The sequence below is a fragment of the Equus asinus genome, chromosome 29 (genome assembly GCF_041296235.1).
Source record: "Equus asinus isolate D_3611 breed Donkey chromosome 29, EquAss-T2T_v2, whole genome shotgun sequence".
NCBI classification, from domain to species: Eukaryota; Metazoa; Chordata; class Mammalia; order Perissodactyla; family Equidae; genus Equus; species Equus asinus.
The window spans coordinates 33,692,785-33,764,873 of NC_091818.1; the positions used below are offsets into that span (position 1 = coordinate 33,692,785).

At 37.8% G+C, this 72,089-nt stretch overlaps 1 protein-coding gene across 2 annotated transcripts; it reads right to left on the bottom strand.

The window, feature by feature from the left end:
• Nucleotides 1–1,423: 1,423 nt before the first annotated feature.
• On the bottom strand, nucleotides 1,424–47,598 carry PRPF18 (pre-mRNA processing factor 18). Of its 2 annotated transcripts, XM_014855931.3 has the most exons (11): nucleotides 47,388–47,589; nucleotides 30,914–30,991; nucleotides 30,772–30,798; nucleotides 27,891–27,995; nucleotides 25,921–26,034; nucleotides 21,120–21,266; nucleotides 19,420–19,488; nucleotides 17,912–18,052; nucleotides 17,711–17,782; nucleotides 15,276–15,431; nucleotides 1,424–2,814 (listed from the first exon to the last, which is right to left on the bottom strand). In XM_014855931.3, the coding sequence occupies exons 1-11, from the start codon at nucleotides 47,451–47,453 to the stop codon at nucleotides 2,734–2,736; spliced, it is 1,056 nt and encodes a 351-aa protein (XP_014711417.3). In that variant the 5' UTR covers nucleotides 47,454–47,589; the 3' UTR covers nucleotides 1,424–2,733. The 2 variants fall into 2 exon arrangements, with proteins under 2 accessions (XP_014711417.3, XP_014711418.3); XM_014855932.3 differs by lacking the exon at nucleotides 30,772–30,798 and having other exon boundaries at nucleotides 47,388–47,598.
• Between the last annotated feature and the right edge of the window lie 24,491 nt (nucleotides 47,599–72,089).

Sequence of the window (72,089 nt, forward strand, 5' to 3'; positions counted from 1 at the left end):
CACTGAGAGTTGAGGGCCGGCAGCAAATGCCCGAGTTCTGCCATGAGTGACAGCTGCCTTCCCAGCTCTGGTCTCTCAGGGCCTCCTCGTCTTCCTACAGGATCTGGACCGTCCTCTCTCTCCCTATGTGTCAATTATCTTTGGCCTCAGGTTTATTTTCCTAATTTTCCCCAAAGACTGAAATCACAGCCATGACTTCAAGACTACCACAGGCTCTGTGTCGCAACGCTGAAAAACACTCCCCATCTTTGCAGTTGGCAAGGACACTCCTAGAAAATGCAGTACTTACTTGAGGGAAAATCAGTGTTTTACTAAATTTGAACCCAGAAACACACAACTCCTTTGGAGAGGAGTCTAGGCAGGTGGGGAAGAAGAAAAGGAAGCATCGTTATTTCAGAATTGTGACTGATTTAAAAAGATATGCCTTTATTGTTTTAAAAATAGCTAAAAACAAAAATATGTCATAGCTGCTGAACTAAAATTTTCATGATTTGGAGAATGTGGGAGGTCATTTTTTTCTAATATCCACATGATTATGTGCAGTCATCTGAAGGTCTTTAATTTCAGGGAAATGGAGAACTTTTCTATGAGGGGACCTGCATCTTTGAACCTGCCTCCCTCTATCCAAGGCCCAAATGGTTAACGCTCACAGCACTGGAGAATGTGTTACAATTGTTTTTTTCAAACCAGCTGTCCATACTGGTCAATTTTAGAAGGTACTGGTGTCACACGATGCAGTTTCTTCATTATGTGGAATATTAACTGAGAGCAAATGGGAAGATAACAGGAAATTAACTATCATGCTGCGGTCTGACTGTGAATAAAGAAAAAGGAATTTGAGGAGTATCCATTCAACGATATTTATAAACAAGTCCCACACAACAAGACTACATAATGATAGGCTAGACTGTCGTCATATTTTATGGAAGACTGTCTCTCATTTGCCCTAGTAAGCTCCCCTAAGTTCTAACTAATTTAATCATGAGAAATGGTCTCCAAAGTAGGGAGTAGGGTGGGGAGTGAGCAACAATTCAGGACAGCAGGCTTAGGCCACCATCAAGTAAACGACCAGCAGAAACAATCAGATAGGCATGGCCATAGACCACAAGTGGCCAAAACTGGCTTTGAAGCCTTCCCAAGAGGGGCCAGGATAAGTGATTGTGAATTTACACCCACCTAACTCGGCTGACTCTAGCTCCCACCACATCCTCTGCCCTTCTAAACTCAAAACTGGCTGAAAGCGGAAGCAGTCATAGAGCCTAGATAGAATAAACGCGTAATAAATGTTTCCACTATCACTGTTGTTGCTGCTAATACCACTGTCAATGTTGTTTTCATTATGTGAGTACACACTGCCCCGACCACAGGATTCATCAAAGCTACTCTGGCTTCAACAAAGAACAAAGAAACAACTGCTACTTACTGAGCTCTTATTACTTGCCAGGCAGCATGCTGAGCATTTTATTTACTTAAATACAACAATGACTGAGCATTTTATTTACTTAAACTCAACAATGACGCTATGAGGTATGTACTACTATCACTACCATTCGCAGACAAGGGAACTGAGGCTTTGAAGGATTAAATTACTTGTTCATGGTCACACAGTTAGTGGGTGCAGAGCTGAAATCGGAAGCTAGGAAGTTCTCACTTCGGAGCCTCCGCTCTTCCCACCATCCGAATCCACTGCTCCACCTGGTCAGGACACCTTCTCTTTACCCACCTTCCTCTGTTAACCGAGTCCTCCAACTTCTAAAGCGCAGCGATTTGTCACAATTATCTGGGGATGACACTGTGCAAGATTCAGAAGAAGTCCTCATTTGTGGAGAATCAGACCCAGGGCCTACTGTCTCAGGCAGTGGCAACAGTGCTGGCACGCTTCTCTCCTGCTCGGCAGCATGAAGCTGGGAACAGCAGTCCACCACAGGTCTCACGAGGACGAAACTTGCAGGCAATCCTGTTCTAGAAAGAACCAGCACAACCAAAATGTCCCCATTCTTGGCTGGCTCGACAATCCATTTGCCCACCTTGAACCCTGATGCACTGGGGATACTTAAATTTGAATTTCTGTTGGTATAATATACCATCTTTGTTTTTCACACTTCTATTTCCTGTTAATTCTATCTGTCCCCAGAGATGACAAACACTAACATTTACACTCCTTAGAAGATAAAAGCAAGCTTTGAAACACAAGAAAAATACACTTAACAGTAATAACATTTACACTCAAATTCTATTGCAAGATGGCAAAAGTTCAGCAATATTTAAGGACTATAAAGTTTCATTAAATGGTTCCATATTTTTGTTGAAAGATATAAAAATATTTTCTATAAATATACATAAAAGACAAGGTGAAAATTACCTTATTTTACAGAAATAAAGTCCATCCTCAAACATTCCTTTTTAATCATCTAACTGCAACTTTCAATTCTAATGTGAAAAAGTCATTTTAAACTCCCTTCTTTGACTATTGCTACACACTTAAAATATAGGGAAAAGTCTTTAGAACTTAACTTTCTGGCTACTTAAAATAAAAGCAAGACAGAAAAGTCAGTTCACAGTCGGTTGTGATGTAAGAGCCAACACAGTTCTTAAGACCAAGAGTTGCATGAAGTAGAACTCAGAGATTAGAAACTCCATTTTTCTTCTTCCGTCATTCCTGTTGGTAATTCCAGAAGTCCGTACCGTGCTCCTTTAAGTTTCTCATTGTTATTTACACACCATACACCAATCTCATAGTGCATTGTACTCCACACACTTTGATGGATCTGTAGGAAAGTGCTTCTGGCAAATGGTCATTAACCTCTTCAATCCCTAAGAAAATAAGGAAGATAAAGGTTGGTTACAATATGGTTGAACTACTCTTCATCGCCCTTTTCTGGACTCACTCCAGTTTACCAATGTCTCCATTAAAATGTAGCAGTCCCCAACGATATCAATCAGATGTATACTTAGAGAAACGTTTATTCATGTGCACCGGGAGATATGTACAAGATGGTCATAGCAGCATTGTCCACAATAATAACAACATCAAAAGTACAAAAGAAATGCCCCAAATGTCCATCATAGGAAAAGATACAAATAAGCTTTAGTATGCTCACAAACGGAACACTTTACAGCAGTAAAAATGAATTAACGAGAGCGACATATAACAATTCAGCCATTCTCCACCAGGTTCCGATAGAGAATTAAGCCCCATTCCCTAGCCTAAAGCATTCATTGCATGTAACAAGACAGCTCACTTCTTAGGTATCTAAAAGGATGCTACATATGTACCATCCTTGAGAGAAATGAGAAAATAGGCGCTAAAAAAGGCACAAATCATCTTCTGTGTTCTATGGTCCAGATGAGGAACTCTGGTTGAGAACAACTGAGACACATGAATCCTAGAAACAATGTTGAATGTAAAAAGCAAGTGGCAAAAGGCTCCATACAGTATACTACCATTTTAATACAACTAAAACAACTTAAAAAATGATATGCTCCTTACAAATACACTCATAACATGGTAGAATTGTTTTTGAAAAAGCAAGGAAATGACAAATTCAGGATAATGGATACTTCTAGGGTAAAGGAGGAAAACACAGATTCCATGATCTTCAGAATGTTCTAGTTTTTAAACTAGGATTAAGGCCTTTAGATACTTGTTTTATTGTTTATTTCATAACTCACATGTTGCGTGTATTCTTTTGTATGCACCAAATACCTGATGATAAAAACATTTTATTATAATAGTAAAACGTGAGTACAACCTTCCCAGCGTGGCCTGGCCAACCCTGCAGAGTGCAGTGCTAGGACTACTGCACCACCTGTGCTCTGTACCTTGGGCGTCTGTTACCATGCGCCTTTGGTTCTTGTTAGAGAAACACAATACACACTGCTAATTCCCAGGATCTCACAAATTTCAAGTGCTTTCTTTCTCTTCTGCAATTTGGCCAGTTCTTATCCAGTCTATAATTTTATAGTGCTATTTTTAACTGATGACAAGAACTATCACTATTAAAATTCATTCTCTCTCTTTCAACTCATCCTTCAGTCTGCGATCTTATAAAATCCTGAGTTGGCATTTCATTTTCCGTTATTCCTCTAGTTTTCTCATCTGCTGCTGAACAAACATGCCAAGTCATTATCCAAATTCACAAACAGGCCAGGGACAAGGGCAGAAACCTGCCACATGCCACTAGAGATCTCTCCGGAACAATTCTAGGAAGAGTTTTGCAATCAGCAATGAATCCTATTCACTGTTTTATCTGCCAGACTACAAATTTCCTTGTTTACAAGGAAAGACTCTGTCAACCTGCTGTGGATGTAACACTGTATTAGAATACAGTAGAGCAACACTGATCAGTTATTAAACACATCAACCAAGAACAGCAGCACTTAATTTTAGTGATCTCCAAAGCAGTTCTTGGCACAAAGTATTTTAAAGTTTCGCACCTTGGGTTCACAAAAATGAAAACTACCCAGTTCCTATCACAATAACAAGAACAATAAAATCCTATCACGGGCCAAAGGTTGACTATGTTCAAGCCTAGATGAGATACTCAATATGGAAATGTATATAGCACACTGCCTGGTACTCATGTAGTGTTCCTCCAAAATTCACTTTACTCAAAATGATACAATGAAATATCATCTACTCTTAAAAGAAGAAAGAGCTTCATGACCTAGTGGGAAAAGCAGAGTATGCGGCTATAGACAGCCCAACAACAGACAGCACATCTGGAAGTCTGGGGAGCAAGGGGAAAAAGCCATCTGGAAATGCCCACTGATGTCACAGGTACCAAAAACAACATCAAGCACTTGGAACTCTCACTCGATAGTCACCTAAGTACTCAAACAGCTCTTAAGCTCAGTGAAATCAACAAACAGAAAACAAACAACAACAAGAAAAGTCCCTGCAAAATCTCTTTGGTCTCAGAGTAAGTAGGCAACACAAATATAAATTACTTCTGCGAACTGAGCTATAATCTAAGAGATTCAACCTCAGGGAAACATGAGGTTTCCAACATTTTACATAAAGTCCTTTGTGGATTCAAAGATTGTCCATATTAGGCTATCTAAGAATTAGGAGTGTGGAGGGGGGTTATCTTTCAGCTAATTTCCAAGAAGACGTTTACAAAGAAACACCATGTAATTTGCTTTGCTCCTCACATTTTTTTGTTCCCTGTGCTAATCAGGTATTTGCTTTAAAATAAAGACCATTCCTTCTCATAGTCCAGCTTCTCCTGCTGTGAATTCTAATCATGTGTATGCAGAATTGTGACCTGCAGCCATGGAAATATATATGATATCACTAACTTGGCATCTTAAGTTTCCTGAAGGAATAGGTGAGAAGAGAGGCAAAGCTAAGAAAGAGAACACTCTGATGAAATATAAATAGCTTTAATCAGCAGCAAAACATGGCAAGAATTATTATGAGCAAATAAAAGAGAAACTGACGTGAAACCTGCTGGAGGGAATTCTTATAAGAACTGGAATCTTAGGTGTTTGCTCCTTATAGAAGATATTTGTGACGCTTATTTACCCTCACTAAGCAGATTCTATGATTTAAAAATAAATACTAGTATCCTGTCTGAAACCTTAGCTGCCAAAAGGCTGTGAAACTCAATAGTCCGAGTCGTAAATAGTTACCGAGGAACCTTACAATAAATTTTTGCAATGAGGCTTGATAGTACACAGCACAGATTTTTAAAGAGGCATAATCTCAGGATAGCATATGGTTATTTTCCAAATAGAAACAAATCTTTTCAATTAGATCCCTCAGGATTTGGGCTTCAAATTGCTTGTGGATGCTTAAGCCAGTAAGACAATGAGCTGCTTAGCTTAGTTTATTGGAAATAGTTTCTTCAAAACTGATGGTATTTTAAAATATATTTTAAATATATTTATATATATTTTAAGTATATATATCCCAAGCACACTAGGGAACCACTGTGGGGCTCTGAGCAGGAGAGCAGCATATCTGGTTTGTATTTTCACTGGATCATTCTGGGTGCTGTGCAGATACCAAACTGAAGAGGGACAGGGAGAGAAGCTCAGAGACCAGAGGAGACACTGCAACAATCAGAGAGAGGGAGGTGGCTGGACCCGGAGGCCAGCAGTGGAGGTGGTGAGAAGGGGTCAGACTCCAGATATACTCTGAGTCAGACCATCGAGGTTCGCTGACAGATGGGATCTGGGCTGGGGCAGAAAGAGAAAAGCCAAGGATAATTCTGTTTTATGTGTATGTTGTTATAAAGAAAACTCACACAGCTCTTACATCAAATAATAGCAGTCCTGTGCCTCACCCTTTCTAATCCCTAATTCTAGCGCCCCCGAGGCAACCACTTAAATCTCCTAAGCGTTTTTTCTGGTTATTTATTGACATATTTCTAAATATATACTGATAGTGCTTGATTTTTATCGGTCAGATATTATCTACTGACTTGCTACTATGAAAGCTGAGGATTTAACTCTCTTACACCATGCCTATCAGCCCCACATGTGCACGCAAACACTCAAACACACTTTCTCTTCCCCCATCCTCCCCAAATCAGAATTCTTAGCGAACTCAATATCCAGGATTTACCTCATAATGTCTGCACAAATAGTGTTCAAAGCAGAACCACATGGCGTATATTATGACATCTCCTCTCATAAATATTTTTCCCCATCTTTTTGCTTTTCTGTGTGGATATCACCAATTCACTCTCCAACAGTGAGACTACTCTCAATATGACCAAACACATCAGGTGATATATCTGTCCCATTTTTTCCCTCGAGCCCTCTGCCTGTCTATTCAATCTAGACCAACTGAATTCCAGACCTCGTCATACCGCTACCATCCTAGAGCATCCCTTCACCCTCAACCTGGGAATTCCTTTTATCCCCTCCTGTGCTGATCTCGTTTCCTGGATCTCTTTCGTTTCTTTCCCTTATTTTGGTGGAGTCCATCTTCAAGTAGAGGCAATATAACATAGTGGAGTAAGACTACCCAGGTTCAAACCCCAATTCCACCACTTACTAGCTGTGTGACCTTGGGAACTTCTCTATGCCTCAGTTTCCTCCTGTAAAACAGAAATCATGTAACCTCATATTGTTGCTCTAAAAAGTGAAGTGAAGCAGATACTAAGCACTATATAAGTGTAGCTATGATGATGAGATGATTCCAGTGAATAGGTAGCTGAGAGGTCACGTTTTTGAGACTTGACTTGTCTGAAAATATTGCTAGCCTATACTCACACCTGAGTGACAGTTCGGATGAGAACAGGATCTAAGTTGGAAATTGTTTCCCTCGCTATTGCAAAGGTACTGCCCCACTGTCTTCCAGCTTCTGGTACTACTGATGAGAAGAATGACGGCATTTTAACCCCTGAGCCTTTGTAAGTGATCTGTTTCTTGTCTCTAGAAGCATTTAAAATCTCTTTATCCTTACCCTCCAGTATTTCATTATAGTGTACCTTGACGTGAGATCTTTCCTATTCATTTGCTATGTGTTCAGTGAACCCTTCTTTTCATTCTAGAAACTCATGTCCTTCAGCTCGGGGAAGTGTTCCTGCATTCATTCTTTATTTCTTACCCTCCAATTTCTCCATTCTCCTTTTTCTGGAATTTGAATAGTAGTTGCAAACCTTATAGACTGACTCCCTCATTCTCTTATTTTTCCTACTTTCACGATTTCTTCAATTTTATCTTCTAACCCTTTTATTTAATGTTTAAGTTTCTGCTACAACGTTTTAAGAGCTCCTTTTGATTCCCTCTCTTTTTGTGCATACTGTTCTTATTTCATGTCTACAACCTTATCTAAGGATATTAATTATAGGTTTTCATTGAAGAGGTTTTTTCTGTTCCCTATAACTCTGTTTCTCTGAACTCTTTTTCTGTTTTTGTTCTGGTCTCTCTCTTTCATGTTGGAAACTTTCTCTAAATGTGTGAGGATCCGAGGTGAACATTCATTTTTATGAGTAAAGCACTAAAGAGTTAAAGGAAACTCCCTGAATGGCAGGGCTTGTCAAGGGAACTTCATTTTAGGACAATATGGCAGAAAGCTGGTTTTTTCACTGGAGGAATACTAAATGTTAGTAGCTGTAGATCTTTTCTCTTGGGTCAGTTTCTCAGGGAAGTTTCCTCCAATTTCCTGACCAGGAGTAAAAGCCTGGCTGCCAGCGTCAGAGGAACCAGTGGAGAACAGGAACTAGACGTTTCGTTTGTCAATACACAGACTTTCACTAAAGTCTCCTGTTTTCACTACGGCATCTCACTTTTCCTGAGCAGCATAAATCCCTCAGAAAATTAACCTGTTTTCCGCTAGAGTGGGAGAAGGGCAGGAGGGCCCACTTGTGCAGGGTGGTAGAAGGAACCTCTGGACCACTTCTCCCTTGTGTGCAGCCCCATCCTGTGGTCTGGCCTTTTAGAAGTGCCTAATAGCCCCACATCCTGAGCCTTTCCAGAGTCTACAGTGGAAACTGAGGGGCTCCTTAATGACTTCCTCCCCATATAATATTTAACTAAATTCATTTTTTTAAATCAGTATGTTTCTAGGAAAATATTCTGCATTTAAAAGTCTAATTGACGTACTCTACACTTAAAAATGGTTAATATGATAAATTTTATGTGCATTTACTACAATTTTTTAAAAAAAATCAAATTGAAAGCATTACAGAATATTTTAGATAAAATGTAAAAATATCAAATACAGATACAGCTTGATGTATCACAGCATGTGATATAAGATACAAACCCTGGATAATGAGGGTTGTTTATATCCAGATATCAATGAAGCATTAAAACAATCAATCTGCATCCACTAGAAAAATTAGCAATTTTTTTATTATTGCAGAAAACAAAAACTTTTTAAAACCAAACCAAACTACCATCACAACTCTTTAGCTACATTTGCCTTTTCTTTTATAAACTATCATTAGTTAATAGGACTTGGGGAAAACATTTTTGTTTTTAAGTAATCTTTTTATTGAAGTATAAAGAAGACAATTTTATTCAATCAATTATTTCTGTATCTGTCACGAGTCTACACTATAAGACAGTCTTGAAGATGAAAGCACAGATTCATTTAGTGGCATACAGCCAAAGAATGTTCTTGAAGAATAAGGGATAAGTTGAGTGACATTTTATACCTAGCTATTTAAAATTCTGTCAATGAGCTGCCAAAGTTCTCACAAAGGAATGAATTAACATGAGATACTTTATCTTAACTTCAAACTAAAGGAATAACTCATTTGACCTGAAATGTGATGTTCAAAAAAATTTGTACTTAACTATTAAAAGTTAATTTCCACAATTTCATATAATATCAACAGTCATGCATAAAAATGCCAATTCTTCAAAAATTGTCTACAGGAATTCTTTTCACATACGTATATCATTAAAATTGAATTCATCTAAGTAACTCATTCTAGACTGCTAAACAACTGAACTGGATCAAGCTACTTGGAATGATGGCAGATAAGGGTAATTCCATACTGCTTGTAATGAAAAGTCCCGTTGCAAGTATTAAATGTATAAAGTTTTCAGCATCTGCAGGACTTAATGGAATATTAAAGAGAACTGATAACTTGGGACTAACTCAATTTGCTTTTAGAACTAGTTTATGGTAAGAAATAGAGAGCTGCTCTCATTTTTTATTTATCTGAACGTTTGTTTTCTATAGGAGAATATATTTCCAGTTTAAAGATTCATCATTTCACAGAAAGTAACAAAAGAAATTACAAGTAATAACTCCATTTTGAAAACAGCACTTGCCTACTTAGGTAATTTAAGTAAAAATTTATGCCAAATGACCAATTTGGGGGAAGATTTCATTTATTTAACCCCCTTGCCTTCACAGTGCCAGGTGATCTCACTTTCTTAAGCTGAGAAATATAAGATTTAATACCCCAACTAAAATGTCTATTTACTATCAGTTAAGCTGACAGCTAAAAAGTAGCATGGCACAGTCCAGATCAGCATTCTTCAAAACGTGTACCTACTGAACACTGGTGCTCTGCGCTATTAAAAGGTGATGGATGTGAAAGATAAATGGTAGTAGTATCTTTCTCTAAAAATTTGTTTGTTTTTTTTTAAAAGATTTTATTTTTCCTTTTTCTCCCCAAAGCCCCCCAGTACATAGTTGTATAGGATTTTTTAGTTGTGGGTCCTTCTAGTTGTAGCATGTGGGATGCCACCTCAGCACGGCTTGATAAGCGGTGTCATGTCTGCGCTCAGGATCCAAACAGGTGAAACCCTGGGCCGCCGAAGCGGAGCGCACAAACTTAACCACTCGGCCACGAGACTGGCCCCCTAAAAATTTGTGTTAATATTCCAGGAAGTATTAAATGGGTAGACAGTTTGTCATCACAGGATAATGTGCCTTTAAGAAGTGGTTTATCACAGCAAGAATGCCAGGAGGTAGCACGAAGCCAGGGGACTCACAAACGTGTGACGGTACATGGGGACCATTTACCAATCAACCATGATGTTGTGTTTCCAATATATGGATCAAGTTGTGATCACTCACTGCAGTAACGAATGTTTCTGCGATAACACTTTTGGTAATATATTATAAATTTACAAACGTTTCATGAACAAATAAATTTGGCAAATGCTAGTACAGATGAAATATGCCAAAACCTGAAATATGGATTGAAATAACTGACAAAATGTTGTAATGATGCCTTTACTAGGGAATTTACAAACTTAAGGTTGCTAAAAACAACTTGCCAGAGAAGAACATTATAGGACATTTTGCCTTCCTTTAATAGTGAAAGCTTAAGAAAAATTATTTGGAATGAATGTTATCCCTTAATCTTCTAATCCCCAAAACAATCTGTATTGTTACACAGCACAGTGATCAATCTATACGTATCAGGGAGGATATCAGCAGGAAACAAGGGGCGCAGTCAGACTGCATAATCTGACAGGAGTTCCAAGGACTTTACAAAGGAGTGGGCAGGACTTGGACCAACAAGAAACAGCACAGCACCCCAGAGCTGGCAATACTGGGAAGCCGTAGCCAGCCTGTGTTGTAAAGGGGCATGGGAGGAGAGTGGGTACTGAAAGCCAGAGAGGGTAGCTGTGTGGAGAGAGCCACCTGAGAGAAACTACAGCCTTGGGTAGAGGGCTGCACTCAAGCCTCAGTGACTACAGGGAGGAAGCCAAGGAAATAAACACCCTAAACTTATTCTTCTCCCACCTACAAAATGCTTCCAGTCCCTCTCATTGCCTGCCCCAGTTGGAAGCCAGGAGCTTTTCAATATTCGTCACAAAAGCCAGGTTTCTGGGACATAAGACAAGGTGAGGAAGGGTGGCGAGTGGATGTGGAAGACAAAGAATCATCTGATGCCACTTTCAGCTTTTCTTTCTTTTCTTTTTTACCGACAAGTGAAGAATGCCCATGATGTGAACTTTTTCAAGAGATGTCTTGAAATGACTGAATTACTAAGTCTCCAAATAACAGAGCTGCCTATAATCTGTGTAAAGAAGCTTTATCTAAATCTGGGCCAAAAGTGACATCTGTATTTGGCAGAATGAACAAAGTTCTTGAAGTTACTACCACCAATTTAAATCTAACCCTGGATTTGAGGCTAGCTAATAAGCTATACAACTGGTCTTTGATCTGCATGGTGAGAAAATCCTCCCTGTGGTGTGTTTAATTTTTGTGAGAAAGAGAACACTTCAAACAACTTTCACAGTTTAAATTCTATAGAGGCTTGCACAAAACCCAAAGATGAAATCATGTTACAGTAAAGTAGCCCCTTAAATTGTTTTCTACTATGTTTCATAAAACACATATTTCTCAGCATTAATTGTAAATAAAAAAATTTTTCCATACATTGCAAGATTCCATTTAAATGACATCCAAGAACAGGCAAAATTAACCAATAACAACACAAGGCAGACTAGTGGCTACTTCTGACAAGAAGAGGATTTAAGCTGGGAAAAGACATAAAAGAACCGTTTGAGGTACTGCTAGAAATGTTCTAGAGATCTTGTTTTATGTCTTGATAAACATTACATCAATCAAGAATCTTTGAGCTGTACAATGACAATTAGTACACTTCACCTGCTACACTGTTTCTTGAGGTTTATTATATCTCAATGTAACATGAAAAAATTAGCCTATTAAATGACTTTCACAATTACCTCCTCAGCAAATACCTTAATGCAGACAAGCTTTGGGTTTATACATTCACCAGGGGTCAGCAGGCTATGGCCCACAGGCCACCAGCCTCTTTTATAAATGGCGTTTTACTGGAACACAGCCACTGGATGCTTTCACACTAGAACTGCAGGTTCAGTAATTGCGACAGAGACCTATGAAGGGCAAAATCTAAAATATTTACTACCTGATCCTTTAAAAAAAAGTGTGTCAAGACCTCATTTAAACTTCAAATAGTATATTTAAATTATCCCTTTTTAAGGATAATTCAAGTCAACGTCACCTAAATACCAAAGTAACAGTAGGGAAAGTCAAAAGACAGCTTAGTAAATTACTCGGTGAAGTATAATCAAAAATTTCATAAAACTCCTAAGGGGAGAGAGGGGCGGCATTCTTTTGCCTTGAGCTGCCCTATGGGTTTATTTTAAGATACAGATCAAAAACTGGCATTTTGTTTGGCCTTACAGAATGCAATTTTTTTTAATTTGGTGCTAATATTTTAAAAATAGAAGCATCCACTTTTTTCAAAAAAATTAAGATTTTTGGCATCTCACTAAAAGAAAACAAAGCAGAAGATTGAGCAATGCTGGAACCATATTCCTACAAGGTAACAACGAGCTAAAGTGACTCCAATAACCGTGCGGTGAAGCACTGCTTGACACTTCACACTGTGCTTGCACTGTCCACATCTCTTACAGCAGAGCTGAGAGGAAAAAAATAGTGCTTCTATCCATACCTATATGAAAAGTAGGAAAACAAATGACAGAGAGCAGATCCGGTGCTTCTTCACACTGAGCCCACTTGTTACCTGTCGTGGGCATGGGAGTTTGCGACCGTAGTTTAAGTAATGGCCTCTAGGGAAAATGGCAGAGAACAAGAGCAATTGAAGGACCAGAAAGGGCAGTAGTTACCTGGATGCTTGCAATAGCACGTGGCAGGGATCTCACCCGCATCTTCTAAAGCAGCCCTACTCCTATCTTGGGGCAACTCTGCCTGTTCAAAAGCTTCTTTGTACTATTTTTGCAACCTCGTGTGAGTCTATAATTATTTCAAAATAAAAAGTTTAAAGAATGATTAGAAATGTATCTTCCTTCCTCTACCTTAACTGGTCCTTAACTGTACGGGAGAAGACAATCCCTCTTCCACCAGAACGCTCTTCCATTTTCTATAGCTCTCGTGCCCAGATCCTTACCAAGAGTCTCCTTTCTCAAGGACCAGAAAAAGATCAAAACTATCATCTCTCTTGTCCTATAGAGTGTTCATTCAAACAGTAAATACTTATTGAGTGCTCACCATGAGTCAGGTACTGTTCTAGCCTCTGTGGATACAAAAGTAAACTATGTTCTTGCCTGGTGGAACTTACACTAAATTACGTCTAATGATGCAGCATAAGCTCTCATTGCTCAGATTGCTCAGACTGTATGCTCAAGAAACGATTACTAGATCCAAATTTCTTTATGATCATCCTTGCTAAAGATCATATTTTTAGAATCTGCCCCTTTCTTCAGTCTGTCAAGAACTTCTGGAATGGCAATTTCTTTTCCACCTTAACACACACCCTATCCCTTGTTTCTTGCTGTCTGTAAATCTGATAAATAATACCTCTCAACAGTTATCTAAATCAGTCATTAAAATGTTGAGTAGAACAGTACTGAGGTCACTAAGCACCCCGCAACATATCACTACCATCCACCCAAATAGACACGGATCCATTATTCAGTACTCCATGGCTTCCCTCACTCATCAAGCTGAGTCCACCCGATTGTATTATGACGTTTATATCTGTCCACGAGAATATTACTGGGTTTAGGCCAAACACTTTCCTAAGGTTCAAAGATAGCATGTTCACCAATTTTTCCTAATCACCTTGGGGAAAAAAGGAGAATTTTTTAAATGGGAAGGGAACAGTTAAAAAGGAAAAACAATGGAGGGAGGAAAGGTCATTATATAGCTTCCAAAATAAACCAGAAACCTTTAAAAATAAATGCTAGGTATATTTTTAAAAAGAAAATCAGTTTTATGGGGAGGTGGAAATCATGCCATTGTTTAAAAAAGAAAAGCTGTCTTTAAGACAATTTATCTAATTATATGAACTTTTATAAACACTATAGCTTTAGCCACAGGACAGTTGAACACAATTAGCAAATTTAATCATTGGAAATTGTTCTCTATTGTTAAAGGCAAACAACTTTTTTTTCCAACTAAAAGCTTTTTGCCTTCAATATGGTCACTGGTGGTTATTAAAAAATGGAAATGTCTTTGAAATTTCCACAAGTATATTTGAACTCCATAAATTCTACAATTTATATTAGGAAGTCAGGTTGAAATCATATTTTAAAATCTAATACATATGAATAAGGCACAAAGCGTGACACACAAATTAACATTCAGCACTTGGAACTGAAACACAAATAAAAAGATAATTCATGAATATGGTGATGACTGTTCTCTGGCACAAAATCTGAAAGCACTTTATGCATTTTGAGTGAATTTTACATTTTAAGTAAACTTCAGAGTATCATCTTCAAGCTTTAGAATTAACATTCAGCAAAAGTCGTTATACAGACACAACCTGGGATTTCTGACAATTTGGCAAAAGCCAGATTACAGTTGACGTTTTTGTTCCACTAAGAAGAAAAGCTGAACCCAACAACAGTGCAAACAAGTTACGTGAGGCATGCATAACTTTCATAAACTATAAACGTTTTAGGCCTATTTGTGTAGTAAAGTATTACTATACATTACTAAAAAGTATATTCATTAAAGCCAATTTTTACTATTCATACCTTTTTAGCCAGTAGATGTTAAATCTACCTTGAAAACAACAAAATGAGGTTTATTGCAAAAGACGCTGTTAGTTATTCTTCACTAAACTCCCAAAGCAAACTGCAGTTGTTTTAATTACACCAAGGTAATTAAACCGCACCACTGCACCCCGTCTTGCATCACACATGAAACGTCAAAGGGCTTATGTGACTCAGTCCAGATGCCCTAACGACAAGCACCTACAGAGAGTGACGGGCAGCCTTGCGTGCTGGGCCCCATTTGCTGTGATTCTTCACCTGCTCCCAAAACCTACAGTTTAGGAATTAGAGAATGCTAACCTCCAGAGCAATTTCTTTCCCTCCAAACTGCTTACCTGAATATATTTCCGCTGTGTTTCATCATTTAAGACATGTGCAACATGCTTGGAAAAAATCTTTTCCCGACCAGTTCTGGCATGGATACCAACCATAGTGACGCCAATGGGCCAAGGGGCATTTCCAATGGCCATCTGAAGATAAGCATCATTAGCCTAAAAAGAAAGTTTAAGAAGAGATCAAAAAAGTGAAAATACTGTGTTGGTCCAAACTTTTACTTCAAGTATTTCACAGCTCTTTACAATGTAACTTTCATCCTTCTCTTGAGCATGTTGAAAATATTACCATTCCCCTTATTCAAACAAAAGAAATTAAAATATGAGGTGACTGCCTGCCCTGCCCAGGACCACAAATGTCCCTGGAAAAACAGAAACCCAAGCTAACCTTGTGAGTAAAAAGACAAACATTCCTTTGCAGCCTTTGTGCACTGCAAAGTCACACATTCGGATCAGGAATTACCAGGCAGGTAACGTGATGCACTGACAGAAACCCTAGTTTGGGTCTCCTTTAGACCTAGTCTTCTCCATAGGTGGTCAGAGAGAAGATAGAGGCTAACTAGTTTTTCAAAATCCAACCCGAAACTAGATCCCCTGGCTGTGCAGCAGTGCTGACCTCCGAAAGCAGCGGGGGCCGTGTGCTGGGACCATCACACAGGGTCCACAGCAGATGTGTAAACAGAGACTAAATATCGGCCCTCAAGTCAAATAGCTGGAGGATGAGGTCGGTTCACTTTGCCCCCCGCAAACCTCCCACCTGCCAAGAACCTTAAAAGCTACAAAACCTGAAGACAGAAACCAATGAAGACAAATGGCTCTCTTTCTAAACCAAGCCTAGCTACCTGTGAGGAAGAAAAAGAAGAAAAACGAAACAGAAGTAAATTCTAAAAGACGCTGAGGGTAGCAGAGCGGCTTATATAGCCAGGCCTCAAAAAGTGATTTTATTTTTAAAAATCAAACACCAATGTGATTGCTATACAGAGTTGATTTAAAAAAAAAATGAGATACTACAAATAGGCTAACTTGAAGATTATTTACTACCCTGACGATAAATTTGAATGTGCTCTACTCAATTTTATAAAGCTTAATTTAAAAGGGGCACATATACATTTTTACTGCTGATTCTCATGTATTTAAATTTTAACATTGGATATTAACTGATAAAAATTCCATTATTTAGTTTCCCCAAATTTCCAAAAATACTTCCCAAATAGGTTATTAAAGTTTCTCGGTTCTTTCTGTAGTTTAGACAAAATAAGCTTTCACCTGATTCTCATATATGAGAATGAGAAAAGTAGCAAGAAGAAAGGCATGCACTCTAGTGGGCAAGTGATCTGACTGCTTTTTGTAGTGATGGTGACCTTATCCATCCATTCCAGTGCAACTGTCCTTAGTGAGAAGAACCATGCAACTAACAGAAACTATCCAGGAATAAAATTTATAGCCATGAAACAAAAACTTTTTGAGAAAACTAACTTGCTCTCATATGGAGGAGTAAGATCACTTCTTGAGCCTCTAATCCAGTAGACCACTCCTGGGTGCAGGAATGCCACAGTCCCTTCTTATGAACACAGACATGTGTGAGAGCACAGGAATAAGTAAGGTCATTCCTACTGTTCGGTCAGGGCCCCGTCTACTGCTCTGGAACGTCAGGGAACTCCTGCACTGAAATTCTCTACTCCTGCTCTCTCGGGAGGCACAGCTGCTGGAAGCCCCCCTCCTCAAACTGCTTATGGCCCGCCAAGCGGCGTCACATTTCCAATCTCCACGACTGGGGCAGCAGGCCCTTTTCTTACTCCCCTCTGCCAACTGCCAGCCCTCCATTCTCCCCTTCCTAAACTCTACCTCTGGAGCACCTGGACACCAGAGCTCTTCCCCTCTGCCAGCTCCTCTCAAAGCCCATTCTGGAGTAAAGACCCCGGAGCAAGGGGAAAAGCCTTCCCTTACAAGGGGTCTGCCGTTGCTGCAGTACTGAAATGGGAGAGAGGAATTCTGGCAGCCTTACTTGGAACATTTCCTCACAGAAACAAGTATAAAGGGTGGTTAAATTCCATTGTATCATTAGTACAATAGTTCAGCTATACTATGGATTAAGTAGGCTTTTACAGCTGGCCTGGGAAACTAATCTACATAACTTTGTTTCTATGGGAAAATTTGTTCCAAGCCATAATCAACAATCCACAAACTTTGAAATTCAATCCCATTCATGAAACGAACATTGCCTAGTTCAAGTTCATGCTCTTAAGAACATTTAGCTCTATCTTAGAAACGACTGAAAAATACAGTAAGCTCTGAAAGTTCATTGTTCAATGCCTAACGATAAAGCTGACAAAACATTAGAAAATAAAAGCTTTTTTTACTACTAGTTCATTTCACATTTATTCTTAAATCTCCTATGTAAAATACTGCCACACTAAGTGAACATTATATACATGTACCTTCACATATTCTCTCTGCAACATGAATTTAATAATATCTGTTATTGATTCTTTAATATCAGCAGGAAGATTCTGGAAAAGAAAACACAAGCATAACTAATTTTTGAAGTTACTCTGTGTAATTACTGGCTGCATTTATTCTAACTTTATTCTATTTTTTAAAAGTCAGTTAATAAAAGCATTTTTCAAGGAATCTCTTACCCTTTTCCGTAGCTTCCTGAAAAGGGGTCTGAGATAGGACTCTGTCTGTTTCTGAGTAGCGCTGTTCAGTTTACCCTGCACACTGCGCTTCACATAATCTTCTCTGGCATTCAACTCTTTAGCCCAAACACCAAGAAGAAACTGTTGAAAGAATGGATAAATTTAGACTACAACGCCACCCAGTGGTTCAATACGCTTAAAAGTTTTCTAACACAAACAACAGTATACTATCATCCTTACACTAAAGCTCTTGACTAATAAAAATATCAAATAATATTTAACGACTATTTCTGCTTATTTTGTCATGTATGTTTTGAAGCACCTTTGGCAAGTCACAAACTTCCCGATTCCTAGCTCAAGATAATCCATTTTCCCCAAAAAGATCTATCAAATTTCATGGGTAACTATTTGATAGAAATAAACCTTTACTTGCATTTCTATTACATAAAATTCAACCCACCTAGATTTATCAGCCATAATACCATATGTGTTGTGATATTTAATCAATCTTCCAAGTATGTTGTTGTAGTAATTAGAATTTCTACTTTTGCAGTAAGAGACCACAATTCTATTGAAAATTCCCACTAAAGCATCTGACTAAAGGAGAAGGCAGGAAAAAAAGAACAGAAATAAAAAATTATGACCAACCCCCACCCTGGAAAACTCCATTAGTGCTCCTTGGGTCCAACTGCACAAAGTGCACCCTTTATAGAGGCAGGCAAACAGCGAAGGCTGAGCAGGATGTACTCCCCTGGGGCAGTACCTTGCACAGAGGAAATTCTAGTTCACGTGAGTTCCCATGCCCAGCTAGTTCCATGCCATATCCTCGATATGTTCAGAATCTTGATGACTAATATGTTGTATTTAAACTGTAAATACAAGTGAAAGCATTTCTTGCAAAAATCTCTTGGCCTGAACAAAAATAGTTTGTGAATAAATGCTAAAATAAATCTGGGATTTCCACATAGTTTACCCAGACCACTAAAGAGAGAAAAGCTGAGAAGAAAGATGGAATGAGCTAACCATAGCAAGAACAGGCAGCTACCTGCAGAACAGAGAAAATGAAATCTCTGAAAAGTTACTGATATGCTTGCTTTTTTCACTGCCAGTGTCCTTCTATCTCCTTCCTTTCCTTACTGTCAACAACCACTCCTAAAAGCTTCTGGAACCCTGCCCTCATTGCACTCGTTCCTAGAGCGTTTAGAAAAAATTAAGAACTCCTCAAACTTCTTGTTCATTCCACTGCTGAGATTCTCATCTGTGTGTTTACATTAACAAGTCAGCTTCAAAGAAAAGTGCCACAAGGAGAGTAAATATATACATTTTCTTTGATTAACCTATCCAAGTGCATAGCAATATCATAAACAGTGTACAGGCAAGAAAGTTTACTGAAGATTTCCCTTTCCAGTCTTTAACCATTGACAATCCAAAAATATAAGAACAGTTCTTAGCCAACCAAAATGTCCTCCTTTCTTAAAGTTAGCCCTTCTTAGCCTAAAAGTACATACCTTGAGGAATTTGGTAATGATGTCCATGTCCTTATGATCATCACCTTTTCCTAAAGATTCTCCCAGTGCCTGAAGAAATATAATGCCTCTGCTCATTAGTAAAGAGCGACAACCGAATATGTACACCAGTCTAAACATGGGTCTTCATTACATATGTTGTTCTATTTCTATTTAAAAACCTGATAGAATTTCTAGATAAGTTAAAAAAAAAAAAACCTAGAGCATGCTATCTTTTACGAACCGAAAGACAACAGAGGGGGGAAAGGGAAGTGACTGCTAATGGAGATGAGATTTCTTTCTAGGGGAACAAAAATGTTCTAAAATAACTGTGATGATGGCAGCACCAGCCTGTGAATACAGTGACTGAATTGTAAACTTTAAATGGGTAATTGTATAGTATGTAAATATCTTAATAAAGCTGTTAAAAAAAAAAAAAGCCCAGAACTAGTTGTTCACCAATTATTCCAATAAAATTTAGGGTCCATAGATAGGCACTGGGGTGAGGGCTAATGCAATTAAAACAGCAGCCTCTTCAACTATGATCTCTCTCAGAGAGAGTGCAACATGTGCAAGAGCCAGGAATGAAAGGAAACAGAAAAATAACGTTTTATGTTTTATTAAGCATTAAGAGCTTTAAACTAAGCCATATTTTTGGTTCAAAGTAGACATTTAGATGCTACAACACTGCTTCTTAATTAAGATTACACATATCACTCCACATTCAACACACTGACAAAAATTAGAAAGCAAGATTATTATAAGTGTTGACAGGGATACAAGAAATTCACACACTGCTGGTGGCGGTGTAGACTGGTACAGCCATTCTAGAGAGCAACTTCGAAGTACTTAGACAAGTTATATATAAATCCAGCAATCCTGCTTCTCAGTCCATACTGAGTTAGGTACAAGATTGCTGATCACAAACCTGCCTGTGGTATTAGGGAGCTGGGAGCAATCTAGCTGTCCATCATTACGGGGGAACAAAAAGTAAAAGGCAGTGAATGCCACAGTGTATGATATATTATGTAGCAGTTACCATCAAAGATTTAGGTATACATAAGGCATGAGGGATGGATGTTAAAAACATAATTCTAAGTGGAAAACAGAAAAGTAAAAAAGGGAATGAAGAATTTCAAAGTACAATATCATTTATGTAAATCAAAAACACGTGCAGGGGCTGGCCTGGTGGCACAGCGGTTAAGTGCGCACGTTCCGTTTCAGCAGCCAGGGGTTCACTGGTTTGGATCCCGGGTGGGGACATGGCACTGCTTGGCAAGCCATGCTGTGGTAAGTGTCCCACATATAAAGTAGAGGAGGATGGGCACGGATGTTAGCTCAGGGCCAATCTTCCTCAGCAAAAAGAGAGGACTGGTGGCAGATGTTAGCTCAGGGCTAATCTTCCTCAAAAAACCCAAAAAACACATGCATACAAAGCACTACTGGTTTTACAAGACCACCAACAAATAAAAGGATGTATATAAACATATAAGAATGATTACTTTTGAAGGCAAGAAGTAGGGAGATGTGAGTGGAGAGTGAGAAAAAAGGGAGTAAATAAATACAAGCATGGAATAAAAGAAGGGCCTTTGTAATGACCAAAGACAACAGCGTGTTCTGACCTGAACAATCGAATGACTCAACCATCCGGTTAGGGAACCAAAGGTGTGATGGGGGATGAGGGAAGTGGGTGTACAGATTACCTCTAACTCTTCAATTGTGGTGTTTTCTTCATGAACTTTCAAATCGTTCTGTGTGTCTTCTTCTCCAGGTTCTTGACCACCCACAAGTTCATTGAGGTATTGCTGATCGATCTTATCCAAAGCTGCCTTCAGATCATTTCTCAACCCCTGAGAGAGGTGAAAAATTACACCTAATATGCAATTTCACTGATGCTTCACTTTTGATTCACTAATGATAGGCACTATTCATCCTTTCTCTCTACAAGGAGTTTAAGAGCTTAATAAAACTAAAGTCAAATAAGATTTCAACTTATACAGCTTTCATCACTGCTCAAGGTTAATTCTTATGAATATATTTAAATTTAAAAGAATGTATGTACAATACCTAGTCTGATGGTCAGAAAAATAAAACGTATATGAGTGACAAATCCAAATAAGAATATTCATAAATGCTGTAATTTTCTACTGAAGCCTAGTGAAAGTGAGCAGGTCTCCATGAGAGTCCCTAACCCATCTCCCCAGTGCACTTAAATATCTGACCTCACTGCAATTATTCTGAACTCCCGAAACATTCAGAAATGTCAACAGTATCAAACTAGTGTCTCATCTATATCCTAGGCTTTAACTATGTTTATAACAAACCAGCAAATTCTACATTCTATTCATATCCAGTCTGTGACCATTTGATAAAAACGGAAGCCTTAAAGCTAGACACTTACCTTATACCATATACAAAAATTAACTCAAAATGGATCAAAGACCTAAATGTAAGGGTTAAAACTATAAAACTCTTAGAAGAAAACATAGGGTAAAAGCTTCATGTCATTGGATTTGGCAATGACTTCTTGGATATGACACCAAAAGCAGAGGCAATAAAAGAAACAATAGCTAAGTTGTACTTCATCAAAATTAAAAACTTTTGTGCATGAGAGACACTATCAACAGAGTGAAAAGGTAACCCACAGAAGAGGAGAAAATATTTGCAAATTATATATCTGATAAGGATTGATATCCAGAATACATAAAGAACTCCTACAACTTAACAACAACAAAAAACAAGCTAATTAAAAATGGGCAAAGGTCTTGAATAGAAGACATACAAATGACCAATAAGCAAATGAAAAGATGCTCAACCTCACCAGTCATCAGGGAAATGCAAATCAAAACTACAATGAGATACCACTTCACACCCATTAGGATGGCTATCAAAAAAAAAACCCTGAAAATAACAAGCATTGGCTAGGATATGGAGAAATGGAACCCTTGTGCATTGCTGGAAACGTGAAACAGTGCAGCTGCTGTGGAAAACAGTATGCCAATACCTCAAAAAGTTAAACATATCCACACCCAGACACATTATAATTAAAACGTCAAAAGTTAAAGACAAGGAGAGAATCTTAAAAGGACCAAGAGAAAAACAACTTGTTATGTACAAGGGAATCCCCACAAGACAAGCAGCAGATCTGCCAACAGAAACTTGGCAGGCCACAAGACGGTGGCATGCTCACCCAAAGTGCTGAAAGAAAAACCTTCGAACCAAGAACACTACCTGGCAAGGTTATCATTCAGAATTGAAAGAGAGTTAGAGTTTTCCCGACAAGCAAAAGGTAAAGGAGTTCATCACCACTAAACTGGCCTTACGAGAAATGTCAAAGGGACTTTAAGGAAAGAAAGGTCACTAATTAGTAACATGGAAACATACGAAAGCATAAATCTCACTGGTGAAAGTAAAAATATAGTAAAGGTAGTGGATTAACTACTTATAAAACTAGTACAAAGGTTAAGACAAAAGTAGTAAAAATAACTATGACTATACTAATTAGTTAAGGGATACACAAGATAAAAATATGTAAACTGTATCATCGAAAATATAAAACATGGACAGGAGAGAGTAAAAGCGTACAGCTTTAGAATGCATTCAAACTTAAGTTGCTATCAATTTAAAACAGAATGTTCAGTTATAATATAAATAAGTCCTGAGGATGTAATGTACAACATGACGGCAATAGTTAATAATACTGTATTGCGTTTTTGAAAGTTGCTAAGAGAATAAATCTTAAAAGTTCACATCACAAGAAAAAGTAATTTACAACTATGTATGGTGACAGATGTTAACTAGACTTATTGTGGTGATCATTTCGCAATATATACAAATATCGAATCATTATGTTGCACACCTGAAATTAATGTTATATGTCAACTATACCTCAATTTAAAAAATGTACAAATAAGAAACTCTAGTATTTGGGACAGGCTTGAACAAGATTAGAATACAGCAGGTTGTAATAAATTAATATTAAAAGCCAGAAGATTTTTCAAGTAATGAAACATGAGTAGAAAAATTAAATCAGATAATAAAAATTTAATAATAGTTCACATTAGTATTTTATACTATCTTTTGATAAGGAAAGTGACTCAGGATATAGAAGAGAAATAAATGTTGGTGAAATGAAGCATTACAAAATCCACTAACTTGTTCCAAGAATTTAGGTTAAGAAAGTGTTAGGACCAAAAATAAAGAAAAACAAATTGCTGAGAACATTAATAATAAAAATAAAGACAATTTTTAAAAATTCATTTATGCTTTGGAAAAAAAAAGTTAAAGAATCATCCTATAATCTAGCAATTCCACTTCACCATAGTCAAAAGAAGTGAAAGCAGAAGCTCAAAGAGATATTCGTACACTCATGTTCATGGCAGCATTATTCACAATGTGCAAAGGGTAGAAACAACCCAAATGTCCATCAAGGATGAATGAATAAACAAAATGGGGTCCATACATACAACGGAATATTATTCAGCCTTAAAAAGGAAGGAAATTCTGACACCTGCTACAACACAGGTGAACCTTTAAGGTATTATGCTAAGTTCGAAGGCCAGTCCAGGGGAACTTTCACATGACCTCAGCCACAGCCCTAACCCCACTGTAACACATGCAAGACCACAAGCAAAAACTTCCTGGCTTGGGGGCCAGCCCCATGGCCGAGGGGTTAAGTTCACAGGTTCTGTTTCAGTGGCCTGGGGTTCACTGGTTTGGATCCTGGGTGCAGACCTACACACTTCTCATCAAGCCATTATGTGGTGGCGTCTCAAATAGAAGTAGAATGACCTACAACTAGGATATACAACTATGTCCTGAGGCTTTGGGGAGAAAAAAAAAAAAGAGGAGCAGTGGCAACAGATGTTAGCTCAGGGCCAATCTTCCTCACCAAAAAGCATACTTTAAAAAAAAAAAACAACGAAAAACTGCCTAGCTTAGTCCAATCAACTCACAGAACTGTGAAAGATAATAATAAATTACCTTAAGTTACCAGGTTTCAGAGTGGTTTGTTACAGTCACAGATAACTGAAAAAGATTTTATAATAATAAATTATGTTAAGCTACTAAGTCTTGGAGTGGTCTGTTACACAGCCATAGATGACCACACCTGTCTCTCAGTAATTGATAGAGCAAGCAGGTAAGTTAAGAAGGCCACAGAAGATCTAAACAACACTACTGTAACTGACATCTGTCCAAAGCATAAAACATACTCTATTCAGGAGCCCACGGAATAGTCACCAACAGACCATTCCCTGAGCCATAAAACAAGATCAGAGCCCTAAATGTAAAAGCTAAAATGACTAAGCTTTTAGAAGAAAATACAGAAGAGTATCTCTTCAAGACATTGGGTTAGGCAAAGATTTCTTACGCAAAACACTAAAAAACAATAGCCATATAAGAAAAAACTGATAAAGCATACATCATCAAATTTAAAACTTCTGCCCATCAGAAGACACCAAGAAGAGAAAAAGTAAGCCACAGACTAGGAGAAAATAGCCACAAAACAAATATCTGTATATCTGACAAAGGACTTATATCTAGAATATATAAAGAACTCCTATAACACAAAAATAAAAGGACAACTCAATTAAAAGATGAACAAAAGACTTTAACACACACTGCAGAGAGAAAGATATGGCCAATAAGTCTATAAAAAGATGCTCATAATCTTTAGTTATTAGGGAATTGTAACTAGAACCACAATGAGACACTACTACACGTACAAGAGAATGGTTAAAATTTAAGACTAACAATAACAAATGCTGATAACATCTGGAAATATTTGGTGCTTTTTTTTCCCCCGGTGAGGAAGACTGGCCCTGAGCTAACGTCTTTGACCATTTGGCATTTCTGAAAAAGTTAAACATACTTTACTCTTACTATTCTGCAATTCCACATCTCCACTTCTAGGTATTGACCCAAGAGATGTATTTACCAAAGAAAAATAACACAGGTCCAAAAAATATTTGTATAAGAATATTCACATCAGTTTATTCATCACAGTTCAAAGCTGGAAATAAATTGTGGTATATTCATACAACTGAATACCATCACCCATGAAAAGGAACAAACTACTGATATCCACAATAACACAGACTAATCTAAAACACAAGCTGAGCAAAAGAAGCCAGACACACTCTATGGCTCCATCTATATGAAATACCAAAACAAGCAAAATTAAGCTACGGTGCTACAATTTACAAAGGTCTTGCCCAGGAGTGAGGGAGGAATATGGGGGTCAGCTAAGAAGGGTACTGGGGAACTCTCTTGGGTGATGGAAATGTTCCATATCTTCATAAAGATAGTGGTTACATGCTTGTATGTGTTTGTCAAAATGCACTAAACTGTGCTTTTTTAAAATTAAAGAAAACTTACATTCAGCAGCAGTAATCTGGCAACCATATTTTCCATTTTTGCTATAATAAGGCAATTAGTCGAACTCCATACCATCCTAGTTGATGTGGTACAACGATATCTTCCAGCTTTGTTCTGACTTCTTACCTTGTTAACTTCTGGTGTGAGGATCTCTATTTTTCTTAAACGTTGAAAAGCATCATAATCAGTTTCTCCAAATAGTCTGATTGGTTCTCCTCTTTCTCTCAATCTTCTGATAACCTGTTAAAAAAAAAAAAAGTCAAAAGACAATAGTAATTCCTTATGTTATTAGTAATTCCTATTTTAGGTGACCAAACATTTATTTTGAAATGTCAATGCAGAAAGTCAGTTGTGTTTGTTTTTTAATTTCCCTGAACAGATATACCGAGCTATTGTCAAACCTTAAATAACTCTAACGGTTTAGGTCCTTTGGCTGACTGTTTCAGGAAAGGACCAATCTGTGTGGTAGAATACATAAGAAAAACATTAAGATGGGAGGAAGTGATAATATTATACAAAGAAGGAAAATAAAGTCTGGAGTCAGCTGATAATAACAATGACCACGGCCAAGAGTCGGCATCACAATACTACAATAAAACCAAAACCGTGTCCCTCAGAGGAGAAAGTGAGCTGCAGTCAGGGTGGGGCACATGCAGGGCTTTTGAGGGGCTGATAATACTCTTTCTTGACTTGGCTGATGGTTATATGGGTGTTTGTTGTGTAATTATCCATTCTTTTCTATATATATGTTTCATTCTTTGTATACACATTATATTTCATAAAAAGGAAAAACAGAAATTGTAATTAAGACAATAGGGTTGATCCAAATTAAAAAAAAAATACCAACAACTTCATCTGGGAACACAAATAGCATCACACTTAGAAACCACTGGCAGGGCTCCCACAGGGTTAACGGAAGCTTGGTATTAAAACGAAACTTAACCGGTCGTCTAGTGTTAGCTCCAGCCAACGAGCAACGACCTCAAAAACCTCTTAGTCAGGACCCTGTCTGACAAACAATAGACATCATTCTCTTCATCAAACAGCCCATCCCATTTTTGGACAGGTATGTTTTGCTTCTCAAAATAAACTAAAATCTACCCTCCCTCAAACTTCTATCCATTTATCTTAGTTGTACTTTAGGAAAGCATTGAAGATACTCAATTCTTCTCCAAAATTAGAGCTGTTGTCAATGGATTTTTTAAAAAGTCTTTAATATTCTTCTCATCTGGCCAAGTATTCAAAATTCCTTCATCTAATTTTCAAGACAGCTTCTACAGTCAGCCACTCTTCTCTGAAAGTTTCCTTTTGTTCAAAGTTCACTTTTGTTTTGAACTCTTCTGTATAGTTTGAATTCTTTATATCACATGAATATCTTAAGTTATTGCGGGTTTTTTTTGAGGGTAATAAGAGTGGCTATTGACCAGGGTATGGGCAAACAGTTTAGGTGAGAGTATAAATTGGTATAATTGGTATAGAGCCCTCTGGTAATGGTTATTAAAAGTCTTAGAAATGTACAGTCTTTAGCCTTCAGTACATAGACCCCAGAAATCATGCTTCTAGAAAATTTTCCAAAGGAATTAATCATACATTATTATGCATGCAATAATGTCTGTATAAGGATGCTCATTCTTAGAACGAATTATAATAGGGAAATGCTGACATAATCTACATGACAGTTAAAAAAGAACTGGTTTTAAAAATATTGTGGGAAATTATACACTCTTAAAAAACTATACAGATCTCTATATTATGATCTAGAAAGATGTATTAAATAAGACAAATTAAGTTACAAAATATTATTTAAGACAATTTAGACAATTTAATTATTCAGAATACATGTATTTATACTTATTTAGAACAATGTGTTTAGTTTTTAAAGTTCAGGAGGATATATTCTTTAAAAAGTTTAAGATAACAGCATCAGAGATTAATTTAGAACCTCATGAAGAAAGCCGGCTAGCTGCACAGTACTTTTAGTTCAGTAAGTCGTCTCATGGGAAATAATGACATATAACTTATTAGAAAGAATTGGAGATGCATGCAAATGCTGTGAAGATTTTTCTTTTTCATGAAATGCTCTTATGTAAACTTACCTCTTGCCTAGAAAGAGTCATGGGCAATTTTTCCTCTGCCAATTCAAGTTCTAATACTGGATTCGATGAAGTTAATGGTTTCTGGTCCTCCTCTTTGGGCTGTATCTGTATTAACAACGAAAAGAAATGAAATTCAGTTTTTAAAATATAGTATAGTTAATATTTATCACTCTAGTACATTAGCCACTCACAGAAATGAACCTCGTTTTAAATATTGAAGGTTTTCTAAACGTTCCTCTGAGGAAAGAGTTAATAATAAACGTACATGCTTTTCAGAGCTTACGGAACTCAGCCATTTCAGGGACACCCCAAGTAGGAAGCATGCACAGAGGAGACAGCATTCTCCTACACAAGAGTGACTCAAGTAGAACAGCTTCTAAAACTATTTAAACTCATTTTCTCCCTAGTCTCTAAAGAATTTTACTTTTTGTTTAAAAACAATCAAATAGTTTCTCTTCTTTGAGACAAAGCATCTTACAGGGTTATTTGATCCTTGCTCTGGGTTTCAATGAAGACCACAGAAAAGAATGACTTTCTAACAGAAACCGGTGAAGCCTCACGCTCTAGCTTTTTCCTATCCTACTTTCTGAAAGCCACTAATCCAAGTGCACAGAAATCTCTGTTGGACATGTAGAAAAACTCCCAAGCTATACAAAACTCGCCCACAAATGGAGTGGTGAACCTTGTGGAAAAATAACGAAAAATGGCACCTCTCTACTCATACCACACAAAGAAAAGAGAGGGCATTCTTGCACATGACCCTGCAGGGACAAAAAAATCTCTTCATCTATTTTCTTGAGGCTGCTGCCCAAAGTCACAGTTTAGGAAGATTGTGTTCAGCAATTTATAAGCCCCACTGTGAGGTCTGTAAAGATATTGAAACATGGTTTCCCATCTGACCATAAGACAAGTCTAAAATGCCGAAAGAAGTAAGATGAAAAAAACACAAAAGAAAATCAACGTTAAGGGAAAATTCACATTCAATTAAGAAAGGGCGTATGGAAAAAATGATATAAATTATGATTCTATAGTTTATGGTAAAAGGTTATGTCTATCAGTATTAACAGTGCTAACAGAAAACTGAGGTAAAAAACTAAACTTTCGTATTTTCACAAACCAAATTAGCATCAAGTCTTAAAAAATGGTAACTAGTTTCTATAAAGAAATAAAGGTAATACATGCTGTATTTTCATAACTACCAAGAAGGAAACATCAAAACATTTTAGAAAGAAAAATCTATGCTTTCTTTTTAAACATAAAAATAGGTATTTCTCAGGGCTGGCCAAGTGGCATAGTGGTTAAGTTCACACACTCCTCTTCGGGGGCCTGGGGTTCACAGGTTCAGATCCTGGGCACAGACCTACACACCGCTCACCAAGCCACGCTGTGGCGGTGTCCCACATACAAAATAGAGGGAGATTGGCACAGATGTCAGCTCAGGGCCAATTTTCCTCACAAAAAAACCCCAACAAAACAAAAAAGCACTAGGTATTTCTCCAAACATCTCAAGATGAAAAGGCTTTTTAACTACAGAATGGCAGTTAACAGCTTGAAGAAAAAGATCTAAGACACTTTGCCAGCTGGCCTCAACGTTAAAAGCACTATCTTTACAGTAATTATTTTGCTTCAGTGTTTTCCTCTATAGAAACAAGAAAGTACTGTCATATCACTGACGCAATCTAAACAAAGCAAAACTGCCACTGTTTTAAGTTATTTTCCTACTTTATAACAAATTGAAAAGATTCAGATTTAGGGATCTCGGAAAGCAGTAAGTCAGGAGAGTAAACCCATAGTAAGTGATTCTTATTCCAAATCAACGTTCAGTTAGACGATGCTGGGTAAGCAAAAAATGAGAAAACTTCCTTCTGAGTATCTGTTAGATGATTATTTACATAAAACATTTTAATCTCCTAAACTAGAAGCAAATGAAATCAATATATTTATGGAAAATATCAAAATACAAATAAAAACCCTCATATTTTAGAAATATATCAGAAATATAAACACATTTTTAACACTTGCCCTCTCCCAACACTACAAAATAAAATCAAATGCATATACATACCATTCGCATTCCTCATGCTTCCTTCTAGAAATGCTATGCCAGATAAATTAATTTTCAGAACTTTCCCCATTACATGCACAAGAGTATTATTTTATGTTGACTTTCACGAGCAAAAAGTTGATTTCAAATTTATGATTTAGCAAAAGTATTTTAAAACCTCTGAACTTGGGTTAAAAAATTATTAAACTAGATATAGTCTTCTTTTAAAATAACTTAAAGATAACTTCACCTCATAACTTTTAACCCCTCCCAATAAAAACCCCAATACATTATTCAACTAGGTAATCTCAAAGATAATTTCAACCATGCTTCTAAATTATACAAAGTATTCCAGACAACTCATTTGTTTCTAAAAAATATTTCTATCCAACAGACGAAGCAGTGTTTAACATGTGATCCCTTATTACACAAAAGCATATAAATGTTATATGACACTGTATCTCAGGTAGAGGTACTTAGGGACAAAAGGAATTATTAACAATGCAAACATAAAAACACAGCTTACAATATTCAGGAGAAAGCAGGGAAAAAACCACTGCTAATTCCACTGTTGTTGAATGAATAAATCATTTTGAACCCATTAAAAAGAGACTTTTATTGGGAGAGGTGGGGAGAGGAGTGGTGGCAGAGATGAAAATGAGGCAGTATCAGATTCAGGACTTAACTAAAAAAAAAGTTCAAGCTTTGATCTCAAGTCACTTCATGCCGTCCACAAAAGCCAAACCATTCCAAGCCAAAAGTCATGCATGTATTTTCCTAAATTCAAGATTTAAAAAAAAAAAGAAAGAAAGAAAAAACAAAAACAAACACTCATACCTCTCCAGATGGCTTCTCATTTATAGGCTAATGTATAACATTGATAAATTGAACAGAGATCAATAATTTTGTTACTTTCACAACAGCTGTATAAATTTAAACTCAGAAATATACAACTTAACATAAAAGCAGGCATTCATACCTTGTAGCCACATCTTTCAAAATATGCTTCTTCTTCTTTTTTTGCAAGTTCACTACGTTTGAAATATTTTTTATTTTCCTATTGAAGAAAGAAATAAGTTAATAATACGTCCTTGAGTAAAATTTCATGTGTCATAGTCAACAATGAGAAAACATTCTTCAGTTTTTCAAGAATTTGATAAAGGTTTTTGGTTCCATAGAAATTATATTGATTTTCTGAAAATGCTACCTGTCCTCTAACCCTGGGAAATATGAAGTATTTTTCTTGCAGTTTTCATTTTCACAGGCATATCCAACAGCAAAGAGAAGAAACTAACAATATTTTCTAAATGTTCACAGTGTTTTGATTTAATTTCCCAATGTTTGAGTTCAATGATGATTTCTACAAATGGATTCATTATGAACCACATAAAATGGGATGATTTAATTATTTTCTCCTAACAGAAACGACCAAACAAAAATGATGGCAACGATAGCTGACATCTTAAATCTCATTACCAAGAGAGCTCCAAGGGTGTGTCCAAATTCATTTTATCATCTGGAATCTTACTGTATGAATCAATTAAGTGTGTTCATATTAATTCTTAAAACTTTATTAATCAATTATTAAAATAATCTAGACATAGAATAGTGTTGGAAAGACTTTTATTAAAAAGATGGCTTAAAGGTATTTGTTTTAATATAATTTGATATAAAGAGACAAGCTCTAAATCTACTCTGGCGGGAGGAAAAAATGTTAGTTCTTTCCATACGATATATAAAATTACCCTTGCTGTTAAATGTACAGTGCCTAATTTGGAGGTTTGCTATTATCTACATCTCTGACTCTTGGATATTATTTCATTGATGACTTTGCTCAAATAAAGATACTGCTCTAGGGGCTGGGCCGGTGGCGCAGCAGTTAAGTTCACACGTTCTGCTTCTCGGCGGCCCGGGGTTCGCGGGTTCGGATCCCAGGTATGGACATGGCACTGCTTAGCACGCCATGCTGTGGTAGGCGTCCCATGTATAAAGTAGAGGAAGATGGGCACAGATGTTAGCTCAGGGCCAGGCTTCCTCAGCAAAAAAAGAGGAGGACTGGCAGTAGTTAGCTCAGGGCTAATCTTCCTCAAAAAAAAAAAAAAATGATACTGCTCTACTTTATAGGTAGTTACTATAAGAGCACCTCAATAACCTGTCCACACATGTATTTAGCACGTCATACTTTTAAAGCTCATTCACTCAGGGAATGACCATCGATGGATACTAAGACCATTACAAGAAAGGTTGATGGTGAACAATGGAAAGATCAGTCTGCCAACACTTGAACCACCATCAAGCTCAGCACCAGGAAAACATTATGCACCTCCTCTGTGATATACACAGGAAGTACACAGCACCATCTATAAAGCATTCTTGCCAAAAAGCTCAATCTGAATCTAGTCAAACACATAGGTCTAACTTCCATTTGCGAAAAATGTAGGGAATAGAGGAATAAGCTAAATAACACCACTGGGAAGCAATTAAACACAGACTTTTACAAAACTAGCCCCAGTTTCCCCAACAAGTTAATGGCATAAAAAGGGGTCTGGGGGAATGAAATGTTCCCAATTAAAAGAAACAAGAGGGCCAGCCCTGTGGCCAAGTGGTTAAGTTCATGCGCTCTGCTTTGGCAGCCCAGAGTTTCGCTAGTTCGGATCCTGGGCACAGACACTGTACTGCTCACCAAGAAATGCTGAGGCGGCATCCCACACAGCACAACCAGAAGGACCTACAACTGGAATATACAACTATGTACTGGGGGGGCTTTGGGGAGAAGAAGAAGAAAAAAGAAACACGAGTCATAAAAAACAAATGCAATGAGTAGACTTTGTGTGGATCTGATTTGAACAAACCAACTACAAAAGAATATATATGTGTGTGTATTTTAATTCAATTGGGGATATTTGAAAGTGAGAGGAGTATTTGATGGTGTTAAGAACCCAATTTTAATTTTGTTGGGTGTGATCATATTTTGTTTATATGAGAACATGATGTTACTTTCTAGTGTTACATGTGTTAGGGGAAGGGTAGACAGGGGTTCATTTTACAATTATATTTTTGTGTATGTTTAAAACTTTCATAATAACCAGTGTTTTTAAGTTCATTCATTAACTCAATAAACATTTATTGACTTATCGACCACACAGCAAGCACAGCTTTACAGCTATAAAGCTGAAGATACTACCTGGGGTAATATCAGAACCACCCTGAGAAAGGTGGGAGCAGATACTATTAACTTGATCTTAGCGATGAGAAACCTGAGAACTAGGAAGGTTAGATGACCTTCCCAGAACTCCGAAAGCCTTAGGAGTAAGAGAGGCAGGACTAGAACTCTGGTCCTGAAACCCTCTGTACTGATCCAGTACTCCAAGCTACAGTTCTTCACTCCCAAAATGTTATTTCAGCGTCACAAACTGTTCCTTTTGACTATGTAGCATGTAACTGTCATATTTCAAAAAAATAAGTTAACAAACATATATTGGTATCCACTCAGAAAGGACTGATATGTAGGAACAAAGTAAAAGGACTCTCCAGACCAGGGTCCATAGTTCAATCTTTAATGACTGCTATCTTTTACTATCACGTCTCAATTCCACTGAACACACCTAACAAAATCTTAAGCCTAAAACATCAATTTCCAAAATGCGGTTCATGGACCTCTGGGGGTCCGTCCCTAAGACCTTTTCAGAGGTTCTGCAAGGTCTAGTTTATTTTCATAATAACATCTTGTGGCCCCTTTTCTCTGTGCTCATACTTGCAATGATGGTACGACAGCAAGGGTGAGGAAAACTACTGAAACTTCAGCATAAATAAAGGCTAAGTACTTTATATACCAGTGTTCACTGCCTTCTTCACCACCATGCACTTGCAGGAAAATAAAAAGGCTGGTTTCTCTTAAGAATGTCTTGATAAAGCACAATTTTACTAAATCTCAACCCTCGAGTACATAGCCTTTTAATATTTGATATAACGAAATGAAACAGAAAGCTTTTCTGCTACATAATGAAGTAGGGTAGCTGTCTCAAAGAAAAGCACTTGTGCAACTGTTTGATTATTCAGACTTATTTGGCAAACATTTTCTCAGAACTGAACAAGGCAAGCCTGTCACTTAAAGGAAAACAACAATAGCATTTGTTGCCTATGATAAAATTCCATCTTTCAAGCAAAAACTAGAATGGTGGAAAACTTGTATCCATCACTGTGAACTTGATGGGTTCCCAATACTTAAAGGCTTTTCTGATGAAATCAGTGGTGATAGTAATCCAATTTTTTTTATCACATTAATGAAACATTAACATTCAGAAGATCTGTATAACTCAGCAAACCCTGATGTTACAAAGGCAAGACGTTACAAAATTATGCATAGGCAAAAGATCTATGGGCAGAATGGATCAGAACACACACAGAGCAGAACAGATCAATGGATTTCAATATAAGAAAAGTTCGTTGATATGAAAAGTTCATTGATATGGGTCAGAATCCAAACTCTAATCTTTAAGAAACTTACCACTTGTCTAGTTTTCGTATAGTATCAAAGAAGAATATCCACAATTATCTGAAAAAGCTATTAAAATATTCCCTTTTCCAACTACCTATCTGTGTGAGGATGAAGTTTCTTCATAAACTTAAACAAAAACAACATATCACAATGGCTGAATGGAGAAACAGGAGAATTCAACTGTCTTCTAATGTGCCAGAGATTAAAGAGATTTCTGAAAATGTAAAACAATGCCATTCTTCTCACTAAATTTGTTTTGGAAAATACAGTTTTCATAAAAACGTACTGTGTTAATACACATAGGTTTATTATTGTATGAAATGTAAATAAATATTTTTAAATTTCCAAGAGTAATTATAAATAAATATATGCTACATAAACAAACCATCTCTGGAGCCAAAAATAATTAAGAATGGAGAGGTCTTGAGACCAGTAAGTGTGAACCACTGTCCTAGAAGAATCCACCTGTTGGCATTCTCCACGCCTGTCCCAGTATGCTAAGCAATGCTGACAAACCACTTGGGCCTCAATGCTGCCCACTGATCTTGGTGTATTTATCCACTCAGTTTTCTCTCCTATCATCTACACTGACCATCACACATTCCCCATTTTCTCAAACCTCTTATCCCTTCACTTCTTCCCTCATTTCACCAAATGACTAAGCCACTCTACTCTACAGAGAAAGGGAAAGCCATCAAACAAGGACTCGTCTCAGCACCAGTCCTTTCTTGCTATCAGAATGGGAGAGGAAAGCCTCCTCCAATCCCTCCCAGCTGTATTCCGGATCTCAATTCCTCCTGCCTTTCCCAGGGACCCCTCAAAATCAATCATCTATTTTCTCTTCTGAATCTTCACCTTTTCCCTCTCTACTGGCTCCTGACCAGCATCACTTAAATAGGCGCAAGACTCTCCTACCTTAAGGGAAAAATTCTTTACTCTGCACTAGATATCATGCTAAGGGCCATTTACAGCAGAACTACACTAAAATGTTTTCTCATAAATATCTCCATTTCCTCACCTCCAATTCTCTTTGCAGCACCCCAAAAATTGGGCATTCATTCATTAGTGCTCCACTGAAGAATCCACTGACGTCAGAAATAATGTCCAAGGCGCAAATCTAAAGGATCTTCTCTGACTTATTTTACGCAGTCTTCAATTCAACTGTAATTCCCTCCTTCAGTCACTCCTCTCTTAGTTGTCAGACTTTTCTTATTTCCTCCTCACTTACTGGTTTGTTCAGATTTTCTAATTCCTGTAGTTTTCAGTCATTTACTTACTTGGATTTTTCAATTTATTATAACATATTAATGCATTATTCTCCCTAATTATTTTGTTTTCCAGTATCTTTCATAATGGTTATTATAGCTCCTCCCTTTGTTTCAATTTCAGAATTCTGTCAATTTCTGTTAAAGGGGATTTTTTAAAAATTAAGTTGCTTTTATATTTTTGATAAATGAAAAACACTTGTGCAAGTGCACAGGCATGGATCTAGTATGCTACCGTTTGTATTAAAAAAGGAGAAAAGACACTCACATTTGCCTCTTTTCCACATTTGCTTTTATATGCATGAAATAATTATAGGATACACAAAAATGAATAATGTTAGGTGCTTTGGAGGAGGTGAATTGAGCAGCTTGGGGACAAGGGTAAGAAGGAAACTTTATTCTACAGTCACGTGTCACTTAATGACAGGGATACATTCTGAGAAACGTGTTGTTAGGCGATTTCGTCACTGTACAAACATCACAGAGTGCACTTATACAAACCTACATGGGATAGCTTACTACACACCTAGGCTAATGGTACTAATCTTATGGGACCACCGCTGTATATTTGATCCACTGTTGACAGAAATGTCACTATGTGGTGTATAACTGTAAACCCTTCAGTATGTCCTAAATTTTGAATCATTTGAATGAATGATCTATTAATAAGAAACTTAATTTGCTTTACCTTTTAAAGAGGTATCGAGAGAAAAATAAAAATATTTCCCTTTGTACTATGTGACCCTTTACTTCATAACAAAAAGTTGTCAAAAACAAAAGGTTCTTGATCATGTTTCAAATGTTACTCTCTACTTTTTGTTTAAAAACAAGAGTAGTTTGTAAGAAAGGAACTAAAGCAGTGATTTCTAATTACAAAACATTATTTTGTAAATAATTCATAAATAATGTTCACTGTGTTTATAAACACTGTGTCTATAAACACTGAAAATACACTTTGAAACATAAAGTGTTACGGATACATTTATGACAGAATTAAAATTGCTGAATTTTAGAACTTGACTATTGGTAATGTACTCCCTTTATACATAGCTCAGGTGAGTTAGACAACTTGCCCAAAGTTAAGAGCTCTCTAGGAATGGAGCCACACTTAGACTTTAGGACTTGTTTACTCATTTTACAAATTTAATTTCTTTTCTAACTGTATTCAAAATTTTCAAACTCTAATTTAATTGAATTAACTATTGAATGTAAAATATAGTCCCTCAAACACAAAAATCTAAAAGTGGTTGGTATTTATTTTAAGACAGCACATGAACTGATGGTTAAACTACTTTGAATGCTCTCCTATAGCACCTAACATTTCCATTGGACCTTTCATCCCGACAGATTTTAAAAACAAACTACAAAGGGTGTACTTGTTTCTCCTTCTAAAGACAGAAGCTAACTCCTACATGCTACTTTACAAATGTTATTCTTGGACTCTGTCAAGTTGTACTTTCTGGATTTTAAAACTGAGATCCATAGGACTAACATACAGAAACCTTTCTACAGTATCACCTGAAATGTCTGCCCTTACTAATAAAGAAAAATCAAAATCAAAAACAACATGCAACCAGGATTGTCAACATTTCACTAATTAAGAATTATTATTCTTTTAGTCATGTTAAGGTTTTTAGTGTTCATATAAATGGAATACAAACATCATCAAGAACTCTACAAAAAGACAATGGAGAGCTAACAAATATACAGCTTGGATATGCAAAGCAAGACAATATGTGTCATATCACAAACCATGTGGCAGGGTCAACATCTTGCTGAAGAAAATAAGCCTGAAAGAGTCTAAAGTAATATACCAAATGGAAGGGCATGCAAACACAATTTAAAGAGACACAAGGCCACATCAATGGATAGTATCATCCAGACAGAAAAATCACTAAGAAAACATTGGTCTTAAATGACTCATTAGACTAGATAGATTTAACATACACAGAACATTCCATCCAAAAGAAGCAGAATACATATTTTTCTCAAGTGCACATGGAACATTCTCTAGGATAGATCATAAGTTAGGCCACAAAACAAGTCTTAACAAATTTAAGAAGACTGAAATAATATCAAGCATCTTTTCTGACCATTATGGTATAAAACTAGAAATTACAAGAAGAAAACTGGAAAATTCACGAATATGTGGAGATTAAACAATATGCTACATTCACAAATACGTGGAGGTTAAACAATATGCTACTGAACAACCAATGGGTCAATGAAAAAATCAAAGGGGAAAACAAAAAAACTCTGAGACAAATGAAAATGGAAATACAACATACCAAAATTTATGGAACACAGCAAAAGCAGTCTAAGAGAAAAGTCTATAGCAATAAATGTCTACCTCAAGCAACAAGAAATCTCAAATAAACAACCTAACTTTACTCCTCAAGGAACTAAAAAAAAGAACAAACAAAGCCCAAAGTTAGTAAAAGGAAGGAAACAACAAAGATCAGAGCAGAAATAAATGAAATAGAGACTAAAAAGACAATAGAGAAGATCAATGAAACTAAGAGCTGGTTCTTTGAAAAGATAAAAAAAATTGACACAGCTTTAGTTAGACTCACCAAGAAAAAAAGAGAAAGGGCTCAAATAAACAAAATCAGAAATGAAAGAGGAGATCTTACAAATGATATCACAGAAATACAAAAGATCATAAGAGACTACTATGAACAACTATACACCAACAAACTGTACAACCTAGAAAAAATGGATAAATTCCTGGAGACATACAACCTTCTAAGACTGAATCATGAGAAACAGAAAATCTGAATAGACTGATTACTAGTAAGGAGATTAAGTCAGTAATCAAAAACTTCCCCCAAAAACAAAAATCCAGGACCAGATGGTGATTTCTACCAAATATTCAAAGAAGAATTAATGCCAGTCCTTCTCAAACTCTTCCAAAAATAGAAGAGAAGGGAACGCTTCCAAATTCATTTCATGAGGCCAGCATTACCTTGATACCAAAACCAGACAAGGACATCACAAAAAAAGAAAATTACAGGCTAATATCTCTGATGAACACAGATACAAAATCCTCAACAAAATATTAGCAAACCAAATTCAACAATACATTAAAAGGATCGTATACCATGATCGAGTGAGATTTATTCTAAAGATGCAAGGATAGTCCAACATCCACAAATCCATCAATGTGATATAGCACATGAACAAAATTAAGGATAAAAAATCATAGAATCATCTCAATAGATGCAGAAAAAGCACTGGACAAAATTCAACATCCATTTAATGATAAAAACTCTCAATGAAGTGAGGATATAGGGAATGTACCTCAACATAAGAAAGGCCATATATGACAAGACCACAGCTAACATCATACTCAATGGTAAAAGCTGAAAGCTTTTCCTCTAAGAACAGGAACAAGTCAAGGATGCCCACACTCGCCACTTCTATTCAACACAGTACTGGAAGTCCTAACCAGAGCAATTTGGCAAAAAGAAGTAAAAGGAATCCAAATTGGAAAGGAAGAAGTAACACTGTCACTATTTGCAGATGACATGATACTATATGGAGAAAACCCTAAAAACTCCAACAAAAAACTGTTAGAACTAATAAATGAATTCAGTAAAGTTAAAGGATACAAGATCAATATACAAAAATCTGCTGTATTTCTATACACTAATATTGAAGTATCAGAAAGAGAAATTAAGAAAACAATCCCATGTACAATTGCATCAAAAAGAATAAAATAACTAGGAATAAATTTAACCCAGGAGGTGAAAGACCTGTACCTTGAAAACTATATGACACTGATGAAAGAAGACATAATTGGAAAGATATTCTGTGCTCATGGATAAAAAGAATAGCGTTAAAATGTCTTTATTACCCAAAGCAATATATAGATTCAATGCAATCTCTATCAAAATTCCAATGGCATTTTTCACAGAAATGGAATCCTAAAATTTGTATGGAACCTAAAAAGACCCTGAATAGCCAAGACAATCTTGAGAAAGAAGAACAAAACTGGAGGCATCATGCTCTCTGATTTCAAAGTATATTACAAAGCTATAGTAATCCAAACAGAATGGTATTGGCATAAAAACAGACACATAGAACAATGGAACAGAATAAAGAGCCCAGAAATAAACCCACACATATGTGGTCAATTAATTTACAACAAAGGAGCCAAGAATATACAATGGGGAAAGGACAGTCTCTTTAATAAATGATATTGAGAAAACAACATAGGCACATGCAAAAGAATGAAACTAGACTATTATTTCACACCATACACATAAATCAACTCAAAATAGATTAGAGACTTGAATGTAAGACCAGAAACCATAAAACTCCTAGAAGAAAATATAGGCAGTAAGCTCCTTAACATCGGTCTCAGCGATAAGTTTTTGGATCCAACTCCAAAAGCAAAGGCAACAAAAGCAAAAATAAACAAGACACTATATCAAACTAAAAAGGTTTGCACAGTAAAGGGAACCATCAACAAAATGAAAAGGAAATCTATGGAATGGGAGAAAATACTTGCAAATCATATATCTGATAAGGGGTTAATATCCAAAATATATAAACACTTCATACAACTCCAACAGTAAAAAAAAAAAATCTGGTTAAAAAATAGGCAGAGGATCTGAACAGACACTTTTCCAAAGAAGACAGAGAGATGGCCAACAGGTACATCAAAAGATGTTCAATATCACGAATCATCAGGGAAATGTAAATCAAAACCACAATGAGATATCACCTCACACCTGTTAGAATGGCTATTACCAAAAAAACAAGAAATAAGTGTTGATGATGATGTGGAGAAAAGGGAGGAGGAAGGGGAGTATCAGGAGAAAAGCAAGCAAGAGTAAAAGAAAAACTGGCAGTAGTAGTGGTAGATTTACACTGTCTGACTTTAAGACTCACCATAATGCTACAGTAATCAAGACAGTGTGGCACTGGGATAAGGATCAACAAACAGATGAAGGGAACAGAACAGAGCATCCAGAATGGAGCCACACTTCCACAACTATCTGATTCTGCAGACTACTTGATTTGAAGACACCAAAACCATCCAAAGGGAAAAGAAAACTATTTTCAGTAAATGGGGCTGGAACAACTGGATAACCACATGGAAAGCAGTAAACCACACTCCTACCTCACATCAGACAAAAAACTAATTGAAACTTTTTAAAAACCCTGTTTCTTATAAAAGATAAAATCATAAAGCTTTTAGAACATAAGAAAATATGTTACTCGAGTAAATGCCTAGGGGTGGAATGACTCAATCACACAACAGGTGTACGTTTAACTTCCAAGAAACTGCCAAAGTGTTTTCCACCTGGTTATATTCTTTTATATTTCCAGACAGGACACAGAAAACAATAATCATTACACATTGATAAACTGGGCTTTCTCAAAATTAAAACCTTTTGCTCATCAGAAGATACTATCAAGAAAATGAAGAGAAAATCCAGTGTGGGAGAAAATATTCACAAAACATTCATCTGATAAAGGACTGGCATCCAAGATATATAAAGGATTCTTTGAAATCAGTAAGAAGAAAAACACCAACCCAATTAAAAAGTATGCAAGCAATTTTCAGGGCCGGCCCAGTGGCAGAGCGGTTAAGTTCACAGGCTCTGCTTCAGCAGCAGGTTCGGCTCCCAGGCACAGACCCAAACACTGCTCATCAAGCCATGGTGTGGCAGCATCCTACATACAAAATAGAGGAAGACTGGCACAGAATTTAGCTCAGGGGCAATCTTCAAGCAAAAAGAGCAAGATTGGCAATGTATGTTAGCTCAGGGTCAATCTTCCTCACCAAAAAAAATATGCAAGCAACTTTTTCAGACACTTCACAAAAGATATACCAATGGTCAAAAAACACATGAAAAGTACTTAATATCATTGAGTATGAGGAAGATGTAAATTAAAACAACAATGCAATACCACTACACATCCACTAGAATGGGTAAAATTAAAAAGACTAACAAGACAAATTGTTGACAAGGATGTAGGGTATCTGAACTCCCTTACTTCGCTGGTGGATGTGTAACACAGTCCAGCCACTTTGGAAAAAGGTCTAGTGGTTTTTTATAAAATTAAACAGATGCATATTCCATAACCCAGCAATTCCACGCCTCAGTATTTTCTTAAGAGAAATGAAAGTAAGACTTATACAAGAAGGTTCACAGTAGATTTAATCTTAATAGCCAAATCCTGGAAACATCCCAGGTGCCCATCATCAGGAGAATGGATTAAAAAACTGGATGTACTCACACAATGGAATACTGTTCAGCAGTAAAAAGAATAAACAGCTGATACATGCAACAATATGGATAAAACTCAAAACATGATTCTGACTCAACAAAATGGGACACAAAAGAGTACATAGTATGACCCCATTTATGTGAAATTCTGGAGCAAGCAAAACTAATAAATGGTATAAAGAAATCTAAATAGTGGTTGCTTCTGGGGATCGTAGGGACAGGGACTGGCTGGAAGGTAATATTCTGTATCTTGATACAGACAGGATTACACAGGCATATACATTTGTCAAAATACACTGACTGGTACACTTAAGATTTGTCTATTTCTTCATATGTAAATTTTTGTATACACACAAAAAGAAGCATAAATAAATACTGAATTCTAGTTAATGATATGCATGCCAAATGGTTTAGGGGTAAAGTGTACCAATGTCTACGACTTAATTTGAAACGCATAAAATCAGTAAATTGTTTTCATTAACCTATCTGCAGCTGAAAAACACTTGTTTATATGGTGCCAGAAGAGCTGCCTCATCCTTGGTTGTATCAAGTGGTGTCCCAGCTTTTTATTGCTAATTTATGACAGTTGAAAGAATAAATACTTAGCATATGAATGCCCCTTCATCAAACTGTGGAGAAGCTACTAAAACAGCCCATCACTATCCTAAAATGTTGTGCCTGCTATAAATATGCTGAGATAAAAGCAGTTTCTGCATTGTTAGATGAATGGATAGAGTGATGGATAGATGGACAGTTACGTGATAAAGCAAATATTGTAACATATTAACTGCGGGTTTAATTGTAGAATCTAGGTGGCAGGCATATATGGGTGTTCACTGTACAATTCTTTTAAGTTTTTACTACATTTGAAAATTTTCTCAGTAAAATGTTGAGGGAAAAAATCTACTTTGCAGCAGACGTCAAAATACAGTATCAACATGACAGAATCTACGACACAGTTTTTTCACTATATTAAAAAAATGTTTAAGGCTCCTCACTGACTAAAGAAAGAGAGGAGTTGGAGAGGATTATAGAAGATTGCAGAAAGGGATAAATAAATGTTTAGAAAGGCAAGTTCAAAGAAATGAAAAAACGAAAAAGGTTCAATAGAGCTGGAACAACTGACTCGCGCTAGGGAATGATGTACAGAGAGATTTTCACCAGCACAGAAACGACTAGTTCTCGAACTTTTGAGTCAAAGATCTCCTTAACAGTATCATACATAGGAGGAGGAGAAGAGGGGGCATATATATGTGCTAAATTTTTTATAAAATTTCAAGGAGCTGATGGATACTCTAAAGTCCATCCAAAGGCCCCATTTAAGACCCCGTGACACAGATGGTAACTAGAAATCTGAGGGGAATATGAAATTAATATAAGAGAACATTCAGTGAAGAGAAAGTGGCCTAGGCATGAACAAATATTTAAGGGAGGAGAAATAAAGAAAAAAGAAAAAAAGAATAAGCCTGTAAAGGAGATCAAGAATAAGGAGCCCAAGAAGCAGGAGGACAAACAGGCAGCTGAGGTCAGGAGACGCCGAGGGCAGAGCCGAGAAAGGAGCGGGCAGGAGTGCCCAGTGCTGTCGAGGCTGGGGAGGAAGACGTGGAGGGCACTGCTGGCCCTAATTAGAATGGGCTCAGTACAGCGGTCAGGGCACAAACCAGTAAGCATCAGGTGAAGGAGTGACTGAGAATTAAAATTTATTTTAAGAAGCTTGGCTGTAAAGAAAAAGGACGGTTGCTTAAAAAAAAGAAAAAAACCTTTTTAAAGATAGGAGAGACATCTGTATGTTTAGGTGCTGATGGGGAAAAGCCAGGAGAGAGACTGAAGACACGAAGAAAGGGAATAAATGACATTAGGGCTCCTGATAATGCTAAAAAAGAGAAGTTGGGATCCAACGTGCAGGGGGAAGTTCTGACCCACGCTATACCCATACCTTATTCATTTTACAGGGGAAAAGGGGAGGAGTTTCTTGCTGTTGGCGTCTACATCCTCTGTGAAACTGAATGCATGTTCCTTAAAGAAAAGACTCAAGCATTATTTTCTTTTTAAGTCTTGCATGGCACACTGTAGTATCCATAGAGGAAACATTCAATAAATACTGGGAAAAAACAAAGCTAGAATTCTACACAAAGCCCATCCTCATAACCACAACTAATAAAACTGCTAAATATGCCCCATTAAGTTCCCCAAGCAACCTGGTTCCCCACATAAATGAGGCTTTGTGTTAAATGAAGATTCACCAATAGCGGGGTTCCACAGCATTGGGATTCAAGCTAGGCAGAGACTGCAGCCACCTCAGAGCAGTCACACCAGGCAGCACACTGCAGGACAGGCGACAGGACGCTACTGTAGGAGCCTCTCCAGTCTAACAAAGGGGCACTCACAACGCGTTTACTATCCAACCATCAGACTGACAAGAAAAAGGCTGGGATACCGCTTGTACTGACCAAGATGAGGCAGCTCTTCTGGAAGAACAATACAACACAGCCAGGTGTCTGCCAGCTGCAGACAGGGCAATGAAAATAAGTCACTGATCCCTGACCAGCATTTTTTAAAAAATGAAACAGAATAGATTAAAATAATAAAACATATAGAATCACCTGTAGTTAAGGTAAGAATTGTTTCATGAAACTTTTGTCATATATATATATATATCAGCGCAAAATATAAAAATTTATTTCTTACTGCAGCTGGGGCAGTGAAAAAAGTTGGAAAGCTACTGACGGACACTATGATGCAGAAGGATAAAGGCTACAAAGGAACTGATTCTATACAAAATCATACAGCTGCAAATCAAAAAACTGTCTTCTCACACGTACAAAAAGAAAAGACGTCTGGTTACATACATTCTCTTATATCATGCAAGAGCACTCACCTACCTGATTATGCAAATACACACGCTGTAAAGGCTGAGGGTGAGCTGAGCTGAGCTTTTTGTGATTTTCGCTCTAAAGCACTTAGATTTCAACATGCTGGCCCTTCCTAACATCAACTACACATTCCAACACCTAAATAGTTTTTTCAAAGGGAACCCTCATACACTGCTGGTGGGAATGCAAACTGGCGTGGCCACTACGGAAAACAGTATGGAGATTTCTGAAAAAGTTAAAAATAGAAATATCATATGACCCAGTTATCCCACTACAGGGTATCTATCTAAACAACTTGAAATCAACAATTCAAAGAGACTTATGCACCCCTATGTTCACTGCAGCATTATTCACAACAGCCAAGAAGTGGAAGCAACCCAAGTGCCAACAATTGATGACTGGATAAAGAAGATGTGGTATACATATATAAAATGGAATATTACTCAGCCATATAAAAAGACAAAATCAGCCCATTTGCAACAACATGGATAGACCTTGAGGGTATTATGTTAAGTGAAATAAACTAGACAGAGAAAGACAAATACTGCATGATTTCACTCATATATGGAAGATAAACAAACACATGGACAAAGAGAACAGATTAGTGGTTACCAGAGGGGAATGGTGTTGCGGGAGGGCAAAAGGGCTAAAGGGGCACATATATATGGTAACAAATAAAAATTAGACTATTGGTGGTGAGCATGATGCAGTCAATACAGAAATTGATAAATAAAACATACAACTGAAATTTCACAATGTTATAAACCATCATGACCTCAATGAAATAAAAAAAATAAGAAAATAAAAGTTTTTAAAAATATTCCCAAGTCACTCATCAAAATAAAAAGATCCCTAACGTAGAGACAAAAATACTAAGCTACAAATATGGACAAGCTTTCCCCACTTATCTGCTAAATAACATTCTGTTTAACTAGCTCCCACTTTGCCAATTGTTTTTAAAGTTTCACTGATTATGAAATCTGCCATCCACCAAGCAATCTCAACTTTCTTACACTATATCATATACATTAACCATACATTATATCCAAAGATCTAAGCAGATGTTCTCAAAGTCTGGTCCATAGATCCGTGGGTTCCTTAAGACCCTGTTGAGAGGGCCCGTGATGTCAAAACTATCTTCAATACTAAGGTGTTACTTGCCTGTTCACTCTTGGACATTTGCACTAAGGATGAAAGCAACAGTAAGTCTCCTGAGGCCTTAACAAGAATCAAGGCAGTGGAACTAAAGGGTACCAGCAGTCACTGCATTCTTCAGCACTAAGTAAAGGAAGGAGCAGGCAGTTTCACTTAACAATCTCCTTGACGAAGAGTAAGATTATTAATTTAATTAAGTCCTGATCGCTGATCGCAACTCTTTAATATCCCTTGATGAAACAGGAAGTACACATAAAGCCCTTCTCATTTATACCAAAGTAGGATGGTTGTCTGGAGGGAGAGCACTTGTGTGATTAAGTTGCAAACTAAACCAGCTGCTTTTTTCGTGGAATATCATCTTTACATGAAAAAATACCTGAGAGACAAACTATGGTTACTCAGACGGAGGTATCTGGCAGATAACTTCCCAGAAGTGAACAAGGTGAGCCTGTCACTTCAGGGAAGCAACTGATAGCACTGTTGCCAATGGTAAAATTTCAGTTTTCAAGTGAAAATTAAAATTGTGGAGAACTCAGATCTGCCAACATGAGCTTACGGTTTCCCAATACTTAAAGACGTTTCTCACTGGTGATATTAAATAATGTGATTTCTTTTAATACTGTGTAAAGAAGTATGTCAACATTTGGAAGATCTGCACAACTCAGTGAACCAATACTTTCCAAATGATCAACGGATTAATATATGAGTATTTTGAAAACTTCTCAGCTTTAACTTCTAATACAGTAAATATCGATAAACACATAAACAAAAGCCCTTTGGGAGCCTCAATAATTTGCAAGAGTGTACAGAGGTCCTGAGACCAACAGCTATGAGAACCGGTGATCTACGTTATTGTCACGCGATAAAGAAGTGGAGATCAACTTAAGGAAGTTCCTAAATCACGTAATTCTTTCTCCTCCTCCACGGTTTCTCCAAAACAGTTTTAGCCTTCCTATCGGTGAAGAGCTGCCTAACAGACTTTTGTACGTGTTTGGGGCGGGCGGGGGTCGGGGTGGAGAATTTAATAACACATCAGGTTTTATGAGTAGGAAGGACTCAAAGACTTAAATCCCGAGTCGGCTCTTCCTCTATTTCAGTTGGGCACAAATCTTTAGTGAAATGACCAGCGTGAACGACCACAAGAATCGGGGCCCGTCGTTAGAACACCGACACATGGGAGAGTGGGTACAAAGGGGCAGCTGCGGGGGGTAAATTCCCAAAATCTTGGGTTTTCCTGCAATTGCCCCCCGTCCTCCCTAATGCTCCCGGGTGAGAGGTCGGGGGAGGGGACCTAGAGGGGCCGCCCCGGGATGGTGGCGGGCTCTCCCTAAGCCCCTTCCGCGCCTCGAATCCCTTCCAGCCCCTCCCCACGCCCCACAACTCCTCGACGCCAGCGCCCCACCACCCCAAGGCTCCTCACCACCAACAGGTTCCTGTCCTCCACCAGCTGCCGCTTCCGGAGGATCTCCGACTTCAAAATGTCCATCTCGCTGCCGCCGTTTAAGCTTGAGTTTCCCTCTCCGACTCTGGGGTCAAGACTCGCCCAGCCAGGCGCGGCCAACCCACTATAAACAAGTCCAAACACCGGAGGGCGACTGACAGCGGCCGCTTCCGGCGGAAGCTGGGGTGAGCGAGAGGAGGGAAGACAGCGCTCCGGGGCGCCTGCTGTTGACGCAGCCGCTGGGGATTAACGCCTCCTGGCGGCGCCCTCCGGCAGCGCGCCTGTAGTTTCCACTAGTAGAGACACAAATGAAGTTGGACTAAAACAGGAGTCTTCTTCATCGTGCCGAGGTCGACAAGCTGCATTTTCAATGTTATTTCACCTGCTTGTACCTCCTAGTTTAGGTCCAAAAGCCTCTTGGTAGAACATCTCAATTATGTTGATTAAGGCTAGATCCTTACAGATACCAGAAGTTCACGTCAGTTTCTGAAGTTACCTGCTTGCCAAAATTGATGTCCTAGAGAGTGAAAAAACCTGAACAATACCACTAGTTCATAAATATAGAGGAAAAGGGCAGTGTTCATTGCTAGCCTGTTAAATTCCCTGTAAACTTAAGTAACGACATCCATTTAAGTCATTTTCAGAAGTAAATTTGTCTTTCCACCCTCAGTTCTACATTACTTATATATCTTGGTGATAACATTTACTCAAACTCAGATAACTTTTTTGGTCACGTGTTCAGCAATCAAGATTTTCAATGACATAACTGGAGATGTAATCAGAAAGTCTTTTTTTTTTTAAGTCCAACCCAAGAAGAAAAATTAAGTTGGGGAGAAAAATTATATCAGAGATTTTAATTTTAAAGACCCTAAAAACTGTTTATAATGCACTTAGTTTTGGTTCTATGAAGATTTTTAAAAAATTATACTTAAGCCATCACTAAGCAATATTTGACGTTAGTTTTCCCCACACAAAAGGAAAGAAATATCATTCAGTTCGGTCAACTGATAATGGGTAAGATGGTTTATCAAAACAAAAGATGATAGAGAATTGTTCATTCCAATTTAAGAAGTTTTTTTATTGTATACATGCATGTGTGTTGGTTATATTTCATGTAAAAGATATCTGACTTTCGCCCAAAATAAATCAACATAGGGAAGTTAACTCACTCTCTAACCCAAGATGCTTTGCGAATTTTTAGGGCTTTTGAAAACAAGATATTTTACAAAGAAAAGGTCCTTGAAATAATAAATACAGTAACATTCTTCCATGGATATCTGTTTCCTGAGTCACTTATAATTCAATAAGCAAATAATTTATTAGCATTTTCCTGATTTATGCATTAGAGATTATGTATGACACAATACTTGAAGGGTTAACATGGAAGACAGGAACAGTAATAGAAGTTTACAAAGCACAAAGGAACAGCTGGCCAGATGGGAGACAGTGTAAAACAGAGAAGATACTGGCTGCAGTAAACAGGCTCCTTTAAGCTTAAGACTTTCATTGATTTTGATGGTTATGTTAACACGTGCATTAAATCCTGGTTAAGGCCTGAGAGAGATGAGTACTTGAACAAGCAAACTGATGAGTAAGCCTTTCAACACAGAAGGGGAAAAGATGACCAGGGAGTTTATCCTGACTCTAAGGGAAATAATGTATTCATTTTTAAAATATGCATCCCATCCCATCATAAGTTATTTAAAAAGTGAAGTATTGGAAACAACCCAAATGTCCTAAATGGGGGAAATGGTTAAATAAGTTATGGTTCATCCATACAACTGAATAATAGAGAACATTAAAAACCATGTTTCCAAAAATATTCAATGATATGAGAATGCTCATGATATATTTAGTAAAAAACTAGAATAATGAAACTGAAAATATGGCATATAGTCTCCATTTGGCAAGAAAAGCATATAAATCTAGAAAAATCATTGGAAGGTTGTTATCTGTCTGGTACCACTGCTGACTCTTCTTCTTTATACCATAATTTGGTACAAATTCCATAATTTGGAAAAAATCCAGATAGTCATTTTCTGTTTTATTTGTTATTGAAATTCTTTATAATGTTTTCCAGCATAACTACCTTAGAAATTATATATGATAAATTTTAAATAATGCCAGTAAAAGAAAGCAAAGGGTTATACAAGAAGAATATTTTTTTAAATCTTCATAATTATTCAATCAATATTTAAATGTCTTCTGTGAGCTCCAGACTACATTAGGTTCTGTGGCTTAAACCAAATACGAAACATAGTTCCTACCCTTGAGGATGTTACAGCTAGCTTGGGAATCAAGAAATAGATCCTGGGGGCCCGGCCCCATGGCTGAGTGGTTAAGTTCACACAGTCAGCTTCTGCTGCCCATGGTTTTGCCGGTTCGGATCCTGGGCATGGACATAACACCGCTCATCAAGCCATGCTGAGGTGGCATCCCACATAGCACAACTAGAAGGACCTACAACTAGAATATACAACTATGTACTGGAGGGCCGTGGGGAGAAGAAGAAGAAGAAGAAGATTGGCAACAGATGTCAGCTCAGGTGCCAAGCTTTAAAAAAAAAAAAAAAGATAAGAAATGGATCCTAGGGCAAGCCTGCTGGCATAGTGGTTAAATTCACGCACTCCACTTCCGTGGCCCCGCGTTCACAGATTCGAATCCCAGGCGTGGACCTAGCACCACTCTTCAAGCCATTCTGCATCCCACATAAAATAGAGGAAGATTGGCACAGATGTTAGCTCAGGGTCAATCTTCCTCACAAAAAATAAAAATTAGAAAATTTTAGGGGCCGGCCCCATGGCACAATGGTTGAGTTCACACATTCCACTTTGGCAGCCTGGGGTTCCCCGGTTCTGATCCCGAGTGCGGACATGGCACAGCTTGGCAAGCCACGCTGTGGTAGGCGTCCCACATATAAAGTGGAGGAAGATGGGCATGGATGTTAGCTCAGGGCCACTGTTCCTCAGCAGAAAAAAAAATAAAAAAAGAGGAAGATGGGTGCTAGATGTTAGCTCAGGGCTAATTGTCCTCAAAAGAAAAAAAATTTAAGTTAAAAGAAAGAGATCCAGAAAAGGTAAATTATGTAAGATAAATGTGACTTCATCACATATATGAGGCTATAATAAAATACTCACAGAAATTAAAGATGAGTCATTTTCTAAAAGAAGAAATAGTAAAAATCCATATATGATTGATGAGATGATTCCTTTTTTGGAGTAACTCATACTAAGAGATTATTTGCCATTTCTAGGAACTGGAGGAAATACTGAATTTAAACCTGGGTTTGTTTTGTTGCTGTCCTAAAGGATAGAAAGTAACTTTACTTTTTTTTTCCCCCCCTAAAGATTGGCACCTGAGCTAACAACTGTGGCCAATGTTTTTTTTTTTTTTCTGCTTTATCTCCCCAAATCCCCCCTAGTACGTAGTTGTATATCTTAGTTGCAGGTCCTTGTAGTTGTGGCATATGGGACGCCGCCTCAGTGTGGCCTGACGAGCGGTGCCATGTCTGCGCCCAGGACCCGAACCCTGGGCCGCGGCAGCGGAGTGTCCGAACTTAACCACACACCCACAGGGCCGGCCCCTAACTTTACTCTTTTAAGCTGTACAATCTAATACAGTCTTCGGCGTGCCTCAGAATAACCTGGAGGACTTTTTGAAACGCAGAGTGCTGGTCCCCATCCCCAGAATGTCTCATTCAGGAGATTTGGGATGCCCAACAATTTGCTTTTTGATCACATTACCAAGGGAGATAGCCGCCGTGGATCCAGAGACCACACTTTGAGAACCCCTCATCTAACACAGTCATGCGTCACTTAAGGATGGGGATACATGCTGAGAAATGTGTCCTTAGGTGATTTCATCGTTGTGCGAGCATCATAGACTATACTTCCACAGACCTGGAGGGTATAGCCTACTACACAGCTAGGCTGTGGTGGTACTAATCTTATGGGACCACTGTCGTATATGCAGTCCATCCTTGACCAAAAAATCATCATGGGTGCATGACTGTATATTATTTCAGAATCTCTCTGGGGGAACCAAAGTGGATGTCATAAACTTGGCCTGCATGGAGTCTTGATAAACAGGAGCGGAGGAGGAAGCCCATGTCACTGGTCTGCAGCACTGTCATGGGCTCCTCTCGGGATGCCCACCCACTCACGGTGATGCTTCTGTTAATGCCCTAATGGAAGAGGGCAGTCTCCCTTTGTCTCCACCCACATTCACACGCCTGCTTTGTGTAGTTACACCATGGGCGGGACCTGACCTGATCTGGACCAATCAGAGTCTGTTCCCTAGAAAATTGACAGTGGAATTGAGTCAATCTTCCCAAGACACAGGATATATAAAATGTGAATTCGAGAGTGGCGGCTAGCCATTTCAGCGGCATGCTGGAGCCAAGTCAGTCCATACTGACCTGAAAGAGCTGATTGCTAAAGTTTTAGGAATTTTATGAGTCAGCCATTAAGCATAGCAATTATTAAAAGCAAATGTTTATTTACAATTAAATACATTATATTCTAAACAAAGGTAATAAGGACACAGAATCTATTACGTCCTAATTTTAATACTGCATTTTACTATTATTTATGCTTTTGGAGTTAGTTATGACTGTTTCATCTTTGTGGTGGAAACACTATATAATGGTGTGCTACTGCCCAGCTTTTACTGACTCCACACTTGAGGTCACCATATTGGTAGTTTGAAAGCAGCCATAGTGGGAATATTTACACCACAGAAACTGGCAAATGCTACAAATCTGGACTTGATTTATTGTTTTGTTGATTCTCTACATTTTAAAAAGTTATGGAGAAAATGTTAACAATACAGATCAGGGTTTCTCAACCTTGGGCCAGATCATTCTCTCTGTGGGGAGGGAGGTCCCTGACTCTACTCATTAGATGCCAGTAACACCCCTTGTATAGTTGTGACAACAAAATGTCTCTGGACCTTGCCAAATGTCCCCTGAGGAGCAAAATCTCTCTCCAGTTGAGAAGCACTGATACAAACTAAATTTAAAGTGTTATGTCTGTAGCCATTAGATAGCAAAGAGGACAGAAATTTGAGGATTCAAAACTTATTAGCTAATTCAATAAAGAAGTCTCTCACATCATTGACAAACAAGTGAAGTTCTGACGTGTATCTTTGTTGCTTCACTTTTATCTTATTCATTAATTTAAGCCACCAGCATTCATGTCAGGGCGAGACTCATTCATCAGTTATAACCACAGATTGGCTCAGGATACAAGAATTCTGCCAAAATCAAAGTCCTGGGTGAGAACCAACTGGCTATATGGAATTTATAATAAAGAGTATTGTATAGTTTATTATTATGTATAAATTGTGTCCTCCATATCCTTTATATCAGTAAAAATTATATAAATACATGTGCACACTTCTTTTCCTTCAGAAAGCCAGATTTTAAATGTCTACGAGCACAGCACTGGCAATTATCTACCTCCCATGTGGACTTGCTAAACGGTTTAGCAAAGAATGCTGGAATACCAGGAAAGAGGAGTAAAACAGATTTGCAAAAAGAATCATGAATGACAGACAATGGAGAATAACCTCTGAGGCCCTCTGGATTTCCAGTTCTCTACTCCAGTTCTTCCTGGAGTCTAGCTTGCATCTCCATACCAAAAAAGATGACTGAATCCTTACACTAACTTTCGACCTTTTCAAGGTGTACTTTTTGCACATTTTAATGTTTCTGAATTCAGGATGCATTCTACAAACAATGTGTTTGTAATGAGTGCTATGGGGTTCTGCGCAGACATTTTCAGGGCCAAGGCACCCATCCCCCATGTGCTGGGACTAGAGAAGACACAGCTGCAACCTCACTGGGCCCAGCTCCAGGCTGCAGGGACCTGCCTCAGGCCAGGATACAGCCTCTCCCAGGGGGCGCCCACAACCGACAATGGACTGACGCAGAGATTCCAGGACCCAGCTGCGTTGCCTCAACTTAGGGCAACTCTAAAGGGTCATTCTAGTTCCAGAGCTCCCCATAGGATCACAGGAGGTCTCAGCATCAACTATACTGCAGTCCAGCTTCTCCCTCTGCCAAATCCTGCCTTCTTCATTTCCTTACAGATGCAGCTCCAACAGCAGTCTCTAAGAAGCCACAAACACTTTGCATGTAAAGAAAAGAAATGCTTTGGCCGGCAGACGTAGATACCTGGTTCATGTCTCAGGAAACTATTAAATTGGCATTCTAGTTTTTACATCAGTCATTTTTGTGAATATAGTCAGCAGAGTTACTCCAGAGCCTCTGGTAACACAAGCAAAATCGAATTTAAGGATGCTAAACGTTGAGAAGCAGAGCTTGGATCCTGGTGGATCTGCAAATATCGATAGCCCTGTGAAGCCCAGGCTGAGAGACCGGCTGACAATCCCCACCGACACCGTCTTTTCTTGAACTTTCACAGGGGATCAAGTGAGAGGGAAACCCATCCACCACATGGGTCCACTTTCCTACTTCCTTGACATTTCTTGTCTACTGCAGTCTCCCTTTTTATTCTCTTTGTTCCAAAGCACCTATACTGTTTTATTAGTGGAGTATGTGAAATGAATGGAAGAAAGAGTGAGTTCAGGAGAAAAAAAATCAAGATGAGGAACAAGAAGGGAGAAATAACCAAGGATACAAAAGGAAATATGAGAAATACTAATGGCAACTCAATGGCAATAAATTCGAAAACCCGAAAGATATGAATGATTTCCTAACAAAAATTTAAGCTACCAAAATTGTTCAACAAAAAGCATAAAACTGAAATAAGTAATTACAGCAGAGAGAAACAAGAAGTGACTGTAGGTCCAGATTTTAAAAGGCACCAGATCCAGACTTTATCACTGCTGAGATTCATGTAATCTTTAGAGAAGAAACAACTCAAACTTTCTGGTCTCAAAACCCCTCTCTATTCTTAAAAATTCTTGAGGATCTGAGAAAGCTTTGCTTATGTAGATTATATCTATCCCTATTTACCATACTAGAAATTAAAACCGGAAAAAATGTTAAAGTATTAATTCATTTAAAAATAACAATAATGAATGAATTACATATTAATACATATATTTTTGTGAAAATGATATTTCCAAAAAGTTTAGAGAAGAGTAGCATTCTTCTGCACTATTGCAAACCTCTTTAATGTCTAGCCAAAGTAAAAGAAATCTAGATTTTCGTATCTGCTTCTGCATTCAATGTGTTGTAATATGTTATTTGGTTTGAAGCATATGAAAGAAATTTAGCCTCACACAGATATGTAGCTGGAAAAGAGGAAAGTATCTTAATCAGATAATTGTGGACCTTCTTCTCTGATACTATACTCAATTATGACAAGTGGTAGTTTTCTAAAAGTTAATTTCAATATGGAATCCGAAACTATACCGATAAACTTTTCATACTCTGTTACATTAAAGTCCATTGGTCTATCTTGAACTTTGAGTGGATCTTTATTCATACATGATTTTGTAATATCATGCATTGGTCATTTTGAAAATATTAGTTCACTGATTTATGCAGATCTTCCAAATGTTGACATACTTTATTACACAATATTTTAAAAATCACATTCATTAATATTATTCCCTCCATTCATCAAAAAATCCTTATAATTCTCGGGAAGATATTAAGCTCATGGCGGCAAATACAATTTGCTAATTGTAAAATGCTAATTTTTACTGAAAGCCTGTATTTTATCACTAGCAGCAAATATTGTCAGCTGTTTCCATTAAGTGACAGGCTCACTTTATTCATCTGCAAGAAAATATCTGCCAAAGACCACAATTTGTCTATTGGTTATTCTTTTAAGTAAAAGTAGTGTCCCATGAGCAAAGAGCTAGCTCAGTTTGCAATTCAAACAACTCCACCACGCTTTTCCTAGAGTCAACCATCACAATTCAGGCTGCAGCAGAAGAGTGCTTCCTAAGTACTTCCTGCTTCATCATCACACAGAATATTAAAAAGATGCCTGCTCACGTGTCACGATTTGATAAAATCATTTTATAATTATTATTTATATTATAAATTATAATTTTAAAATGAACTGCTTTGTTAGAACATTTTTAAGTGAAATTGGCTTTTTGTGAGTGTGAGTATATAAGAACGAAGAATATGACTACTAGTTTGGTTTAGTGCCACTGCTTTGATTTGTGCCAATGCATCAGCAAACTTACTATTGCTTTTGTACCTTCGGTGCAAACGTTGCATTTCCAAAAAGTAATGTATAAATCCATGTTTCACTTATAATTTCTATAGAGTGGGGTTTTTTAGTAGGAGAAAATGATCTTAAAGATCATATGGAAGTAAACGTTTCCGATGATAGTCATAGAAATGGTGAAAAAGTGTATTGTAGTATTGCTTCTGCTCTGAAGGACTAAGTGCTAGAGGAACTGCTGTCTCATCATAAACAACTAGAAAAAACAGGAAAAATATATGAAACAGCTATTTTTCAGACACTGGGAAATAGGTAGAAAAAGGCTATGATTCCTAAGAGAAGGGGGAGAAATGAGGTGAGCCCTAGTCCTGGATTACTACCTAGAGGCAGTTTCCAGGACACAGTGCGGTACACGAAACCCAAACAAAGCCAAATTGTCTTACTGAGTTGTGGAAAAAGAGACTGCAGTTCTGGGAGATTGAGAAGGTACATTTGTGGGGCAGAACGGCAGAAGGGAGGGAAGTGTCCAGGGGGAGATCTTGAGAGATGTGCAGAGGGGTCCCTTCAAATCACTGACTGAATCCTGATCGGAAGATGTTTGGATGAAATTGCCACGACTGAGTGCAGAACCATCATAAGGCAGTGAGTCATGCAATGGCCAGAGCTCACACGGGGATGGGCATACACCAGGCACGGGATAGTCTTCAGAAGGGAATCACCCAAGTGGTGGGGCTAAATTATCTTAGACTGAAGGCTGCTCTGGCTCACTCTAACAAAGCAGAAAAGCAGGCCTCAAATGGATCAACCTGATTCCAACAAACTTAACTGCATGTCAGATCAAAGGCCAATATTTTTGAAGGAATACAACCAACTACAGCACTCCAAAATATAAAAATCTAGTGTTCTGGGGCCTGCCCAGTGGTGTAGTGGTTAAGTTCGCATGCTCTGCCTTGGTGGTCCAGGATTCACAGGTTCAGATCCCCACTGCAAACCTGCACACTGCTCATCAAGCCATGCTGTGGCAGCATCTCACATACGAAATAGAGGAAGGCTGGCACAGATGTTAGCTCAGGGCCAATCTTCCTCACATAAGTGAATGAATGAATGAATGAATGAATAAATAAATAAATAAACATAAACCCAGTGTCCTGAGATCCAAACAAAATTACCGGGCATGCAGAAAATATAACCTGTAATAAGGAGGAAAATCAGTCCATAGAAATAAACCTAGAAATGAGAGAGATGATGAAATAGGAAAGGTTCTAAACCAGCTTTTTTGTGGGTGTGTGAGGAAGATCGGTCTTGAGCTAACAACTGTTGCCAATCTTCTTCTTTTTTTTTGTTTGAGGAAAATTGACCTTGAGCTAACATCTGTGCCAATCTTCCTTTATTTTGTATGTGGGATGCTGCCACAGCATGGCTTGATGAGCAGTGTGCAAGTCCATATCCGGGATCTGAACCCATGAACCCCAGGCCACTGAAGGAGAGAGTGTGAACTTAACCACTATGCCACCAGGTTGGCCCCTAAACCAGCTTTTATAAATATGTTCCAGATGCTCAAGAATGTAGAGGAAAACATAAACATAACGAAGAGAGAAATGGAAGAAAACAAGACCCAAATGGAACTTCTGGAGATGAAAAATACATTTGAAATTAAAAAAATACACTAATGGCGTTAACAGCAGATTAGACAGCACTGAAAAATATCAGCAAACTTGAAGACATTGCAGTATATATGATCCAAAGAAGAAATAGAGCAATAAAGATTGAAAAAAACATGAATAGAGCATCAGTGACCAGTGCAACAGTATCATGGAGTCTAATGTATCTGTAATTGGAGCCCCAGAAAGGTTGTAGATGGGAAGATAGTTCAAGAAATAATGGCCAGGGCTGGCCCCATGGCCTAGTGATTAAGTTTGGTGTGCTCTGCTTCAGTGGCCCAGGTTCAGTTCCCTGGCATGGTCCTACACCACTAGTCAGCAGCCATGCTGTGGCATCCACCCACGTACAAAATAAAGGAAGATTGGCACAGATGTTAGCTCAGGGGAAATCCTTCTCAGGGAAAAAAAAAGAATGGCCAAAAATTTTCAAAATTTGATGAAAACTGGAAAACACACAGATCCAAGAAGCTCATGAACCCAGCATAAAACTACACCAAGGCACATCATAATCAAATTTCTGAGAAGTGATAAAGGAATATGTTAAAAGTTGTCCCCTAAAAGTCATTATATAAAGAGCAATGAAGTAAAGAATGACTACAGACTTCCTATTAGAAATGATGCAAGCCAGAAGACCAAGGACAATTTTAAAGAACTGGAAAAAGAAACTCTGTCAATCTAGAATTCTACAATCTGCAAAAAATCTATTGAAAATGAAGGTGAACTAAAGACTGTTTTTGGACAAATAAAAGTTAAGAGGATTCATTAGCAAACCTGAACTACAAAAAATGGTAAAGAAAGTTCTTCATATGGAAGAAAAATGATGTAGAAGGAAAAAGAAGAGTGCAGAAACGGTAAATATGAGAATATATAAATGATTTTTTCTAATTTTTAATCTTTTTAAAATAAAGGTAATTGGCTATTTAAATTAATAACTGCATTAAACATAAATTGATTAAACAGTACAATTGAAAGGCAAAGATTATCAGACTGGTTTCAAAAAAACAAGACCCAACTATATGATGTCTACAAGAATCCCACTTTAAACATAAAAATGCAAATAAGTTAAATGTAAAAGGATGGGAAAAGATATGGAAAGGATGGAAAGGACACATGCAGCCATTAATAAAAAGAAATTGGGAATGACTATATTAATAAAAGGAAACTTTGAAATAAGGAATACTACTAGGGAGAAAGAGAGATATTTCATAATGGTAATGATGTCAGTGTATCAAGAGGACGTAACAATCCTAAATGTGCATGCACCTAATAACATAGCATCAAAACACATGAAGCAAAAACTGTTAGAACTGAAATGAGAAGTAAACAAGTCCACAATTATAGGTGGAAATTTCCACACATTACTATCAGTAATTGATAGAATAAGTAGACAGAAAATTAATAAGGATATTGTAGGTTTGAACACTATCAACTAACATGACCTAACTGATATTTTTAGAGCACTTCACCCTAAACTTCAGAATGCATACATGCTCTTTTAAAGTCCATTTGGGGGGCTGGCCCCGTGGCCGAGTGGTTAAGTTCGCGCACTCCGCTGCAGGCGGCCCAGTGTTTTGTTGGTTCGAATCCTGGGCGCGGACATGGCACTGCTCATCAAACCACAGTGAAGCAGCGTCCCACATGCCACAACTAGGAGGACCCACAACTAAGAATATATAACTATGTACCGGGGGGCTTTGGGGAGAAAAAGGAAAAAAATAAAATCTTTAAAGTCCATTTGGAACATACACTAAGACAGATCATATTCTGGAACATTAAACAAATCTCAGTAAATTTAAAAGCATTAAACCATACAAAGTATGTTGTCTGATAACAAATAAACTAAACTAGAAATAAACAACAGAAAAATATCCAGAAAAATCCCCAAATATTAGAAATTGAACAACACACGTCTAAGTAACCCATATGGTCAAATGAGAAATCACAAGGGAAATAAAATATTTTGAACTGAATGAAAATCAAAACACAGCATAGAAAAATTTGTGGGATGGAAACAGAAATCTCCAGGCCCTGATGGATTCGCTGGAGAAGTTACCAAATATTTAAAGAAGCATTAGCACAAATTTTGGACACTTTCTTCCAGAAAGTAGAAGAGGACTGAATACTTCACAACTCATTTTATGAGGCCAGTGTTCCCTTGATACCAAAACCAGACAAAGATAGTATAGAAAAAGAAAACTACAAACCAATATCTCTCATGAACTTAAACACAAAATTCCTCTAAAAATGTTAGCAAATTGAATCCAACAACATATAGAAAGAATTATACATCATAATAAAGTGGTATGTAATGGTGGTTCAGCATTCAAAAATCAATCAATGTTGATTTAATTCACCATGTCAACAGGTTAAGGAAGAAAAATCATGCGATCACATTAACTGACAGAGAAAAAACCATTTGGCTAAATCCAACACCCACAGCAAAAGACACACAGAAAACTAGGAAAGAATATTTTTGAAAAGTCTACAGCTAATATCATATTTAATGATGAAAGACTGAATGGTTCCCCATTAGGTTAGGGAAACAATCCAAACATATATCAGCTAATGAATGAATAAGAAAACTGTGGCACAATCCACTCAAAGGAATACTATTCTGCAATAAAAAAAGGAACAGCTGAGAAATGCAACAACATGAGAAAGTCTCAAAACATTATGCTAAGTGAAATATTCCAGACACAAAATACAACATAATGCATGATTCCACTTATACGAATTCTTAAAAAATTAAAACTATAGTGATATAAAGCAGACTGTTGATTGCTAGGAGCTGGGGCTTAGATTGAGAATTGACTACAAAGGGAGATGAAGGAACTTTTTTGGGGTGATGGAAATACTTCGACATCATGAAGTGACAAAAAGGATCCTTCCAGACCCTCCCTAAACTTCATATTGTCTGATATATTCCACACTCCTATTACAACCATTCCTTAGCACCCTCCATCCCTCTCTTCTCCTGTGCTAACCACCACACCCAAAATATACACACTTCACCAGTTTTTGGAAGAGGGTGCTGTTTGTGACAGCAGCTGCTACAGTTCATAGCACCCAAAAGGAGGGGCAAAACATTGCAAGTTGGCAATAGCAAAGGTCATGAGAAAAGCTGACTATGAACAGCCCCTGAGTGTTAGAAACATCTATTAAAACACATTTATATGCTATATTTCATCAATTTTAAGATGTTCTTTTTTTCACATTTTAATTTCTCTGAAAAAGGGATGCATCTTTCATTTGATGACATCATGCTATTATAATTGGGTACACAAATTTTTCTTTCTTAGTGGCAAATTTTTTTAAATGGTGCACCTTAGAATTGATGGCTTCCACAGAGTCAATAAACTGCAGAAAGGCTGGACAGAGGATACGTTACACAGGATTTTGCTGTGGCTTACAGGCATAGGAGAGCAGAAATGAGAGCCAAGGCACAATCCAGAAGACTGGTATCCATGCCCTGGGCCAGTCTCATGTTATGTTTGAAATTAACAGCCCTGTCCCCACCTATGCCTGTCCTAGTTAAGGCTGAGGAGGTGCCCTGGCAAGTGGTGTCAACAGACTTTGGAACAAGTCACTGATAGAAATCGCTTGAAGAGATAGTGGTTGAGAAAGGTAACAAGAGCAGGTCCCATCTCCAGCAGGTGGCGCCACACACAGAGAAGACAGATGGGCTTGGGCCCGGCTTGCTCAAGGCAGAGTCTGGTTGGGTAACTGCATTACGTAATTAGGTAACTAAGGAACTTAACCAGTGCTACTAATGGACTAGAGGACAGAGCCTCAGTACTATAATCCCTTAATCTTTCTAGACTTTAGTTTCTTCACCTGTAAAATGGGGAATAATCATAGCACCTGCCTAATAGAATTAGTGAGCTGATTAAAAAGAGATAACACATGTAAACGGCTAAAAACATTGCCTTGGATATGATAAGTATTAAATAATTTTACGTATCATTGTGGTCATTTCCATAAATATTTTAAAATTTATCCACTCTCAATCACTCTTTCAACAAACACTTACTTAGCAATTATGATGCTAGGAGCTGAGTAATTTATTGTATTTTGTTACTATTCTTTGTGTCTTTTTAGTCTGCTTAGAAATGGCCAGTGGCAAATGTGAATTCCTCATAACTCTTACTTACCCTCCTCAATATACTTTTGTTTTATTTCTGTTCCATCATCCTGCCAGTTAAGCAATTGGTTGAAAATAGGGCTGGAGTTTTTTCCCTTTACATTAAAATCAATACTATTGATTCATCAGGGAATATACCAGATGTTAGCATGCCAACAATGATCTAGAAAAACACACAAGACTGAAAAGAGAGAAGTAGAAAATGGCTTTGTCACTTACAGAGATGTGATTGTAGGCCAGTCGTTTGCAAAATAAATACTTAACTGGCAGAGATTTTGAGAGAAACAAATGGGATGATGTATGTCAAAATGCATAAATTTATTATATAAATAGACTGTAAATCATAATAGGTTTTTGTTATCAAAAATAACACGATTTTCGTTTGCTTGATGAAGTCTTAGTAATTAAATATGTTTACATAACTTCCTACTAATGAATCCCCACATTTGTCTTAGAAATGATAAGAAATAATATATTACTCTGAGTTTATATACCATTTTTTATTGTATTGATGAGAGGAAATTAAGACTTATTAATGGGCACTAGTGCTAGATTTAGAATCTGTACCTCCTACTTCCCAAATCTGCACTTCTCCCCTTGGATTCTAAGCCCATCTAGCATTTCAAAAGGGAAAATATACATATAGACTGGAGGTTTCTCAACCCTGGCTGCTCACTGGAATCATCTGGGAGCTTTTGAAAAATATTAATGCCCAGGCCTTACTCTAGATCAATTCCATTCAGAATCTCTGAATGTCCAGTCTGGACATTAGTCATTTTAAAAGCTTCCCAGGTGATTGTAATGTCAAGAATCACTAGTGGAGAATTAACATCAGCTATGCAACTCGAAAATCACACATGTGCTACAATACATTTTTCAATGCCAGCATCTCTCCTGAAATGGTTTTGTTGAGTATCTACTTCACACAAGGCATAGCACTAAGTGTTGACTGCCAAGGTGCCCTTTTTTTGTATTCGCATTTATTTGCACCTTTCTTGTGGTTAATAGTCTGCCTTACTGTATGGTTATTTTTGTACTTATTTAAGCCATCTTTTAGAATATACCTTTCTTGAAAGCAAGAACTATTACAGTGCCCTTTAATGGCAGTCATTTGCTAACTGTTTTAGTTGCCCACCTTATAATTTCACCTTGGAATGGCCTGTATCCTATCTTCCCAAACTTAATTCCCACCATGCACCTCCTCTCGGATTATTACACCCATCTTCTCTTCCTATTTTCAACTCTCATCTCCACACACTTTATTTTTGTTCTTCATAGAAGTCCATTCACCATTAATCCTCATTCTTTCAAGTGTTTTATCCCCCAAATATTAACTGAACAACTTTACAATTCTTCCTTTCCCTCCAAGGTTCTTCCCTGACATTTTCACCCTTTTCCACTTCCTGCTCTCTCTTTGCCTCATTCCCTCACCCTATCACTTAACCACCTTTCTTCTAATCCTCCATAGAGGGTCTTAGCCCTATTCCAAGGTATCAGTTGCCCATGGGAGGGAGCTGGGCTGCTCAGGAGCATCGTTTCTGGTCAGTGTTGGTGAAGTGCTCAATGAGAGCTACAACTCTGAAACAAAGGGAAGGGTCATAGTTGGGGGAACAGCACCTGACTGTTCCATACTGGACTGGCAGGGTGGAGGACAGGCGAGGGAGATAGCATATGGGCCATTGTCAAAATGCCAAGTGGAAAAGGTAAGCCAAGAAGAATAGCCAGCAAGTTCAAGGATCCAGCCAAGGGAGACAGGTTAGAGAGGAAACAGAGGTAACAAAGTGCAGAGATCAGAGTCCATGAGCAAGACAGTTAGACAAATGTATTACTTACAGCTTCCTAGTTTTAACAGCATTCCACACCCCTTTTTGTTGTACCCTGTCCGTCTTAAAGTGTGCATACGTAAGTGCTTTCTGACTTTGCTCTCCATAGACCTTCCTCCTGAGTGGTACTAGATTGGGACTTTGTGGGATAAAAGAGGTGAAAATTGCTGGGAAGTTTTGCCCTTACAGCAGACGGATATGTTACTTTCTTATATGTGGTTCCTATTAACAGGACTAGGATGAGGAGATAATATACCTCCAGGAGGAGGTAATGTCAGGTGTTATGGGGGCTGGGCTGGGCCAGGAAAAAGTATGGATTTATAGAGGTGCAAGCAGAGGTAATCCAAGGGGCAAGTATAAGCTGTTGTTGGGAAGAGAAATTGGAAATCCAAGCCCAAAGGACGGCATCAAGCATGAGATCTGAGGGACAAGTACAAGACCATAAATAAAAGGTGGAGCAAGAGACCAAGAGCCAAAGACATTAGAAATATTTCCATGAAGCAAAGTGCAATCATGAAACAAACCTTTGGTGTTCCAGGCTGTGCACAATGTATCAGAGCAGGCATCATTTACATTGAGCGCTCGACGCACGGCCTAGGGGTGGCTGGCTAGTTTAGAGACACAGGGTCAGGTCAATCTCCTCCAATAGGTCCTTCCTATCAGACAGGATAGGTCCAGAGGGGCCCATCTGGGTCTTCTTCATGGAAGATAGGAGCTGCTCTCTGGGGTGTGTACTGAGTACCCCTTGAGCATACTTCAGTCTGTGCCCCTCTCACTGGACCAGAATTGGAACTGGTCTTGGAGGTTGTGGCTACATCAACCTCACTCATCATTTATTTGGGGCCTCATATAGGATTGGTAGGGTAAGTCTTCAGTGTGTAATAGAGGACAGGTGCTTAAATTTGAGATGAAATAGCATGTACAGGAGGAAGTGAATATAGAAAGCTATCAGAGCTACGAACTTGTAATTATGAAGAGTCCTAGACTCTCAGGCAAGGACAGATATAAATGTAGTAGGAGAGCTGGGAGATCTCTCATCTTAATCATTCCCCTTGCTGTTTGGTACCTACTGACTATGGTCTTGTATTGCTATGTCCCTTGTGGTACTAGAGGGAGTCTTGTGTTTCTGAGCAGCACGAGCTCCTACATAAATTTGACCAGTAACTGGGCTCATGGAGATCTAGATGATACCAGGAAGAGGTGGTGGTAAAGCCACAGATACCACAAAAAGGAGTATTCAGGGGAGATGAGTTCAGAGAGCTGTTTCACATAAATTCAAGGGTTATTTCTAGACTACTCACTTATGTGTTCATCTATGCTGTCATCAAGGTGTACAAAGAGTGCCACTTTCCCGGCCTCTTCTGAAAATTATTGTCCTCAATAAACTCTGTAGCTGCATAAGAATATTCAGGTTCTGAATGACAGTGAATTTCAAACTGTCCCAGGAGAGTGATTAATACAGACAACATTTCAGAGCCTGTTGAGTCACAAGATATAGGGTCTTTGAGCAGAGCTCTACCTTGTCCTCCCCTGAAAGGAGGAAACAGGATCCACGAGAGGTCCATACCCTTCGCCCTCAGCAGCAACTTGGTGAAGTTGAGTGACAGCTTGATTAATAGCTCTTCCTTGGCCCTGTTACAACCACCCTACGATCCCACATGGTAAACAATTTCACCCGAGACATGGCACAGGTAGGTAACTTGCCCACAGTAACACAGCTATGAGCAGAGGACCCAGAATTTGAACCCCGATCTGCCATATTTCAAAGTCCATGATCTTATCACGAAGTTAATACAGTCTCATGGTAGAGATAAAGAAGACTATGGGGGGAGAAAAAAAGCACAGCTGCAGGCCTTGTCAGTCAGATAATGGTTAAGGCTTGTTGATTTCAACATTAGTTCCCATCACAGTCAAAAGGGAAGGGAAAGTGAGTACAAATTATGAGCACTGGGTGCTCTAGAAGAGCACTGGAGCCCAGCTATACTAGAAATCAGTATAAGTCCAACACAGAGATTGTCAGTAAGTCAGTCTTCTTTGGGATGCCTGGAAAAGATGTTTTTGTTGTTTGTTTTAATTTTTTCATCAAGGGCCAAACCTGCCTTCAGTGGTTAAATGATGACTTTCTCAAAATAGCCACGTTTGTACTCACTCAAGACTCATCCTAGGACCAAGGAGATATCAGAACTCCAATACATTTGCCAAAATTATCATTTCAAGCTGAGAAAGAATTAGCCTAACTAGGAAGTTAGAGTTATCTAATCTTTAAAGCTAATATAATCCTATTACAGAAATTTGGAAAATAGAGAAAAATTAAATCATACATAATTCCAGCTTGATCATACAATCACTCATATCATTTGATACAATTTATGTGCATATTCTATATGCATATTTATAGACTTTGTAATAATTGTGCACACATTATTTTGTATCCTGTTTTTTACTTAATACTATATCATATGCACTTTTCCATTTTGATTCATGGTTTTCATAACAGTTTATTGAATTAGTTTTACAATATTTCATTAAGTGGGCTATAACTAAAATTTATTTAAATCATTCCCCTGCTGTTGGATATTTAGGTCGTTGCAAGTTTTTGCTATTATAAATTATTCTGCAGTGGACATCTTTATGCAAATAGCGTGTTATTTGCATAAAGTGTTTTAGATTCATTACTTCTTGTGTTCACTACCACTCTGGGAAGATCTTAAGCACCACACACCTCAATTAATGGATTAACGTGCTGGCCCGTCTCCCCTGTTTCTGATCTATCCTGCATAACACTAAGAGATTATTTATCCTAAAAGGCCACTTTCATCACGTCGCTGTCTCACTGAAGATATCCTTATCTGCCCATCTTCCATGTGGTATGATTTGACTACTCTATAATAACCCTTACCAAACAAAATGTGAAGCATATAGGGCCCCAAAGTCTAACCAGCAGGAACCAGGAAATAAACTGGAGCCAGTGGGACTAGATTTAGCATACACCAACCCAGGAACAATGTTGGGTCCCACGATGCATGTCACAGTGTCCATCGGAACAAGAAAAACTAGGGTCCAGTTCAAGTTAAGTAAGGGCACAGCATCGATAGTCACTGAGTAGTGGTAATGCACATGGTTAAGCAGAACCTGAAATCAGAGTCCAAGAGAAGTTTATCCAGGTTGAATGAGACTTAAGAGTGGAGTGAGCAGTGCCAGACACTCTGGGGCACAGGAGCCCCAAAAATTAGACAGGGGATCAGAGCCCCACCAAATAGGGTTGGTTTGTGGCATGCTTCTAGAGCTACCTGATGACTAGTGAAAACAAGGAACCAGGGCAGAAGCCCAGTTGTACAAACTAGGCCTTCATGGGGAGCTGTATGGAAGACTGTGCCCGCACGCAGCAGGCAGGCTCGTAAGCACTCAGGATTTAAGGGAACTATCTCATTAGATGTCTGGTTGAGAGCAATGACTACGTCTGAACTAGTGGACCTGAGTTCTTAATCTATTACCCATGGACTGAAAAAAATCTATGTTTCAGAGATGAGAAGACTTAGTCTGCCGATGTAGGTGCCCACCATCTGTAGGTGGCAGAGACTGACATCCATAAATATCCTCCAACCAAAGACAAAGTAAGTGAAAACACATATCTGTGTAGATATAACCAAATGCATTTGTATGGTATTGTCCTCCAACCTTTTAGCACTCCTTTCTTTTGGTGTGAAACCATTGTATTCTTAAAAAGATACATAATGCCCTATCAATTTCACATAAACACCTTAACGTAAATATCTCTTTCTCCATAAACTGAGAATTAGCTAAAAGCTGATTTGGGTTGAGGGCAGGAAGGAGGCAAGAGGAATTCAGAATAGGTAGTTGACTATTAGCTATTATATTAAGGGTTCTCCAGAGAAACAGAACCAATAGGCTATATAAATACACATAGAAAGAGATTTTATTTTAAGGAATTGGCTCATGCAACATAGGGGCTGGTGAGTCCTAAATCCACAGGGCAGACCAGCAGACTGGACACAGGGAAGAGCTGATGTTGCAGTCTCAAAGGCAGCCTGGAGTAGAATTCCTTCCTCTTTGGGGAACCAGAGTCATATTCTCTTAATGCCTTCATCTGATGGGACAAGGTGCACCCACATTATGGAGGGTAATCTGCTGGGCTCAAAGTATACTGATTTAAACGTCAGTCACATTGACAAAGCAACATCTAAACTGATGTTTGACCAAACAACTAGGTACCATAGCCTAGCCAAGTTGACACACAAAATTAACCATCACAGCCACAAAATAAATCAAGGTCATTGAACTCTTGAGCATGAGAGAGAAATAAGGACACATGTGTCTTCTCCCAATTCTTCCCAGATTATGTGACCCAAGGCAAATTTCTCATTCTTATATTTAAGGACTTATTCCTCATGGCTCCTGAACACAAACCTTCACCTGTGGAGTCAGGTCAGCTCTGCCACTTTCCCCTTCACTAGCACTCACCAGTGGACCGTGGCTACTCATGCTCCATGAGCCCCAAATCTCTGTGTCTCTTCAGACCTCCCACCTCCTTCAAGAACAAGCTCACACCACTTCTCCACCAAGATTTCTTTCGTGTAGGGGCTCAAACATGAGGTAGCATTTCTCTTCTAACTAAATCTGAAAGGTATACAGTAAGGCATCTCCAAAAGCCACAGTTAGGAAAACGAAACCTAGAGCTAGAATTTTCCCTTCTGCATATTAGTTAACCTGAAGGAAGACCAGCTATACAAGGAGATACATTTGAGAGCGCTGTTCTCCACCTTTTCATGATGCTCAAGAACACTGCATCATCTCTTCAAGGTCAAAAATACTTATTTATAGCTGATTCCTGCTTCCTTTAAACTTTTCAATGTCGTATCATATATATATAGTTGACTACAGCAAAATTAAGCACAGATGATAATATAGAGTTGATCTTTTAGTATAGATCTTAAGTGAACAATCAAATGAGTTTTGATTAATGTCTACAGATGTGTAACTCCCATCCCAGTCAAGATATAGACATTTCCATCATCACAACTATTTCGTCACGGAATTGACTTTTTAAAATTTCCTTATTTTTTATTTTTAAAATTAATAGATTTTATTTTTAATAGCAGTTTTAGGTTTATAGAAAAAGGAGCAGAAAGCACAGAGTTCCCTTATACTCCTCAACCTTCCTGCCCCACGTTTCCCCAGTTATTAACATCTTGCTTTGTGAGGTTTTGTTGTTAGTGCCATGGAGTTGATTCCAACTGCCAGGATACCTGTGGACGGCAGAGCAGAACCCTGCCCAGAACCATGCCCCATCTTTTTGCACCATCCTCTCACCTTCTGGTGCTCTATCAGACAATGCTCTGCTGCTCTTCACAGGGTTTTCATGGCCAATTTTTTTCAGAAGTGGGTGGCCAGGTCCTTCTTCCTAGTCTGTCTTAGACTGGAAGCTCTTTTGAAACCTGTCCACCATGGGTGACCCTGCTGGTGTATGAAATACTAGTGGCAGAGCTTTCAGCATCATAGCAACACGCAGCTACCACAGTATGACAAGTGACAACAGGTGGGGTGGTTCCCTGACCAGGAAACAAACCCGGGCCGCTGGGGTGAGAATGCCAGATCTTAACCACCAGACCACCAGGGCTGGCTCTTAGTGTGGTACATTTTTTTTCACAATTGATGAGCCAATAAAGATACACTATTATTAACTAAAGTCTAAAGTTTACATTAGGATTCACTCTGTGTTGTACTTTCCATGGGTTTTGACAAATGTAAAATGACATGTATACACCACTGCAGTATCATACAGAATAGTTTTACTGCTCTAAGAATCCCTTATGATCCACCTATCCATGCCTCCCTTCCTCCCCCTGACCCCTGGAAACCACTGATCCTTTTACTGTCTCTATAGTTTTGACTATTCTAGAATGTCATACTACATTGGAATCATATAGTAGATAGCTTTTTTAGATTGGCTTCTTTCAATTAGCAATATGCAATTAAGCTTCCTCCAGGTCTTTTCATGGCTTGACAGCTCATTTCTTTCATCACTGAATAATATTCCATTGTATGAATGTACCACAGTCTGTTTATCCATTCACCTATTAAAGGACATCTTGGTTGCTTCTAAGTTTTGGCAAATAAGAACAAAGTTGCTGTAAGCATTTGTGTGCACGTTTTTGTGTGGACGTTAAGTTTTCAGCTCATTTGGGTAAATACCAAGAAGTATGATTGCTTGATCAGATGGTATGAGTATTTTTAGTTTTGTAAAAAACAAACAAAAAACTTGCAAACTACCTTCCAAAGTGGCTGTACCATTTTGCATTCCCATCAACAATGAATGAGTTCCTGTTGCTCCACATCCTCACCAGCATTTGGTGTTGTCAGTGCTTTGGATTTTAGCCATTCTAATAGGTGTGTAGCGGTATCTTGTTGTCTCTTTAATTTGCAATTCCTTAATGACATGTGATGTTGAGCACTTTTTCATATACTTATTTACCAGTTATACATCTTCTTTGGTGAGGTGGCTATTCAGATCTTTTGCCCATTAAAAAAATAGGGTTGCTTTCTTATTGTTGAGTTTTAAGAGTTCTTTATATATTGGAGATACCAGTCCTTCATAAGATATGTGTTTTGAAAAGATTTTCTCACAATTAGTGGCTTATTTCATTCTCTGAACAATGTCTTTTTCATAAAAGTTTTTAAATTTTAATGAAGTCCAAACTATCAATTTTTTCCATCATGGTTTTGGTGTTCCAGCTGAAGTCAACACCAAAACCAAAGTCACCTAGATTTTCTCCTATTTTATCTTCTAGGAGTCTTGATGTTTTCTACATTTAGGTCTACTATTCATTTTGAGTTACTTTTTGAGAAAAGTGTGCAGATTTATTTCTTTTGCTTGTGGATGTCCGGTTGTTCCAGCACCATTTGTTGAAAATACATTCATTTCTCCATTGAGCTGCCTTTGCTCCTTTGTCAAAGATGACTTGACTATATTTGTGTGGACCTATTTCTAGGCTCTCTATTCTTTGATTGGGATTGTATTGAATCTATAGATCAAGCTTGGAAGAACGGACAAGTTGGGAAAAATCTTGACAAGATTGAGTCTTTGTATCCATGTGTGTGGAATCTCTCCAGTTACTTATATCTTCTTTGATCTCTTTACTCCATTTTATGGTACTAACGTAAATTGAATTGTGTTTTTTAATTTCAAATTCCACTTACTTATTGCTGATACAGAAGAAAGCAATTGACTTTTGCATATTAACTTTGTGTCTTGCTACCTTGCTATAATCACTTAGTAGTTCCGGGTTTTTTGTTGATTCTTTGAGACATAGATAATCATGTCATCTGTGAACAAAGACAGTTTTATTTCTTCCTTCCAACCTGTATACCTTTCTCCCCCTTTTCTTGTCTTATTGCATTAGCTAGGACTTCTGGTATGATGCTGAACAGAAGTGGTGAAAGTGGACATCCTTGCCTTGTCCTGATCAAGTGGGAAAGCATCTAGTCTCTCACCATTAAGTACGATGTTAGCTAAAGGTTTTTTGTAGATATTCTTTATCAAGTTGAGGACGTTCCTCTTTATTTCTAGTTTTTTGAGAGTTTTTATGAATGTGTGTTGGATTTTTTCATTATTTTTCTGCATCTATTGATATGACCATATGGTTTTTCTTCTTTAGCTTGTCAATATGATGGATTACATTAATTGATTTCAAATGTTGAACCAGTCTTGCATAACTGCAATAAATCTCACTTGGTTGTGGTGTAATAATTTTTTTACACATTGTTGGATTTGATTTGCTAATATTTTATTGAAGAGGAATTGATTTTTAAGAGTAAAACACATTACTTTATAATAATCCACAAGAGTTTATGCAAAAAATTTTTTTACATTCTTTGGATAGCAGAATGATTAAACAGGCATGTTAATTGGGGCTATATAGACAAGATTATAAAGTAATAGGATTGGGCTAAAATATAATATCTATTTAAGAAGGCCTAAGAATAGTAAATGAAGGTGCAGTGGTATGAAATAAAGTCAGAGAGAGAAGGGCCTAGAACATGTGAAATCCAGGAGGCCATTAGTCTGACTTTGTTTGCCATGATAAGGATTTTAGCCCATTATAACCCCATCAGTATCTTTCACTAATGAGAATACACCTGTAAAGCAAACCAAAACAAAAGTTGGTCTTTAGCACGTGCACTAAAAATATCACTGTTGTTCTTTCTTTTCAATAACTTCATTACCAAAGAATGTTTTCCTAAATTCATAATAAAAATATTTGAGTACTTTAAAATTCATATTTAGATATCTTTCGTATTTGTCCCCTCTCTCCACCTATCGCTTCTCTCTCCATTTGTGGTTCCCTCCCCGTCAATCTCTACCTTTCCAAATCACACTACCTTTCAGGAAAGCCCAGAGAGATTTCCAGTTTTTCATGGCAGATTAAACTAAAGATTAAATTAAAGAAGTATTTTTTTATGTCCACTACCAAAACCAATCTAAAACGGCAGTAAAGGGTTAAAAAATACATAACCACACACACAAAAAAGAGAATGAAACAACAGATAAGGATTATCAATAAAATTTTGGGAAATGGAAAACAGATGATGGAGTGGTAATTTACTTAGCAGACAAGAGAAAGCCAAAAAGCAACCAGACTTGTTCACAATAGAATGCCAAAAGAAGCAAGCCAATTCACCTAAAAGAACCCTGGGAAGACCTGGAAATTAGAGCACCAAATAAGACAGAAAATGGGTGTGAGAATGGAACTACAAATGGAGGGATTGGCTGAAAGTGTCTTTAAAAGGTCTCTCCCATACTCCATGAAGCTAGGCACCCCTTATCAACCCACAGAAGGGGTGAGAGGTTCATTTTATATTTGGAGAAATTTAACCCTATGCTCTGG

Bases quoted from the DNA above. Each gene is read 5' to 3' on its own strand.
- PRPF18 (XM_014855931.3), bottom strand. From the start codon at position 47,453: ATGGACATTTTGAAGTCGGAGATCCTCCGGAAGCGGCAGCTGGTGGAG. The intron at 27,996-30,771 runs GTATGAGTGTTT...TTGTTAATACAG, and splicing joins ATGAGAAGCCATCTGGAGAG to ATACAGCCCAAAGAGGAGGA. The intron at 21,267-25,920 runs GTAAGAAGTCAG...CACCTCTCTCAG, and splicing joins TCACACCAGAAGTTAACAAG to GGGTTGAGAAATGATCTGAA.